Source organism: Helianthus annuus, chromosome 1 (assembly GCF_002127325.2).
Source record: "Helianthus annuus cultivar XRQ/B chromosome 1, HanXRQr2.0-SUNRISE, whole genome shotgun sequence".
NCBI classification, from domain to species: domain Eukaryota; kingdom Viridiplantae; phylum Streptophyta; class Magnoliopsida; order Asterales; family Asteraceae; genus Helianthus; species Helianthus annuus.
The window spans coordinates 127,881,307-127,943,399 of NC_035433.2; the positions used below are offsets into that span (position 1 = coordinate 127,881,307).

Sequence of the window (62,093 nt, forward strand, 5' to 3'; positions counted from 1 at the left end):
AATAGTATCAATCTTAGGATTTTTAATCACTGTCATGTTATGACTTTGTTCATGCCCATATCTATCTCTATAACAGCTGGTTGTTGAAAATATATTATAATGTCTAACCCATTAAGAGGTTTTGGTGGACATTGGAATTATGTTATGCCTTTTGAGGTTAGGTTTGTGTTTGTAATGTGTCCAGTTAGTTAATTCATCAATAGGTAACTCATCAATATGAATACAGACCAGTTAAGAACCATGCTAGTGCTAGTTTTACCACACACCAATTTATGATCAACAAGTTACATCAATGTTGTAGTTCATCTGTCTATTCATAGTGTGAGCTGCAACCTTCAAAGAGCTCTTTAAGATTGATATGCTTTGTTGGTATACATGAAAACTATTTTTCGTTTATTTTTCTACTGAAGTAGTTCTTATGTTAGATGCTGAAGTTTTGTTTAGTTTGAAGAAACGAGAGCAGCTGCTGGTAAAAGCTAAAGAAAAACAAGAGGTGAATTAAAATGCATTTGCTAGTTTCAGTTTCATCTCCTCTTTTTCTTTGTTTTAGTCTTGCTTTAGATGCTAATTTTTTTTTTCATTAGTCATCATTATGTGTACCAAACTAGTCATTTGATGGTCCAAAATTTGTTTCATAGGGCTGCTAATTCTTTCAATGAGGCTGCAGATCTGATGCTATAATTTTTTTAGTGACAAGTATCACTTCTTTTGGACATTGGTATATTTAGTCTTTGTATCTATAGTGGTTATTGATCTTGACTTCGATACTATTTGATTACTATGAGCTACTTTGAAATGTCACAATAATCTTTCATCGACCTGAATGGTGGTTCTGATTGCACATAAGATGTTTGTACAGTGTCTGTGTCTGAATCGGTAAGTCTGTTGTTTTCAATTCAGTTATTACATAATAATTAGTTTATAATAATTAATTTTTGATTGAAAGTTTTAAATCATTTTCAGGCATGTGAAAGCTGGATGGAAGGCAAAGGTGTTGAGTTAATTGATCCTGCAATGCTTTACGGGGGTGAAGCGTATAAATGTTGGAATTTTATGTTTTCAAGAGATCATGGATGTCAAAAGTAGTTATCATGTTTAGAGCAATGAAAACACGATTGTTCTGTTGACTAAAAAAACCTTCTTTTACACATCGACACTTATTAGACATATGTTTGTAATCATCTGGAATATGTTTGGAAGATGATGAAACTTTTAATTGAAGTAATTATATTTTGATTTCTATAGTTGACAGTTTTTATTTATTTTATATTGTAAAATATATAAAAAATTATAATTAAACTAGGGTTTGTATTGCAGATGTACATGATTGTGTTGAATTGGTATTGGTTTAATGTTAGGCTAAATCTGTGGTTGGGAAGCTCAGCATACAGAGCTTTAAATTAGTGATAATGAAGTTACAGTTTGCTGATATTGTTGTGCATTTTAGTGTGAGTTTATTGGGGGAACCTGAGAAGATTGTGTGTGTGTGTGTGTGTAATAGCTGGGTTGACTGTCATGGTATGCTGGTTCCAATGGTCCAGATGTTCATGGCTTCATTTCGGGTGTGTTTTTTTGGCTTCGGCTGTTCTTTTGATCTTTTCTCGGGGTTAAAATCTGATCAGGTCTGATGAATTCTGATCACTATAAAATCATTATCTGCAACAATTTTTGAGAAACCTAAGGACGAGTACATCAGTTGGGGTTATATAAAAGGGGAGGGGTTAGGGTATCCTTATTTAGTGTGTGTGTGTGTGTGAACATTTGGTGTTCAGGATTTGCACAAGAAGTTGGTTTGGATGTGTGTGCGTTTTGGCGTGTGTATTTTATGGGATCAAGCCGGTTGATATCTAAAAAGGGGCCGCGTGATATGAGGGTTGGATTGGTAAACTTTAAGATCAGTACAATGAAATTCCAAACGGGTCAAACTAGTTATATTTATATTGAAAGTTGTTCTAGTTAATATTTAATATTGGCTGAATATGAAATCAATCTTTAATTTTCAGAATACTGATAATTGACCTATTATAAAATAATACAAGCCTTTCCATAACTCAAATTAAGGGTGTGGCTGATGGCTGAGTTCTCATTACAACAAACTACATTTTTGCCTGGTACTCTTTTATGCTATCAAAAATCTTATAGTCGATTTTGCTGTGTAAGTTCTTTAGAGTATCATCCCTGGTTTGTAGTACCAGAGTTTTGTATATTATGAATCTAAATTTTTAGGTCATATGTTATATTTTTAGGCTCAAACTATCTACACACCAAATGTGTAGATAGCCAACCTAAAAAGATGTTTTTTGTCCTATATGCATACCCTGCAGTGTCGAGCTGTGGCCAAAGCGCGGCGTTTTGGTCCGATCAACCAGACAAAGACTGACGGGTGTCTGACGGGTTTTGTTGACCGGATCAAAACGCCGAGCTTTGGACGCGTTTTGGTCCTGTCAACCAGATCGGGTGTCAGTCTTTTGTCTGGTTGACAGGACCAAAACGCGGCCAAAGCTCGGCGTTTTGGTCCGGTCAACACACCCGTCAGACACCCGTCAGTCTTTGTCTGGTTGATTGGACCAAAAAGCCGCGCTTTGTCCACAGCTCGACACTACAGGGTGTTCATATAAGACAAGAAACACCTTTCTGGTGTGCCAATAGGCAAATGAGTGTGCAAATAGGTACACCCTATTTTTAAGCTGTAGGATATGTTCAACATTCTTAAGTTGGTTTATGCTTGACACAATATGGATGCCTATTGGGCATGGAATTGAAAATTCCACCTCGTCCTCCTTGCTATTGTTTTGCGGAGGTAACTTATTTTATTTCAACTTTATTCTCTTCAGTTTCTGTAATTTTGTTTGGTTTTGTGAAATTCTACAATAGTTGATTGCATGATGTTTAAAATTCCAGTATGCAAATGCTCGAGACGCTGAAGATGCAATTAGGGGCCGGGATGGCTATAATTTTGATGGTTGCCGCCTGAGGTTACAATACGTTTATATTCATTGCTACAACTTATTACATGTTTTTATGCTATTAAAAAAAATTGATATGTATATACAAACAATGTGCAATGAGACAATGACGCTAATTGATTATTTTGAATTCATTAGCAATGAGACAATGAAGCTAAAAGAGGTATTGTCAAGTGATGTTGGGTTATAAAGAGTGGACCGGAAAGTCAGCGACTGAATTGGGGAACTTTACAATAAATTCAATTGAGCTAGAGGTTCTTTTTGTTGACCCTTATTCTTATCTTTTCATAGTTTATACGGTATATTTACCATTTTTGTTTTTTCATGCGACATGTTCTTCACAAAGCAACAAGCGCAAGGTGAACTCAACCCTATCGATCTTGCGGGTAGTGAACGTCTTTCTAAAAGCGGGTTAACCGGGAACCGGTAAAAGGAAACTCGAGCTGGTCAACAAAAGTTTGTCATCATCGTTAATTGTCACACCACAACCGATGGCAGAAACATCGGGGCCTGCCACTGAGCGAAACATATTATACAGAAGTTTCCATAACAACTATAATTACAAATTATTTAAAGCATCATGTCCCATACCATGACATAAAAACTAATATAATTATTACAGACAAGATCTAGTCAAATTGTTCTGTTCTGTTCCGACAACTCAGATTTCAAATACATGCAATTCATTTATTTGTTTCTAGACCTTTCATAGCCTCGATTTCACAGCAAGCCAAGCATCTAAACATCTTAAGCACCTGCCACATACGTTAAAGTAAAAGTCAATACACATAGTGTAAAGGTGAGCATACAAGTTTAATAGATATAATAGAGTTCGAAATCGTTTACGCATAACCAGCACGTACACAGTGTGAAATGAAGCACGTTAGTTATCGACATGAACCTATCGATACCAACGACTGCGGGTTGACTGCCCAAGGCAGTTCGTAATACATATTCACCAGTGTGAGCCATGTAACAAATTGTCCTTAACAACCCCTGAGTGCACAGGTGCTGAGTCCAAACTATAGTACTATCATTGCTAAGGCAGGTAGACAGCATTCCATATGTAAACATAACAAACAAGCATTCATTAAGTCACGTATAACATGCGGTAACGGTTAGCGTTTAAAGTATTGCGTAATGTGTTCGATGTGATTTAGAATAAGTAACGTATGTAACACCCAAAAGTGCGTAAAGCAAAAAGGGTTCGAGTATACTCACAGCGATGATGGATTGAAGGGAGCGCTTAGAGCGAGGTTAGCCTGATCAGAACGATAGCATAAACGAAAAGCAGCGCGTAAAACGGAGCAAAGTGTCAGTGGGTCGGACGGTAATCTGATCGGATGGCAATCCGATCGGGTGGCCGGTCGATCGAATGGCAATCCGTTCGGGTTGTCGCCCGATCGGGTGGCCACTCGATTGGATTGTCATCTCGTTTGGGATGGATGTGTTTGTGTATGATGGCTTGACTTTTGAAGTTTTTGTTGTCACAACCCAACCAATGGCGGAAACATCGGAGTGAGATGAAAACGAGATTGCAAGAGACTTCATAACACTATTTGTGGCAATAATTAAATAATGGATTTCATTTCATTTCTAAAAGTCGATTACAAAGATTAAAATCAAATACAACAACTTGATATGCAATATGTTCAACACAAGAATACAACAAACAAGTACATTAACTTAAGATGTCTAAGTGTGTATCTAAGCATCATCACTACTTCAAGTTCAAAGCGTGGTCATTCTCAACCTGTAACATGTTTTAAAATAAAGGTCAATGCAAAAGCAAAGGCGAGTATACAAGTTTTTCATACGTAGCATAAAAAGATAAGTTTCAAACAATTCCATGTGGCAAGCTCTTGATACAAGATAAACAATAAAATCGGCATGTGTCTAACATATCAAACCAATGATGAAACGCAATATGCTCATGACATAACCACAAGTCTACGGGCGGTGCGTTAATCCTATAGCGTATGTCACGGATAGGCTCGTACGAAGTTAATGATAAGTCTAACGCAAGATGTCATAAACCCAAGTTTAAAGTATCAAGTAATCAAATAAGCATGCGTGTATGAGGAATGTTTGTGTAATATGAATAAAGTTTGCGTGTAAGTTTATAAATAACATGTTACACCCCAAAAGGTGGTAAAGGAAAAAGGGGTTCAAGTATACTCACATAATTGCTAAGTCTTCCGATTATCCAAGTGTTGACGAGTGTACGAGTTTAGGAGGACGGAACACCGAGGTCACCCTAAAAGGGCAAACGATGGTGCATGAGTAAACGGAATTTCAAGAGAACGAACGAGAGTGTTTATCCTAATTATTTAAAATATCACAAATTCGTTATTATTTATTGGTTTTGAAAAAGAATAATCCTAATACTTAGGTTTTGCATAATTTGGAATTCGTTTTTTATATTTTATCTCGATATATAAAAATTTATTGTTATAAAAAGAATTATTCATCTATGTTATAAAGAGTTAAATGCCATTTTAGTCCCTGTGGTTTGGGTCATTTTGCCAGTTTAGTCCTGATGAAACAATGGTTAACCGGGCAGGGTTAACTCACTGGTCTCGTCAAGAAGGGTTAATTTCTTCCTCTCGAGGATCGCTGGCTCGATCACCGGTGGGTTGATCTCCTGCACAAGGAAACAAACCGTGACTCGTAACAAGGAGGATGGGGTGGGGGGTGCTCCTTGTTACCACTCTCCGGCGTGAGAATCAGTAGTTTGCTTGGGAAGCAAAGTAAGATAGTAGTAGTAGTGAGAGAGTTGTGAAGAGATACCTCAAACCTGGTTTGGGGTTGGTATTTATAGCCGAGGAGTGAAGGAGGAGGTGGAAGGATAGACTGACGGCATGCTGCACCTTTGTAGGTGTGTCAGACATGTCGGCCGGGGAGACGACGCCACGTCAGTCTGTCGCTTACGTAGACCTGACAGGTGACTGCCATTGGTTCCACTTGCATTGTGGTATCAGTCCCACTTGTTGAGCGTATAGGATGCGGTGCTAGCCGCATCGCTGTCTGCGGTAACATCTGATGTTATCGCGTCTCTTGCTTGTGATCAAGAAATACACGAGATGCGGTGTTGGCCGCATCATCGCCCGTGGTGACTGTTGCTGTTATCCAGCTTCCTTGTATTGATAGAAGTGTTCACTGGACGCGGTGCGAGGCCGCATCGCTGTGAATACTTCCGTTTTTATACATCAGATGTGATGCTATGTCGCATCACTCTACCGTTCTCATGTTCCATGTAAGTCCTCCTTTATCACTAGATAGATTGGATTCAACCCTTGTGTCGACGCGTTCTCGCATGGGCACAAGTAGGTTGTTAGCTGGCGGGGGTTTTGATAAGGGTAATGGTCACTCGCGGTCGATGCTGACGCGAGATCTGGGACCATACCCCTTCAAGTCCAATGTTTTCATTTTTAACATGGGGGTCCAAAAAGGTTTCACAGTTGCCATTTTAGTCCACTGGGTTAACTTCATCCATTTTTTGGCCTTCACGTTAACAGACTAAATGGATGAAGTTAACCAAGTGGACTAAAATGGCAACTATGAAACCTTTTTGGACCCACAGGTTAAAAATGAAACCTTTGGACTAAACTGGCAAAATGGCACAAACTACGGGGACTAAAATGACATTTAACTCATGTTATAAATTAGGAGATTTGGTTATGAAAGAAAACGAATCAAAATAATAATCGTTTTGAAATTAAACACTTATTGTTTCGTGGATTTTTTTTTACGAAAAACGAGCAGAGTTTCCTCTATTTTTGGACGATCACGACAATACAAGTCGTCAATGTTTTTGTCAAAATTCAACAATAATAAAACAATGAGTATTTACATGCATTTCTGTGTATTTTTATAACAATTTAAATTTAATACGGTTACGTGATAATCAAAAACAAAACGATAACTTTTTTAAACATTCGCGTCGCTAAGGTATCACGTCTCGTGGTTAACCCGATGACCCGAACCCATAACCATTGATCCGTAACTCGTCTGAATCTAGCCCGAAACACCAGATCTGACCATTGACTTTCGTTGACCGGCATTGACCAGTCCGCCGGTTGTGTTGACTGGTGCGACTTCGTTGACTGAACCAAAACAAAACAGAACGGAACTGAACTACTCGTGCTCCGAAACAAAACCTGACGGCGAGATACCTCCGCCGCCGTCGACGCCGCTTGCACCGCCGCCATCTCCGCCGGCGGGCTGTGGCTTTTTCTCCCTCTGTCTGTCGCTCACGGGTCCACCATCGTCATCAACAGCAAGCTCACCACCACCGCCTCGAGCCGTCGGGGCTCTGCTGCCCCCGTCGTGCGCTGCCGGAGGAACGAAAACCAGCTCCACTGGTCGCCGATCAGAATGATGAGGCGGGGGGGGTTCTTAGCTGCGACATCCATCGCCGGCCGTCGGTTAGTCAGCTCCGGCGCCGGTTAGTCATAGAGAGGGAGTGGAGGTGAGGTAGATGGTGTGGTTTGTGTGTTTGGGCAGTAGAGATCGAGAGGGAGGAGTAGAGAGTGTGAAGATGATGTTTGTAAGTGCTTTGATTCATCAGTGGCTTTTGTGTGTGTGTATTGTAGGTCAAGAGCAGACTCAAAGAAAGAGAGGGAAGGGACATGGGGAAACTAGGGGTGTTCAAACAACTCGTGGCTCGCAGCTCGCTCGAAACTCGCTCGAAAAAAGCTTGAAGAAAGCTCGGCTCGGCTCGGCTCGGTTTGTAAACGAGCCAAGCTCGAGCTTGGCCTGGCTCGGCTCGTGAGCTCGTGAGCTCGTGAGCTGGCTCGATAAGGTTTACATCCTTCATTTTTTTTGTCCCACATCGCTTAGAAAACAAAAACTAAGGGAGTATCTCCCCTATAAAAGAAGGTAAAGACAATGTAAAAAGTAAATTAACTATTTATACTTGCATATTTTGCATATTTAGCTATATGGTTAAATTAAATGACAATTATAGCCCTCATTCTATGAAGAAATTCATTTTTAAGGGTTTTTTAAGTAGTAAATTTTACGGTTTTTTGTTAGTTCGAGCTAGATCGAGCCGAGCCGAGCTAGCTCGAATTCTAATCGAGCCGAGCTCGAGCCACAAATCTCAGCTCGATTTGAAATTCGAGCTCGAGCCGAGCCAGCTCGAATCGAGTTCGAGCCGAGCTCGAGCTAGGTCTTGCTCGGCTCGACTCGGCTCGTTTACAGCCCTAGGGGAAACGGCTGTGAAAGGAAGAAAATAGGAGTTTAGGGTTTAATTAGTGTTTTATACATAGGGTTTAATTAGTGGGTTTGGGCTTAGGCCCAAGGCCTACAAGCTCAATCCCCGTGTTTAGTGGCCCGAATTCTCTTACGAACTCGTTTACAAATCCGAGCACTTCGTAACGGCGTAAAATATTATTTTAATATTTAAACACATAAAATACGGTCGGTTGTCGTTTGCGTTAAAATAGGGTAAAAATGTGCCATTTGTCATTTTAAACTCGCTTCTCAATCCAATTTCGACCGTGAATTCCAAAAACATAAAAACGGACCCGTATTTTCTAAAAATGGAAATACGGAAATACGGGGCGTTACATTTGTTGTAGCATGTTAGGATCTAAGGCTGTCATGATTGTGTTTGTTTGTATAATTTGAACAAATCAACAGAAATGAACAGAGTTTAAGTGCAGCGGAAATGAACAACAAACTTTGTAAACACAAACAAAAGAGAAAATAGTTTTGATAAACACATGATTTGCTTTAGTCGAAAGATTTCAAATCAAAGCAAAAGATTACAATGCATGCTTACAAAACTAAACTCCCCCTCAGCCTGATGCTCCAAGGTTGATTGCACAAGATGAAAGGATTGGACTGGAGGAGAAGAACCCACTCAGTCAATCAAATGTAACAGTACAGAGTACTGCTCCATTTATAGGCAAATCAAACCACTGAGGCATCTCAGCTGACGTCACCATGAAAGTGGCATCTAACAAACTAACAAACTCTATCTACTGTTCTATAACAACTGACCATACAGACTACAGACACTGATTACATTCTAATCACTGATGTATAAACACTGATTCTTCATTCCACTGATGTAGTCAACCACTGTTGTTTGAGCAACAGTGCTTTCTTCAAAGGGTGATCAGTCCTTGAATGGGCAGTGCTTTAACTCTTCAGTAGTGCTTGGATTCCGTCAGTAGATTGAGCTTCAGCCTTTAAATTTCATCAGTGCTTTGGTTTATCAGTAGTTTACAAGATCAGCAGTTGTTGATAAGGGCAGTACTTGGAGCATATCAGATGTTGAGTCACTGTCAAGGGGAAAGCTTATAGTAAACAGCTGCTTATGATTAATCCACTGTAGTGATCCGGTTTTGGCTTTCATTATCTGTTCCTCTGGTAGGGTTCAATCCCAACAATCTCCCCCTAGAACAAATAATGCCAAAACCCTTCATTATTCTGGATTTTTATTTCTCATCAGAAGTTCCCTAACTTGTCTTTTAAATTCCACTTCAAAGTCCTTGGAACTTGAGTCATCCTCATCCCTGCACAGTGTAAGTTCAAGGAGATCCTGCAAATCTTCAACACCAAGACCTAGTGCTTCTTTCCTTGATATGTACTTCACTTCACCATTGGATCTGACCAGGGTCAATACGTGGGTCTTTTGATCAGACATCCACTTTAGTACTTTTGAATCCAATGGGTTTCTTGGGAGAGATTTATTCACAGATGAGTTTGGAGATGTTGGCCTTGTGAAAAGTTGTAAGCTTTCAGACATTTGTTTGAAGGCCATTTCGATGACATCATTTGCTGCAGCTATATCTTCTGCAGTCTTTTTTTCAATCTGCTTCCCTTTTCTTTTGATCTAGCTCAATGGCTGTCATGTCTGAAGTGTTTGGTGATGCAGGTTTGGTTAATACCTTTTTGGCAAGGTCTTGAAGCTTTGCTGATCTGTCTTCTTTTAGATCCATTTTCTTGATGGCTTCTGTGAAGTACTCAGCTTCCTTTTCTTTTTCTTTTTTCTTCTTCACTGGTCAGCAGTTTTCCTTTTTCTTGGTTTTCCACAAGGATAGGGTTATCTGCTGATGTGAACAGTGATTTAAGAGCACTAATCTGCTCTTCTAGCTTTTTGTAGTCAGGCTTCTTTGGAGTGTCTGAGACTGTTATCCTCCTTTTCTTAAACTGTTACGCCCAAATTCGTATTTGTCAAAAGTCGCAGCGGAAACACGTACCATAAAATTTCTTTCACTATAAATACCTCAACTTATTTAAGATTTAACTTTAACACAGTTCTTTCTCATAAATCCGTCATCCTCTTATTTACTAGTTAAAAACATAGCTTATGTTTACTACATTATGTACATCAACGTTTCCGTACAATCTCTCTAGTGACTCGATCTTCGATCTCCAATCCTTGGATATCCTCATGACTGGTACTACCTGCGCTCACCACATAAAATTTCACATCATTAGTACGCGTTATAAACATACAAGGTTTGTTCACGTTTACTTCTCGTTTCGTTAACTCTTTACATCCCAGCTTTCCCATCCTGATCATATGATCCGTAGTGAGACTTCTTTGGTATTCCTGCGTTACACTTCATTCACCAAGCACGCAACTATTACCGTTAGTACTCAATTTCATTAGATGCATGCGTACATACCTTTCATACAAACTGATACATACCTTTACGGTCACAAATAGCAACTGTCCTACATACGTACCTGCATACATACGTACGTACCTACGTACGTGCATACCTAATTACATCCATTCCTACCTACATACATACATACCTACATTCATACATACATACATACATACATGCATACATATATACATACATACATACATACTTATTACATGCCTTCACACAAACCTACATACGTGCATACCTTCGTGTATGGATCCCCTCGTGAGCCCATATTCATCTAAACGCATACATACGTTCTACCTACCTACACACCAACATACATACATTTAAACGCAAAAGACATTCATATGTATATACCTTTCTTACATCTTTACATCCACGCATATGCTTATGCCTATCTTTATGCATACGTACATGCACCTCTACATACATACATACCCTTCCTACATCGTTACGTACATGCATACACTCGTACATATCTTTATACATGCATACATATACATCTACATACGTACATACTTTAACAAACACGTACTAGATCACACGTACCTCTTACATAATCATACATCACTAACATGGGTCTTAGACTTAGCTTTATAGCCCATAAACATCTAAGGAACCATCAAAATCATGTTTGGAAAGTCCACCGTAGTCCACGGATATCAAACCGAAGCCCACTGTACATAAATTAACTTAAATAACAAGATTTCAGCTTTTGGGACTTGGGAAGGCCGTCGTCGACGCCCCTAGGGCCGTCGGCGACGGGCCTTGCATTTACCCGTAGCCCAAAAACCCGTAGACAGGTAATTAACCCGTCATCACAAAAACTGGTTTTCTAGAGCCCGTCGGCGACGCCCCCATGCCCGTCGGCGACGCCCTCTAGATTTTGCATTTTTCTGCAGCTCCGTTTCGTCGTCCGTACGCACTAAAACGCGCATAACTTTTGAACCGTTTACCCGTTTAACCTCCCGTTTCTTCCTACATGCTTGTAAATTCATATTCTATCATATGAACTTAAAATCCCACATCCGGATTAAGGAAATTCTTATCTTACGCTCTATTGACTTATTGTCATTTCCTAATTATTTGACCCGTTATGGGTATTTGCGCATTAATTGATCTAAGACTAGCAAAACCATACTTTCCACTTCCATACTTGTCCAAAACATTACACTAATCGTATAACTTGTTTCTAAACCACTTATTAAAATCGTTTACCCAAAATACCCATCAAGGGCATTTTGGTCAACTTAATCCCATCCTTTACGACATAAGACTACGACACATATTTGACCTCAACCATCATGTTTAATTAATCAAAACGCCATATCACCTAACCGAACATAAGAAGTGATTACAGAATCACTTACCTTATACGTCCGTGCTCGTATCCGATTCCTCGCCTTTTCTTGACCCGTTATCCTTTCATGCTTGAGTCCGTCACGACGTGATTCCTATACTTTCATTTCATCGAAACCACGCTCATATTAGCATACTCATTTGTACATGTAACAATCATATCATTCGCATAATTCATACTTAACTTTCCATAGTCATTACTATCAAACATTAAAACATCTAATCAACTTCATATCCTTTCCAACACACATAATTCATCGGGTAATCCAAATTAACACATATTTACCTATTCTTACCAACAACGATTTTCGCTAACATGCATACGACATAATTTGTCAACCACGATATTTAATATCTTCGAAATCCAAATTCATTATCACACATAACACATAATTAATGCCCACATACTCATATCTTCATAACGCTACATTTGACAATCATGTCTTATAAAAATCAAATTAGCATAATCCTAGCATCATCCTTGGTTAGTGAGGTTATATGCTATGTATATTTAGTACATGTTCACTTTTAACCGTAATTAAGGGACTAGTAGACCACATAGCAACCTCACCCGTTCAAACACAATGTACAAGCTCCTAATGCATAAATTTGACCAACATATACCTTCAACCCGAATTCATGTACGAATTCCATCTAAGGCACATTTTTCAAGTTAGTAAACTACTACTTTCATCACAATCGCTTTTTATACATATAAACTTACAACTTGCATACAATTTCACTTTCTAACTTCATCTAGCAATTTCATCGAACACTTGGCGTGCGCACTAACATTTAAGCACATTGTACAAGCAATTTAAGCATATTCTCCCCACATTCACCTCATGAATCCTTTTATTCAAACAAGATCACATTTTCAACTTCATCATATTACTATCAAAACCTAATACGTAACACATGCATCAACATAATCAAAATAATCCATATACACATGCTCATCATAATCATTATCATACTCATAAACATGGGTTTCATTCTAAATCACTAGATAACTAAAATTTAACAAAGATTCAGCTTAAACATGATAACATAGCAAGATTTCATCCTGATTTAGATCAAACCCACGAATTTAACAAAACCCACTCCTTGGTTGTTCATCAAAACTGAAAATTAAGACTTACCTTGGCTAGAACTTGCTTAGATAATCACTATTTCGACTCATGCAAGTTCGAATTCAGCCCAATTCGCATCCAATTTCGTTGATTAGGGTTCATGAGGGGTTTCCCCCTTTCTTTCTCTTCTCTGATCGAACACACACACGCCCAGGTGTGTGTGTTTGGGGGTTTTTATTTTTGTTTTATATTTAGACTTTCCCTTTATTCAAAAACCACCCCTCATGTTTGTTACTTGCTCATTATTTAACTCAATTTCATAACCTATTTGTTTTAACCAAGTTTTTAACTAGGTTTAATAACCTAGTTATTCCATTCCTTTCTTTTAAACGTGATAACATACTAATAGCTAACGAACTCGAGTTTTTGGGGTGTTACAAGTCTATCCCCCTTAAATGAGGTTTCGTCCCCGAAACCTTTCTCATTCAAACTAGACCAATTATACTCTTACCCCTTTCAGGTTGTTCATTCACTATACTTACTACAACCTAAGCGCATTCGGGACCTTGGCAAAGGTTTTATTCATGCATGAACGTAATTGTACACATCGTTCATATGCCCTCATATTAAGTAAGTTACTTTCATAATTATACTTATGTCCGACTCTTCTCCAGAGCTCTTATTAGTGTCTTTTACTTTATAATACTAGCCCTTAACACATAGCATTACTACGTTTCTTTCATCGAATTTATTCCAATTGTTTATAATTATAAATTGTACAAATCTAAGTACGCGGCTTGTTTCTAACTCCCTATTTAAGCATATCACATTCATATATTTGCTAATCAAAATAAATCGATTTACTTTATACTACTCATTCATCATGTGCCATCTTTCATTTTGTTCAAATGAACATGGCCAACAAGCCGAGCATCAGGGTTAGCATTTCTTAACGATACTTCCTTTCTCACTTCCATTTATACATACACCTATCATGTTTGACTTCTTCTTAACAAATCTATACTTCCCATGCCATACTTCCACGTAACCTTCTCATTTCCTTGACCGACTAGTAATAGTTCATCGTCCCTATATATTCAAACCTATATTAATGCTTACTTATAAAGGCATTCATTACATCCTTTTATGTTTTAAATCCGTCCCACGGATTTAAACGTAACATTCATACCCTTCATTCCTTCTATGTTTGAATCCATCTAGCGGTTTCAAACATGTCATTCTTACCTTTTCTTTCTTACATGTGTTTAACAAAAACTTAAAGTTTTACCTACCTTCAGCAACAAGGTTTTAAGGTTAGTCATCTTAGTTGTCGAATCATAATTACTTCATTTTAGTTCTATTCATATAGGAGCTTTCTTCTTTCTTACACATTCAACTACCCAAGTAAATGGGGTTCGGCATAAACGCTCTCAATGAGAGTTAAGCATACACATTCGACTACCCAAATAATTGGGTTTCGGCATAAACACTCTCAACGAGAGTTAAGCATAGATATTCCACTACCCAAATAACTGGGTTTGGCATAAGCACTCTCAACGAGAGTTAAGCATACACATTCCACTACCCAAATAACTGGGTTTGGCATAAACACTCTCAACGAGAGTTAAGCATACACATTCCACTACCCAAATAACTGGGTTTGGCATAAACACTCTCAACGAGAGTTAAGCATACACATTCCACTACCCAAATAACTGGGTTTGGCATAAACACTCTCAACGAGAGTTAAGCATACACATTCCACTACCCAAATAACTGGGTTTGGCATAAACACTCTCAACGAGAGTTAAGCATACACATTCCACTACCCAAATAACTGGGTCTTTCGCTTTTAATCATAACTTCTTCTTTCAATCCGTATAACGGATTAAGCTTCTAGCATTCATTAGAGCATTCAAAATCACCCGTTTAAAAACGGATGGTAGCTTATTCTTATTCGACTTGTTCGCTAGAACCGGTCGACTCGCATAACTTTTCATAACCTTCGTTAGCATAACCAAATCCGCAATGGATTTGCTTTTTCGCATTCGCTACAACATAGCGCCCACCTGCTACCCAGTTCTACCGGACATACCTGCAATAATTGCCACGGTCTCACGAACGTCATATGCTTCTTGCGTACTGGCCAGGTGCGCAATTCACACACTAATTTCGTGCCTTCGTGTAATCATCGCCTTATGCCCGAGAAATGGGTTTCAGTTTCGTGCATATTTCTAAAACTTCCCCAAGACCACATCATTGTCTTTCGTTTAATAATTACCCTCCCAAGGAGACCCCTTCCTTTTTCTTTTGACATCGGTACTCATACATGTTAGTAGTGTGTACCTGGGGTTAATTTGCCTATTTGCACCTTTGCCCGCCTTAGCGTTCATCCTATTCTGCATTCACGGATCATCCTCTTCAAACTCTTAAGCTTACCTTGCACATAACATACTATTAGTTTCCTTCAAATACATAATCTAATACATACTTACATTTGCTTTTGCATTTAGGCCTCGATCGAGTCTTGGATTGTACGGGTTCTTGATTACGAGAGCACACCGGTTTGAGTTCAAGCATTTACTTTCTATTACTTGATTCTCTCAAACCAGGGCTCTGATACCAACTTGTTACGCCCAAATTCGTATTTGTCAAAAGTCGCAGCGGAAACACGTACCATAAAATTTCTTTCACTATAAATACCTCAACTTATTTAAGATTTAACTTTAACACAGTTCTTTCTCATAAATCCGTCATCCTCTTATTTACTAGTTAAAAACATAGCTTATGTTTACTACATTATGTACATCAACGTTTCCGTACAATCTCTCTAGTGACTCGATCTTCGATCTCCAATCCTTGGATATCCTCATGACTGGTACTACCTGCGCTCACCACATAAAATTTCACATCATTAGTACGCGTTATAAACATACAAGGTTTGTTCACGTTTACTTCTCGTTTCGTTAACTCTTTACATCCCAGCTTTCCCATCCTGATCATATGATCCGTAGTGAGACTTCTTTGGTATTCCTGCGTTACACTTCATTCACCAAGCACGCAACTATTACCGTTAGTACTCAATTTCATTAGATGCATGCGTACATACCTTTCATACAAACTGATACATACCTTTACGGTCACAAATAGCAACTGTCCTACATACGTACCTGCATACATACGTACGTACCTACGTACGTGCATACCTAATTACATCCATTCCTACCTACATACATACATACCTACATTCATACATACATACATACATACATGCATACATATATACATACATACATACTTATTACATGCCTTCACACAAACCTACATACGTGCATACCTTCGTGTATGGATCCCCTCGTGAGCCCATATTCATCTAAACGCATACATACGTTCTACCTACCTACACACCAACATACATACATTTAAACGCAAAAGACATTCATATGTATATACCTTTCTTACATCTTTACATCCACGCATATGCTTATGCCTATCTTTATGCATACGTACATGCACCTCTACATACATACATACCCTTCCTACATCGTTACGTACATGCATACACTCGTACATATCTTTATACATGCATACATACACATCTACATACGTACATACTTTAACAAACACGTACTAGATCACGCGTACCTCTTACATAATCATACATCACTAACATGGGTCTTAGACTTAGCTTTATAGCCCATAAACATCTAAGGAACCATCAAAATCATGTTTGGAAAGTCCACCGTAGTCCACGGATATCAAACCGAAGCCCACGGTACATAAATTAACTTAAATAACAAGATTTCAGCTTTTGGGACTTGGGAAGGCCGTCGTCGACGCCCCTAGGGCCGTCGGCGACGGGCCTTGCATTTACCCGTAGCCCAAAAACCCGTAGACAGGTAATTAACCCGTCATCACAAAAACTGGTTTTCTAGAGCCCGTCGGCGACGCCCCCATGCCCGTCGGCGACGCCCTCTAGATTTTGCATTTTTCTGCAGCTCCGTTTCGTCGTCCGTACGCACTAAAACGCGCATAACTTTTGAACCGTTTACCCGTTTAACCTCCCGTTTCTTCCTACATGCTTGTAAATTCATATTCTATCATATGAACTTAAAATCCCACATCCGGATTAAGGAAATTCTTATCTTACGCTCTATTGACTTATTGTCATTTCCTAATTATTTGACCCGTTATGGGTATTTGCGCATTAATTGATCTAAGACTAGCAAAACCATACTTTCCACTTCCATACTTGTCCAAAACATTACACTAATCGTATAACTTGTTTCTAAACCACTTATTAAAATCGTTTACCCAAAATACCCATCAAGGGCATTTTGGTCAACTTAATCCCATCCTTTACGACATAAGACTACGACACATATTTGACCTCAACCATCATGTTTAATTAATCAAAACGCCATATCACCTAACCGAACATAAGAAGTGATTACAGAATCACTTACCTTATACGTCCGTGCTCGTATCCGATTCCTCGCCTTTTCTTGACCCGTTATCCTTTCATGCTTGAGTCCGTCACGACGTGATTCCTATACTTTCATTTCATCGAAACCACGCTCATATTAGCATACTCATTTGTACATGTAACAATCATATCATTCGCATAATTCATACTTAACTTTCCATAGTCATTACTATCAAACATTAAAACATCTAATCAACTTCATATCCTTTCCAACACACATAATTCATCGGGTAATCCAAATTAACACATATTTACCTATTCTTACCAACAACGATTTTCGCTAACATGCATACGACATAATTTGTCAACCACGATATTTAATATCTTCGAAATCCAAATTCATTATCACACATAACACATAATTAATGCCCACATACTCATATCTTCATAACGCTACATTTGACAATCATGTCTTATAAAAATCAAATTAGCATAATCCTAGCATCATCCTTGGTTAGTGAGGTTATATGCTATGTATATTTAGTACATGTTCACTTTTAACCGTAATTAAGGGACTAGTAGACCACATAGCAACCTCACCCGTTCAAACACAATGTACAAGCTCCTAATGCATAAATTTGACCAACATATACCTTCAACCCGAATTCATGTACGAATTCCATCTAAGGCACATTTTTCAAGTTAGTAAACTACTACTTTCATCACAATCGCTTTTTATACATATAAACTTACAACTTGCATACAATTTCACTTTCTAACTTCATCTAGCAATTTCATCGAACACTTGGCGTGCGCACTAACATTTAAGCACATTGTACAAGCAATTTAAGCATATTCTCCCCACATTCACCTCATGAATCCTTTTATTCAAACAAGATCACATTTTCAACTTCATCATATTACTATCAAAACCTAATACGTAACACATGCATCAACATAATCAAAATAATCCATATACACATGCTCATCATAATCATTATCATACTCATAAACATGGGTTTCATTCTAAATCACTAGATAACTAAAATTTAACAAAGATTCAGCTTAAACATGATAACATAGCAAGATTTCATCCTGATTTAGATCAAACCCACGAATTTAACAAAACCCACTCCTTGGTTGTTCATCAAAACTGAAAATTAAGACTTACCTTGGCTAGAACTTGCTTAGATAATCACTATTTCGACTCATGCAAGTTCGAATTCAGCCCAATTCGCATCCAATTTCGTTGATTAGGGTTCATGAGGGGTTTCCCCCTTTCTTTCTCTTCTCTGATCGAACACACACACGCCCAGGTGTGTGTGTTTGGGGGTTTTTATTTTTGTTTTATATTTAGACTTTCCCTTTATTCAAAAACCACCCCTCATGTTTGTTACTTGCTCATTATTTAACTCAATTTCATAACCTATTTGTTTTAACCAAGTTTTTAACTAGGTTTAATAACCTAGTTATTCCATTCCTTTCTTTTAAACGTGATAACATACTAATAGCTAACGAACTCGAGTTTTTGGGGTGTTACAAGTCTATCCCCCTTAAATGAGGTTTCGTCCCCGAAACCTTTCTCATTCAAACTAGACCAATTATACTCTTACCCCTTTCAGGTTGTTCATTCACTATACTTACTACAACCTAAGCGCATTCGGGACCTTGGCAAAGGTTTTATTCATGCATGAACGTAATTGTACACATCGTTCATATGCCCTCATATTAAGTAAGTTACTTTCATAATTATACTTATGTCCGACTCTTCTCCAGAGCTCTTATTAGTGTCTTTTACTTTATAATACTAGCCCTTAACACATAGCATTACTACGTTTCTTTCATCGAATTTATTCCAATTGTTTATAATTATAAATTGTACAAATCTAAGTACGCGGCTTGTTTCTAACTCCCTATTTAAGCATATCACATTCATATATTTGCTAATCAAAATAAATCGATTTACTTTATACTACTCATTCATCATGTGCCATCTTTCATTTTGTTCAAATGAACATGGCCAACAAGCCGAGCATCAGGGTTAGCATTTCTTAACGATACTTCCTTTCTCACTTCCATTTATACATACACCTATCATGTTTGACTTCTTCTTAACAAATCTATACTTCCCATGCCATACTTCCACGTAACCTTCTCATTTCCTTGACCGACTAGTAATAGTTCATCGTCCCTATATATTCAAACCTATATTAATGCTTACTTATAAAGGCATTCATTACATCCTTTTATGTTTTAAATCCGTCCCACGGATTTAAACGTAACATTCATACCCTTCATTCCTTCTATGTTTGAATCCATCTAGCGGTTTCAAACATGTCATTCTTACCTTTTCTTTCTTACATGTGTTTAACAAAAACTTAAAGTTTTACCTACCTTCAGCAACAAGGTTTTAAGGTTAGTCATCTTAGTTGTCGAATCATAATTACTTCATTTTAGTTCTATTCATATAGGAGCTTTCTTCTTTCTTACACATTCAACTACCCAAGTAAATGGGGTTCGGCATAAACGCTCTCAATGAGAGTTAAGCATACACATTCGACTACCCAAATAATTGGGTTTCGGCATAAACACTCTCAACGAGAGTTAAGCATAGATATTCCACTACCCAAATAACTGGGTTTGGCATAAGCACTCTCAACGAGAGTTAAGCATACACATTCCACTACCCAAATAACTGGGTTTGGCATAAACACTCTCAACGAGAGTTAAGCATACACATTCCACTACCCAAATAACTGGGTTTGGCATAAACACTCTCAACGAGAGTTAAGCATACACATTCCACTACCCAAATAACTGGGTTTGGCATAAACACTCTCAACGAGAGTTAAGCATACACATTCCACTACCCAAATAACTGGGTTTGGCATAAACACTCTCAACGAGAGTTAAGCATACACATTCCACTACCCAAATAACTGGGTCTTTCGCTTTTAATCATAACTTCTTCTTTCAATCCGTATAACGGATTAAGCTTCTAGCATTCATTAGAGCATTCAAAATCACCCGTTTAAAAACGGATGGTAGCTTATTCTTATTCGACTTGTTCGCTAGAACCGGTCGACTCGCATAACTTTTCATAACCTTCGTTAGCATAACCAAATCCGCAATGGATTTGCTTTTTCGCATTCGCTACAACATAGCGCCCACCTGCTACCCAGTTCTACCGGACATACCTGCAATAATTGCCACGGTCTCACGAACGTCATATGCTTCTTGCGTACTGGCCAGGTGCGCAATTCACACACTAATTTCGTGCCTTCGTGTAATCATCGCCTTATGCCCGAGAAATGGGTTTCAGTTTCGTGCATATTTCTAAAACTTCCCCAAGACCACATCATTGTCTTTCGTTTAATAATTACCCTCCCAAGGAGACCCCTTCCTTTTTCTTTTGACATCGGTACTCATACATGTTAGTAGTGTGTACCTGGGGTTAATTTGCCTATTTGCACCTTTGCCCGCCTTAGCGTTCATCCTATTCTGCATTCACGGATCATCCTCTTCAAACTCTTAAGCTTACCTTGCACATAACATACTATTAGTTTCCTTCAAATACATAATCTAATACATACTTACATTTGCTTTTGCATTTAGGCCTCGATCGAGTCTTGGATTGTACGGGTTCTTGATTACGAGAGCACACCGGTTTGAGTTCAAGCATTTACTTTCTATTACTTGATTCTCTCAAACCAGGGCTCTGATACCAACTTGTTACGCCCAAATTCGTATTTGTCAAAAGTCGCAGCGGAAACACGTACCATAAAATTTCTTTCACTATAAATACCTCAACTTATTTAAGATTTAACTTTAACACAGTTCTTTCTCATAAATCCGTCATCCTCTTATTTACTAGTTAAAAACATAGCTTATGTTTACTACATTATGTACATCAACGTTTCCGTACAATCTCTCTAGTGACTCGATCTTCGATCTCCAATCCTTGGATATCCTCATGACTGGTACTACCTGCGCTCACCACATAAAATTTCACATCATTAGTACGCGTTATAAACATACAAGGTTTGTTCACGTTTACTTCTCGTTTCGTTAACTCTTTACATCCCAGCTTTCCCATCCTGATCATATGATCCGTAGTGAGACTTCTTTGGTATTCCTGCGTTACACTTCATTCACCAAGCACGCAACTATTACCGTTAGTACTCAATTTCATTAGATGCATGCGTACATACCTTTCATACAAACTGATACATACCTTTACGGTCACAAATAGCAACTGTCCTACATACGTACCTGCATACATACGTACGTACCTACGTACGTGCATACCTAATTACATCCATTCCTACCTACATACATACATACCTACATTCATACATACATACATACATACATGCATACATATATACATACATACATACTTATTACATGCCTTCACACAAACCTACATACGTGCATACCTTCGTGTATGGATCCCCTCGTGAGCCCATATTCATCTAAACGCATACATACGTTCTACCTACCTACACACCAACATACATACATTTAAACGCAAAAGACATTCATATGTATATACCTTTCTTACATCTTTACATCCACGCATATGCTTATGCCTATCTTTATGCATACGTACATGCACCTCTACATACATACATACCCTTCCTACATCGTTACGTACATGCATACACTCGTACATATCTTTATACATGCATACATACACATCTACATACGTACATACTTTAACAAACACGTACTAGATCACGCGTACCTCTTACATAATCATACATCACTAACATGGGTCTTAGACTTAGCTTTATAGCCCATAAACATCTAAGGAACCATCAAAATCATGTTTGGAAAGTCCACCGTAGTCCACGGATATCAAACCGAAGCCCACGGTACATAAATTAACTTAAATAACAAGATTTCAGCTTTTGGGACTTGGGAAGGCCGTCGTCGACGCCCCTAGGGCCGTCGGCGACGGGCCTTGCATTTACCCGTAGCCCAAAAACCCGTAGACAGGTAATTAACCCGTCATCACAAAAACTGGTTTTCTAGAGCCCGTCGGCGACGCCCCCATGCCCGTCGGCGACGCCCTCTAGATTTTGCATTTTTCTGCAGCTCCGTTTCGTCGTCCGTACGCACTAAAACGCGCATAACTTTTGAACCGTTTACCCGTTTAACCTCCCGTTTCTTCCTACATGCTTGTAAATTCATATTCTATCATATGAACTTAAAATCCCACATCCGGATTAAGGAAATTCTTATCTTACGCTCTATTGACTTATTGTCATTTCCTAATTATTTGACCCGTTATGGGTATTTGCGCATTAATTGATCTAAGACTAGCAAAACCATACTTTCCACTTCCATACTTGTCCAAAACATTACACTAATCGTATAACTTGTTTCTAAACCACTTATTAAAATCGTTTACCCAAAATACCCATCAAGGGCATTTTGGTCAACTTAATCCCATCCTTTACGACATAAGACTACGACACATATTTGACCTCAACCATCATGTTTAATTAATCAAAACGCCATATCACCTAACCGAACATAAGAAGTGATTACAGAATCACTTACCTTATACGTCCGTGCTCGTATCCGATTCCTCGCCTTTTCTTGACCCGTTATCCTTTCATGCTTGAGTCCGTCACGACGTGATTCCTATACTTTCATTTCATCGAAACCACGCTCATATTAGCATACTCATTTGTACATGTAACAATCATATCATTCGCATAATTCATACTTAACTTTCCATAGTCATTACTATCAAACATTAAAACATCTAATCAACTTCATATCCTTTCCAACACACATAATTCATCGGGTAATCCAAATTAACACATATTTACCTATTCTTACCAACAACGATTTTCGCTAACATGCATACGACATAATTTGTCAACCACGATATTTAATATCTTCGAAATCCAAATTCATTATCACACATAACACATAATTAATGCCCACATACTCATATCTTCATAACGCTACATTTGACAATCATGTCTTATAAAAATCAAATTAGCATAATCCTAGCATCATCCTTGGTTAGTGAGGTTATATGCTATGTATATTTAGTACATGTTCACTTTTAACCGTAATTAAGGGACTAGTAGACCACATAGCAACCTCACCCGTTCAAACACAATGTACAAGCTCCTAATGCATAAATTTGACCAACATATACCTTCAACCCGAATTCATGTACGAATTCCATCTAAGGCACATTTTTCAAGTTAGTAAACTACTACTTTCATCACAATCGCTTTTTATACATATAAACTTACAACTTGCATACAATTTCACTTTCTAACTTCATCTAGCAATTTCATCGAACACTTGGCGTGCGCACTAACATTTAAGCACATTGTACAAGCAATTTAAGCATATTCTCCCCACATTCACCTCATGAATCCTTTTATTCAAACAAGATCACATTTTCAACTTCATCATATTACTATCAAAACCTAATACGTAACACATGCATCAACATAATCAAAATAATCCATATACACATGCTCATCATAATCATTATCATACTCATAAACATGGGTTTCATTCTAAATCACTAGATAACTAAAATTTAACCAAGATTCAGCTTAAACATGATAACATAGCAAGATTTCATCCTGATTTAGATCAAACCCACGAATTTAACAAAACCCACTCCTTGGTTGTTCATCAAAACTGAAAATTAAGACTTACCTTGGCTAGAACTTGCTTAGATAATCACTATTTCGACTCATGCAAGTTCGAATTCAGCCCAATTCGCATCCAATTTCGTTGATTAGGGTTCATGAGGGGTTTCCCCCTTTCTTTCTCTTCTCTGATCGAACACACACACGCCCAGGTGTGTGTGTTTGGGGGTTTTTATTTTTGTTTTATATTTAGACTTTCCCTTTATTCAAAAACCACCCCTCATGTTTGTTACTTGCTCATTATTTAACTCAATTTCATAACCTATTTGTTTTAACCAAGTTTTTAACTAGGTTTAATAACCTAGTTATTCCATTCCTTTCTTTTAAACGTGATAACATACTAATAGCTAACGAACTCGAGTTTTTGGGGTGTTACATAAACCTTTCATAAGCTTCATCGGTGTACTGCTTTGTCCATTTTGCTATGGCTTCAGCAGTATCCACCTTAGCATCCACCAGCTCCTGCTTCTTTCTTTTGTACTCAGATACAAGGTCAACAATGAGTTTCTTATATTTGTTCCAATTTGGAGCTGTTTTCTTCTTTCTTGAATCATTCTTAATCCTTTCAATTCTGTTTGCCTCATGCTTTAAAGCAACTATTGGTCATTCTTCAAATTGTTTTTCTTCAGCTGGATAGAATTTTTTTTTCATAATGTATGCAAGATATTCTTTTCTCATTTCTTTTCTTAGATCTGCATTTTCTTTGCTCAGATCTTGTGCATAGCCTTCCATCAGCTTGAATTTAGTAAGCAAGAATTTCAATTTCTCATAAATGGCTACGTCACATTGACCTTCACATTCAATTTTGGCTCTTATCATAGCCTGCCTTGCTTTGAGCTCAAGATATTCATCCATATCTTCTGGGACTATGAAGCCTATGAGAGAAGGAAATCTTCTTGTTGAAGGATCTTCCTCAGTGTAGAATTGTCTCATCTCATTTTTTACAGCTTCCAGTTCCAGTGAATATTTTGCAGCAATAGGATCATATTTGTCCTCATTTGCCTGAGTAGTTTTTCGTTTTCTGGTGTAAATCTTTGTTGGTTGTGATGTAGAAATGTTGAGAGCAGTGGTGGATGGTTGACTAACAGCTGTTGGAACAACTAGTGTTTCAACCTCTGTTGTCATTACAACTACTGATGTGTCAATAGGTGTCTTCTGCTTTTGAGCAGGTGTTGAGATGGCAGTGGTTTGAGTTGTGGAAAGTGTCTGACTAACAGTTGTTGAAACAACTGGTGTCTCAACCACTGTTGTCATTACAACAGATGTTGTAACATCTGTTGTCTTCTGCTTTTTGGCAGGAGGGGGTGATGGGATGGCTGTTTTTGGTGGTGAGTTTGGTTTTGGTGGTGGTGATGTGATCATAGATGATGATGATGGTAGAGCAGTAGTTATGATGGTGTGTGGTGATGTGGTGTGTGTTGATACAGCAGCTTTGGTTTGGCTATCTTTTTCAGGTTCAATATAGATACCATCTTCAATTCCCTTTTTCTTCCACTTGATCTTCTCCCCTTTTTTGGCATTATCTAGAAAGGGTTCATTCATGAAAAGGACAGTGGGAGGAACTTTTCCAGTGGTACTTTGGATGTAAGCCTTGATAGCTTTAATGTCTGACTGAGTATCTTTGAACCTTGACTCTACCATGTTTGTCAGCATCTGTACTTGTATTGCATGTTGCTGATCAGCCATCTGTTTTTGTTTTTCCAGCAGGGGTTGGAATACATTCCACAGCTCATTTGCAGCAGGTGCAGGTTGTGCAGGTGCTTGAGCTGGAACAGCAGTGGACTGTGCTTTCTGAGCTTTTAACAGTTGTTGCACCATATCCTTTATTTCAGCAACTGAAGTTTCAAGATTTTCAACTCTGCCCGTCAATTCCTGATATTTTGAATAATCACCCAAGTTAATGGGATCATCTGAATCCCCACCAGCAGTGGTTGTACCAATGTGTGACTTAGGAACTGAATCCCAGAAGTCAGTCATTGATGCCCCTTGTTCTTGGTACTGGGGACTTCTTTCTTCAGCATTTGATAGCCTTTTGAGGGTACCAGTGGGCATAACAACCTCACTGGTGGTTCTCAGAGGTGCTATTGAAGAAATTGCCTTCAAGGGAGTCTTATGAATGTAGCCACTGTCCAAATGTAAGCCAGTGGGTTCAACATTTGTAGTGGCTGCTCCACTTGAACTACTGACAGGAGTTACTTGTAACTCCCGCAGTGCAACCTCCTCAGTTGTTGCTGGGATAGCAGAGGTATAGACATCAGACCCAGTCACTTGTGGGAGTATACTCTCAGTGATAGGTGATTGAGAGGAACTGGTTTATGTCTGAGCTATATTAACTGCATGCAACAAAGGTAGCATGGATTGTGGTAATGTGGGGGGTGAAGATAATGGTGTTGAAAGAGATATGTCCTTGGGATCAGGACTGAGGAAGATGGATCCGAGTGGGTCCAGAGCTTCATAATGTGGGGTCCCTATGTTTACAACCTGATCCTTTTGTGAGGATGCATGAGGAGTTTGAGGCAAGGGTGGAGATCTTTCTTCCATCTGCTGTGAGGAAGTAGCAGCAGTGGTTATTGATGACATTTGGTTGTCACCGGCAGTGGCTCTGGGATCTCATCTTCAGGAGGTGCCTTTGTTTTGGGTTTGGGGGGTTTTTTGGATGTTTTCTTTTTGGTCTTTTTGGTAATAGCAGGTGTGGGTTTCAAAGCAGTGCTTGTGCTGCTATGATCACCTGAAGCAGTGGGCTCAGCAGCCGATACCTGAGGAGCAGTGTCATCTGCTAAATTCTGCTCAGGAACCTCTGCTTTTGTTTTTGAAGGTGTTAACATTCTTGAGAATGTCTTAGGTGTTAAACCATTTATTTGAAAACAGGTACCTTGTTTGAGCAAATTTTCATCTTCTTTTCTAAATTTTTGTTCAAAATAGTAGCTTAAAAACCTTGGAAAAAGTAAGAATAATTTGCTATCAACATTTTTTTACCAAATCATCAAAGATCTCCTGGGAGTAATTAAAATTTTCATTATTTAAAATAGCATATCCTAGGCATTGGATCTTTGATGGTATTTCGTTAAAAGCAGTTGTTTTGTTAGAAACACACATCAAAAGAGTGTGAAATAAAAACCTAGGTGCAGAAGGGAAATAACCTTTTTGTAAGGTATCTCATTTTGGTTGTTCTGCATACCCCCTATTCAAGAAATCATTTTTCAACTCGGTTTTAGAGAAAGAAGTTTTACCTTTCTGATCATCGAGTTTAAAGGCTTCTGAAATGGATTGTGGAGAAATTTGAATCGCTTTACCCTGTATCGAGGAGTTGATGGCTGTAACAATGTCTCCTTGTTTTTCAAGGGTAGCATTTTTCCAGAACTCTCTATGGGTTTGTTGGTAAATGGGAGCATCTGCTGTAAGTAAAGTTTTGTACTTTGATGCAGATAAGGTGTCGATGATGGAGTCGAAGGTGTTGGTGGTAGTGGGTTTTGTGAGTATACCCAAGTAGTTGTGAGGGGTTTTGTATGGTATTTCGATGGGTTCAACGGCCATTTGAGTGGCGTCTTTGGAAGCAGATGAAGAAGATGATTTTGATTTTGATTTCGATTTTGATTTCGTCATTGTGATGAAGAAGAACGAAGAGTGATTTGTGATGGAGAGTTGAAAACTGCTTTGAGAAGAGAATTTTGGAATTCAATTCGACAGTGTGAGCCCCTGTTTGGATTTAACCAGGGTTTTATTTTAGGGAAAAAGTGAATGCTGGTGTGGCAGCGGTTACAACGATCTGATGGCTAAGATCTGAACACGTGCCAACCCCTGATGAAAGATTAAATAATGGAGGACAGTTGTTTTGAGAGCCACTGATGGATCAACCTTCAGTAGTTACAAAGGTAACAAATGAAACAGTGGGTGATTTTGAGTATCAGTGGATAGCATATCAGTGGATAGAACACTGATTTTGAACAATACCGCTTATCAGGAATATGAGGGAGCAGGGGTTGCCTTTCAACAGTGGACAGACTTTAGGAAACAGATGTTTAGCCACAACAGTAGTTAAGGGAAGGACAGTGGTAGAAAAATGAAAGACCACTAGCTCAGCAACTGTTAGTGCAACAGTGTTTGAACTTTTGACAGTTAAAATTTGAGCATCTGCTTATTTAGATGTGGTAATTGATTTTGTGAAAACACAATGTTATGTCAACACCTGTCAATCTGCAAAAATGCTATACTTAACAAATTACATTTTAGATGCAACTTATCAAGTTTAATTTGTCAGCAGTTTTTCAGGAATCTATGTTCTAGGTTTTTCCACATTTTTTACAAGATTTGAAACTTTTATAAATTCCTGACAGTGATTTAGTATCCCAGATGATGAAAATCTTTTTACTAAGGCTACTCATTTTGTGTCTAATTATTTGAATTAGAACATAAGTATCTCAGTAGTTTAAAATCTGTTAGCAATCAATTTTTAGTTTGTAACAAAACAAACTTGAGGTTGATATGACCTTGTGTAACACCCCGTGTTTTCGAATGTCAAATTCAAAGTCAAAGTCCAAGTCAACTTTGACTTTCTTTGACTGTAGATAGTCGTTTTTATGTTTTAGTTGTATTATGTGGAGTAAGTGTTGTAATCAGCAAGAACCGAAGTAATCGAATGTGTTTCAAAGCGAACCGATCTACGACTGTGAATAGTAGGAAGTAACAATGCGATAAAGTTAACTAATCAGTAATCAAACCAATCTGACAATCATCGAACTCGAGACTCGAATTATGCGAATTGTGGTATTGTTATACGTGTGTGTGTGCCTTATGTGTTACTTGTGCGTGTTTACTTTATGTTGGGTGTGGTATTCAAGCAAATCAATCGAAAATCGAATCGAAACTCGAAAGGCAATCAAACTCAATCGAAACCGACAACGAAACGCGAAAAGTAGGTGCTTGTATGTAGATATAGTGGTTGGGATTAAAAGTAATTTGACTAGGAACCCTATCGTATTCGTATCATCGTCCATCGAAATCGAAACGTCGAAAATCGTCGCAAAATACTCAAAGTGTGTCGCGGATCGAACAGGAGACAACCTGATCGAACAGGCCAGCCGATCGGCTAGCATCTTGCCAGCCGATCGAGCAGTCCACTCGATCGGAGCTCCCGGCCAATCGGCTGCCACTTTCCTCTTTTGGAAGCCTATAAATAGGGTTGTCCTTGTCTTCATTTCCACTTTTGGAAAGTTCTGACCGGCCAGCTCCTATTCTTCACCCTTTCTCAGATTTCTCTCAATCCCGGTAAGTTTTCACTCTAATCCTTGTACGATCTTGATCATTACTTGATTCTACACCTTTCTATCTTTCAAAACTTGGATTTTAACCGTGAAATCACCAAGATCTAAGTGTTCTTGGGTGATGTCATCATGGTGTTCTTGAAGAACATCATGTTTTGGCCTCATTCAACTATGATTAGCTTAGATCTAACCGATTTCCACATAAACAAGTTAAGATCTATCAAAGATCTAAACATCCACAAGATGAGAAGGATTGAAAGAAGGAATCCCAACTTTCTTTCAACTCTTTTACACTCAATGCTTTCCAAACCAATAGAAACGGAGCTTGAACCGGCTAACTAATCATTCAAACAGTTAAAAGGTTCAAGATTCGGGTTCTATGAACAAGGTTCATCGATTTCGGGTTAAACTCTAAGCCGACGTTCCGGACCGCTCAACGGACGGATTTGGGTGATTCCTGTCCGAGCCGGAGAGACGGGTAAGAACGAAGGTATCATAGTTCAACTCGTTATCGAACTACCTCGATATAATGATAAGTAACCAGACGACCAAGTGTTAAACGAAAGGCCGACCAGGTCAGACTGCTGGCCGGACGGCTAGGCTGATCGAATAGCCCAGCCGATCGGACACACCAGCCGATCGACCGGGCCAGCCGATCGGCTAGCACATGACGTCTCATTTCTCCAAACTTTTGAGGTATAGTATTGACGAAGTAGTGTTCGATCGAATATGGCACTCGATTGGTGAACATTGCTGTTCGGATCATGAGATACTATGCTTCAACACTTAATCGTTTTCACAACTCGTTTGTAATAGGGAATGCCAGCCAATCGAACAGACTGTTCGATCGAGTGACATTCAGTTGAGGATCAATTCTGAAGTTTCTAGCCGATCGAGTGAGCTAGCCGATCGAACGAACCGTTCGATCGATCGAATTGAAAGGTAGGAACACTTCAGTGTTCTCAAATACTGCAACAAAAACTTCAAAAGTTCAAATCCTCAAACACAAACACACCAGAGGAAGAAACAATCCACTCGAATGGTCCAGCCGATCGAGCCTACCGGCCGATCGAACAGGACTGTCCAACCGGACATACCAGCCGATCGAACGGCCCATTCGATCGAACCTGCCGTTCGATCAACCAGCCCATTCGATCCATTTATACTTGTTTACTTTTCCGCGTTACTTATTGTTGTGCTATCGAACTATTCAGGCTAACACTACTCTCAGCGCTCCCTTCAATCCACAATCAATCACTGTGAGTATACTCGATCCCTTTTTGCTTTTAGCACTTTTGGGTGTTACATACGTTACCTATCAAATCACAATCAAACACAAACTATTTGAACGCTGACCATTTGCATGTGCTACTTGACTAAATGATTGCTGTTTATTATGTTTACACGTGGAGTGCTATCTACCTGCCTTAGCAACATAGTACTATAGTTTGGACTCAGCACCCGTTCACACGGGGGTTGTTAAGGACAATTACTTGCATGGATTACGGTGGTAATCATGCATTGCGAACCGTCTTGGACGGTCAACCCGCAGTCATTGGTATCGATGGTCCCATGTCGATAATTAACATGCATCGTTTTCCTCTGTGTACGTGCCTGGTTATGCGTAAACTATTCGAACTCTATATGTTATTATCAAACTTGTGTGCTCACCTTTACATTTTATGTATTGACTTTATTTTAACGTATGTGATAGGTAATTAGGATGCTTATCTGCTAGGAAAGCGAGGCTTGAATAAGTTTCTAGAAGCCCCCAACAAATAGTTGTCTGCCAAGAACAAGCGTCTAAGGCATAGTTGTCTGTAGATCTTGTCCTCTGGCATTACAACCAGAAAGTCAACAGAATAGGGGTCTAGAAGCAGATAAACAATTGCTGTAATAATATTTGAATCTGATTTGTCGGAATGGAATTTATTTGCCTAGTTGCTTTCTATGATAACTTGTTTATTTATTTGGGATACGGTATGGGACGTATCATTTAACTGAATTTGTAATAATAGTTGTTGTGGAAACTTCTGGACAATCTGTTTCGCTCAGTGCCGCGCCCCGATGATTCCGCCATCGGTTGGGGTGTGACAGATTGGTATCAGAGCCATAACTATAGGGAATTAGGCAGACACGACCTAGTCCGGGTCGCTGTCTTAGAGACCTAGACTATAGTTAGGAACCAATAGGCCCAGTTTATGTACTTATTCTTCAATTCTTCACTATCACTGCACTCAAATTTCAACTAAAGTCAGGCGATTCAGTCAGGAATAGGTGTGAAAACCGCAAACTCCCGACTAAATTTCCTGACTTATGAGGATTTTACTCCTTCATCTCGATATTTTCGCCAATAAACGAGGAGAATTATACCAAATCAGGTGTGGAACCCCCATTTTGAAGAAAATTCTTCTCGATTTTACTAAAGATAAGGAAGAAATTGCTAAGCCAAGGGGTGAAACCCTCACCTTAGCAGTTTGTTCTGTATTTTATTCATCTCACCAAGGCTCGATGGACTCCAACGACCTGAACTCACAAGTATGACCTAGGAAGCGCGTGAGGAATGCCTAAGAACCGAGGCAGAAACACGACCTCTAGAGTCGAAAATGATGACAAGTCTACTGTGAATAGTCGAGTCGCCTTGGGTAGTCGATGTCTAGTAGCCGCAGACAATCTACCTTTCGATTTTACATATTTCGATTTTGAGAACCGCAGTCGCGTACTTTGACGACTCGTTGATTTTATGTGTTTATATGTGCTTTCTCTGTTTTGTGTTATATTTGCTTTCTCTGTTTTATTTTGGGATGATATTCGATTCTGCTATCATTTTAATCGACACACACAACTCGTACTGTTATTCTATCCCTAATCGATCCCCAGTTATCACAATTCTAGACGGTATTATACTATGTTATGCTATACGACTAAGTTAGACTATACCATACGATGCTATTCGATACGATATTCGAACGACACTCGAACTTTGAAGGATAGGTTTCTGTTTTCTGACTGCTTCAGTGATTAAGTGCCTAGGTATTTGCGTGTTTCTGCGTTTTGTGCTCTAAGTACTTATGCGCTTCTGTGACCTACGTGTTCTGTGTGCTTCTGTGCTTATGTGTATCTGTGGTTATGTGATTATGTGACTGTGATACGTGATTCGACGTGATTCTAAGCTTTAGTAGTCTAGACGTGTGAGGTGAGATTCGATTTCGTTGTGTTGAGTCTCCTGACGATGTCTAATGCAGACCATGTCGTCGTCTGGATCCCGACACCGTTTGACTCGCCAAGAGAAGAGAGACCGACGTCCCGCTGCGATCATCTCCAAAACCGTGGCGAAAGCTGTGAGTGAGGTGTATGAAAACGCTAGCAAATCGTCTGAAGAATCCCGAGCTGAAATCCCTAAGGAATCGAGCAAGGCTGCTTTCAGCTTCAAGCAGTTCAAAGCGTGCGGAACAAAAGAGTTCACTGGCGAAGATGGTCCAACAGCCATGTTTCACTGGTTCGACTCGGTCGAAGTCACTCTGCGCCAGAGCGGATGTCCTAAACATCTCCGCACTCTCAATGCTACAGGCGTCTTCCAGTCCCGTGCTCTAGACTGGTGGACGGCCGAACGAAACAAGCGCGGAAATGATGCAGCTTACGGGCTATCATGGAAAGAGTTGAAGGCGATCATGATCGAAGAATTCTGCCCTCCTCATGAACGCCAAAAGCTGGAGGACGAGTTCTGGGGAATCAAGAAGAAGGATGGAGACAACGCTGCTCTCACTGCTCGCTTCAAGCAGCTTAGCATTATCTGTCCTGATCAAGTCAAGACCTCAGATCAAGCCATCAAGAAGTATATCCGAGCCCTGCCCGATTGTGTAGCCGACTTTGTTCACGCAGCCAAGCCAGCAACGATCGAAGAGACCTACCTACTCGCCGCTGAGATCAATAATAAGCGAGTAAAAGCTGGTTTCTAGGATAAGCCAACCAAGTCTCTGCATCAAGCCACTGCAGCACCCACCGACAACACCACTGCTCAAGCCTCCAAGTCTTCAAGAAGAAGGAAGAAGAACAACAGCTCCAGCAACAAGAGCTGTGCTGCCGCAACAACTGCTGCTCCTCTGCAAGCTGTACCAGCTCAGCAGCAACAACACCAGCGCTCAGCCCCAGTGATCAATGCACCGCCAGCAAAGCGTGCATACACAGGCCCTCACCCACTCTGCCCGACATGTTCGTATCATCATCCAGTGGGTCTAGCTTGTCGTTTTTGTGCCCACTGCAACCTTTACGGTCATTTCACTGCGAACTGTCGCTATGGTCCTCGTCAAGCCCCAGTTCAAGCCACTGCTAACCAAGCTCTACTCCTCGCCCCTCAAGGCCAACAAGCAGCTCCAGCACCTGCAGTCAATGCTCGAGTCTGCTTCGCATGTGGTGACCCTAACCACTTTGCCAACAGATGCCCGAACAGGGTGGTTAAGCAAGAGCCCCAGTAGCAACAACCACAATAGCAGCAGCAACAACAACAGCCTCAGCAACAGCAGCAAGCAGCCCATGCCCGAACCTTCAACATCAATGCCCGCCAGGCTCAGGCGGATAACAATGTGGTTAATGGTACGTTCCTTGTGAATGGTATTTATGCATCATGTTTGTTTGATACTGGAGCCGATAACTGCTTTGTGTCATTTGAATTCGAGAAGCTACTTAGTCGTAAGCGCTCTTATCTATCCTCGTCATTCGAAGTCGAAGTCGCTACAGGAAGAACCGTTGCCATTAACTCTGTACTCCGTGATTGTACTCTCGAACTCAACAATCACATCTTCCCAATCGACCTTATTCCGATGCAACTCGGAAGTTTTGATGTCATAATAGGCATGGACTTTCTTCGTGAAAACCATGCTGAAGTTGTGTGCTTCGAGAAGATGATTCGATTCTCACTCGCGAATGGTGATCTATTGTGTGTGTACGGTGAAACAACGTCGAAAGGTCTCAAGCTTATGTCGTATATTCAAGCCAGCAAGTATCTCCGCAAGGAATACCAAGCTTTCTTGGCCAACATTGTAGTAGCGGAGAAGGGAAAGAAAAAGAAAGCTGAAGTCACAGACGTTCCAGTGGTTCGTGAATTTCCTCAGGTGTTCCCTGACGATCTTCCCGGACTACCACCAAGTCGTGATATCGACTTCCGTATCGACCTCATTCCTGGAGCTAACCCCGTTGCCAAAGCCCCTTATCGACTCGAAATGCGGGAACTCTCGAACCAACTCCAGGAATTACTCGAAAAAGGCTTTATTCGCCCAAGCACCTCTCCTTGGGGCGCGCCAGTCCTTTTCGTCAAAAAAAGGACGGGTCGTTCCGGATGTGCATCGACTATCGGGAATTGAATAAGCTAACCATCAAGAACCGATACCCCTTACCCCGAATTGACGATTTGTTTGATCAGCTACAAGGTGCAGCATGCTTCTCCAAGATCGATCTGCGTTCAGGATATCATCAGCTACGGATTCAAGAGGAAGACATTCCCAAAACTGCTTTCCGAACCCGTTATGGCCATTACGAATTTGTTGTTATGCCCTTTGGTCTAACCAACGCACCCGCGGTTTTTATGGATCTAATGAATCGCCTGTGTAAGCCTTATCTTGACCGTTTCGTCATCGTGTTCATCGACAATGTCTTGATCTATTCCAAATCGAAAGCCGAACACGCGCAACATCTACGTTTGGTTCTCGAGTTACTTCTGGGGAACCAACTCTATGCCAAGTTCTCCAAGTGCGAATTCTGGTTGGAGGAGGTTCAATTTCTGGGTCACATAGTGAATAGTCGAGGTATCCATGTCGATCCTGCGAAGATTGAAGCTGTCAAAAGCTGGATTACGCCTAAGAACCCGTCTGAAGTTCGTTCTTTTCTCGGACTAGCGGGCTATTATCGACGATTCATCGAGGGATTCTCCAAGATCGCTGTGCCACTTACTGCTCTTACGCATAAGGACAAGCCTTTTGTGTGGGGAAACGCACAAGAGACTGCCTTTCAAACCATCAAACATATGTTGTGCAACGCACCGATTCTTACGCTGCCCGATGGAAGCGACAACTTCATTGTCTACTGTGATGCTCTAACCTTGGTCTCGGCTGTGTCCTCATGCAGCGAGACAAGGTTATAGCCTACGCATCTCGTCAGCTCAAGATCCACGAGAAGAACTATACAACCCATGACCACGAGCTAGGCGCGGTTGTCTTTGCATTGAAGATTTGGCGACACTAACTGTATGGCACTAAGTGTACAATCTACACAGATCACAGGAGTTTACAACACATCTTTAATCAGAGAGAGCTTAATATGCGTCAGCGCCGATGGGTAGAACTTCTCAACGATTACGACTGTGAGATACGTTATCACCTAGGCAAGGCGAATGTGGTTGCTGACGCGCTCAGCAGAAAGAGTTACGTGCTCAGTACCCGAAACATCCAAGCCCAGCATAACCTCGAAACCCTTATTCGCGAAGCCCAACATGCTTGCTTTAACGAGCGTACATTGAAGAGAGAGAGGATCTATCACGACGGAGCTCAGTTAGTAAGCAAATCGGATGGGATATTCTATTATCTGGACCGAATTTGGATCCCTAAGCAGACCGATTTGCGAAGGATTATCATGAACGAAGCCCACAAGTCCCGGTATTCTATTCATCCCGGCGCAGACAAGATGTACCAGGACCTGCGTTACAAGTACTGGTGGCCAGGTATGAAAAGGGATATCGCTCTGTACGTTGGAAGCTGTTTAACTTGTGCAAGAGTCAAGGCTGAACATCAAAGACCTTCTGGCTTACTCGAACAACCGTCGATACCTATATGGAAGTGGGAGAGTATAGCTATGGATTTCATAACGAAACTTCCGCCCACGCCATCAGGTCACGACAGTATTTGGGTCATAGTTGATTGTCTCACGAAGTCAGCCCACTTTTTGCCGATGCGAGAAGACTACAAGGTGGAACGACTAGCCCAAATCTACACCGACGAGATCATTCGTAATCATGGTACGCCTCGTGACATCATTTCAGATCGTGACGCTCGGTTCACTTCGCGATTGTGGGAAACGTTTCAAGCGGCCCTTGGTACGTCGCTTAATCTGAGTACTGCATTCCATCCTCAAACTGACGGACAGACTGAAAGAACGATCCGTACTCTTGAAGACATGCTCCGAGCGTGTGTTATAGATTTTGGTGGTAGTTGGAACAAACACCTGCCATTGGTGGAATTCTCGTACAATAATAGCTATCATGCCAGCATTCAAATGGCACCTTTCGAGGCTTTGTATGGTAGAAGATGTCGATCGCCTATTGTGTGGCACGAGATCGGTCACTCGCAACTAACCGGTCCCGAGATTCTACAAGAAACGACTGACAAAATCCACCAGATAAGAGACAACTTGGTAAAAGCTCGGAACAGACAGAAAAGTTACGCCGATAAAAGACGCAAGCCCCTTGAATTTGAAGTTGGTGACTACATACTCCTAAAGGTATCACCTTGGAAGGGTGTAGTCCGATTCGGCAAGAAAGGGAAACTAGCGCCTCGATATGTTTGACCTTTTAGGATTCTGGAAAGGATCGGAAAAGTCGCCTACAGACTCGAATTACCGGAGGAACTCAGTAACGTCCACCCGACTTTCCACGTCTCTAACCTCCGAAAATGCCTTGCTGATCATGATCTAATCATACCGCTCGACGATCTTCAGGTCAACGAAACCTTACACTTCGTGGAAAAGCCTGTCGAAATCATGGATCGCCAAACCAAGCAACTCAGGCGTTCTCGCATCCCGATCGTGAAAGTCCGATGGGAAGGCAAACGAGGCGCGGAGTTCACTTGGGAACTCGAAAGCGACATGAAGGCCAAGTACCCGCAGTTGTTTAAATAAATAGATCTGAAGCATCAAATTGGTAAATCACGGTGTTGTGTAGCCTTCGACCTAATTTCGGGACGAAATTCCCTAAACAAGGGGAGGCTGTAACACCCCGTGTTTTCGAATGTCAAAGTCAAAGTCAAAGTCCAAGTCAACTTTGACTTTCTTTGACTGTAGATAGTCGTTTTTATGTTTTAGTTGTATTATGTGGAGTAAGTGTTGTAATCAGCAAGAACCGAAGTAATCGAATGTGTTTCAAAGCGAACCGATTTACGACTGTGAATAGTAGGAAGTAACAATGCGATAAAGTTAACTAATCAGTAATCAAACCAATCTGACAATCATCGAACTCGAGACTCGAATTATGCGAATTGTGGTATTGTTATACGTGTGTGTGTGCCTTATGTGTTACTTGTGCGTGTTTACTTTATGTTGGGTGTGGTATTCAAGCAAATCAATCGAAAATCGAATCGAAACTCGAAAGGCAATCAAACTCAATCGAAACCGACAACGAAACGCGAAAAGTAGGTGCTTGTATGTAGATATAGTGGTTGGGATCATGAGATACTATGCTTCAACACTTAATCGTTTTCACAACTCGTTCGTAGTAGGGAATGCCAGCCGATCGAACAGATTGTTCGATCGAGTGACATTCAGTTGAGGATCAATTCTGAAGTTTCTAGCCGATCGAGTGACCTAGCCGATCGAACGAACCGTTCGATCGATCGACTTGAAAGGTAGGAACACTTCAGTGTTCTCAAATACTGCAACAAAAACTTCAAAAGTTCAAATCCTCAAACACAAACACACCAGAGGAAGAAACAATCCACTCGAATGGTCCAGCCGATCGAGCCTACCGGCCGATCGAACAGGACTGTCCAACCGGACATACCAGCCGACCGAACGACCCGTTCGATCGAACCTGCCGTTCGATCGACCAGCCCATTCGATCCATTTATACTTGTTTACTTTTCCGCGTTACTTATTGTTGTGCTATCGAACTATTCAGGCTAACACTACTCTCAGCGCTCCCTTCAATCCACAATCAATCACTGTGAATATACTCGATCCCTTTTTACTTTTAGCACTTTTGGGTGTTACATACGTTACCTATCAAATCACAATCAAACACAAACTATTTGAACGCTGACCATTTGCATGTGCTACTTGACTAAATGATTGTTGTTTATTATGTTTACACGTGGAGTGCTATCTACCTGCCTTAGCAACATAGTACTATAGTTTGGACTCAGCACCCGTTCACACGGGGGTTGTTAAGGACAATTACTTGCATGGATTACGGTGGTAATCATGTATTGTGAACCGTCTCGGACGGTCAACCCGCAGTCATTGGTATCGATGGTCCCATGTCGATAATTAACATGCATCGTTTTCCTCTGTGTACGTGCCTGGTTATGCGTAAACTATTCGAACTCTATATGCTATTATCAAACTTGTGTGCTCACCTTTACATTTTATGTATTGACTTTATTTTAACGTATGTGACAGGTAATTAGGATGCTTATCAGCTAGGAAAGCGAGGCTTGAATAAGTTTCTAGAAGCCCCCAACAAATAGTTGTCTGCCAAGAACAAGCGTCTAAGGCATAGTTGTCTGTAGATCTTGTCCTCTGGCATTACAACCAGAAAGTCAACAGAATAGGGGTCTAGAAGCAGATAAACAATTGCTGTAATAATATTTGAATCTGAGTTGTCGGAACGGAATTTATTTGCCTAGTTGCTTTCTATGATAACTTGTTTATTTATTTGGGATACGGTATGGGACGTATCATTTAACTGAATTTGTAATAATAGTTGTTGTCGAAACTTCTGGACAATCTGTTTCGCTCAGTGCCGCGCCCTGATGATTCCACCATCGGTTGGGGTGTGACACCTTGGCACTAGTACCTTTTCCTTTTGACCAGTTTTTAAGGATAATATCACCAACAAAAATAGAGGTTCCATATCCTGACAGGAGATTGATATTTTTACAATAAAAAACAAGTAAAAATACAAAATATATTATTCCAAAAAAATAATATATCCTGTTTTATTGAGAAAAAACTTTTCAAGAAAAAATAATTAAAGGTTATTCTGAAAACAACATCAAAAAGGATCTGGTATATTTTCCAAATAGGCTCATAATCACATCATTCTCAAGTTTTAAGAAAATGGTCAATGAATTGAAATACATTGTAATTACCATTATTTGGAACCATCTTCTTATAAATTGATTGCAAAGTCCTCTTATATGTTCAATCACTGGTGATACTATCTTTACCTGAACATCCCTGAATCTATGAATGCACAAAATTGCTTGATGACCACTGTTCACCCAACTTTGGACTCTTAAGTGTTTTATATTTATACTCCTTTCTTTTGTCTTCAAAAGTTTTGAGATAAACACACTTTTGAGTTTTGTTAATTTTCTTCTTCCCTTTTTACCCTTCCTATTCATAAGTACAAAAATACTTACTGGGAGGTTTTTATTGAGGAGATATCTAGACCAGAATCATTTTACAGTAATGTTTGGAGAAATTTGAACATTTTTGCAAAAGCTTATGTCAAATCTCACATCACGTATGACTTAGTCTGTTTTTCATCAGATTTTCTTGATGTGTTCTTAACAGAATTGATTTGATCCTTTTTAACAGGATTCTCAACCTGTTTTTCAACACATAAGATGTAATAACTAAAGTTTTAATTTCCCTCCTTTTACGTTAACAAAAACACTATTGTTTTATGAAACTAGGTTTTTGTTGACAGGAGGTTCATACCTGAGTATTAAACATGATGGAAACAGCACAAACTTCATATTAACACTTGAAATCAATTTCGTTAAAGGAAATGATTATACCATAGTTATCAGACATATTTTCAGATCTGAGCACTATAGGTGTTTTATGCATGATATCACTTGTTATGTGAAGTTTGTGTGTCTTATGACATCTTGGTTGTTTTACAGAGTATCTGAATAATCATTTTGAACATGATTTCTCGTTACTCTGTTTTTCAACTAAATACAATCAACCTTAGTATCAATGAATTTTTGAGCTGAACTGTTATGTCAAATTGATTGTTAGATCGAATTTGACTGTCCAAGTTCTGATACCAATTGTTAGGATCCGAGGCTGTCATGATTGTGTTTGTTTGTATAATTTGAACAAATCAACAGAAATAAACAGAGTTTAAGTGCAGCGGAAATGAACAACAAACTTTGTAAACACAAACAAAAGAGAAAATAGTTTTGATAAACACATGATTTGCATTAGTCGAAAGATTTCAAATCAAAGCAAAAGATTACAAAGCATGCTTACAAAACTAAACTCCCCCTCAGCCTGATGCTCCAAGGTTGATTACACAAGATGAAAGGATTGGACTGGAGGAGAAGAACCCACTCAGTCAATCAAATGTAACAGTACAGAGTACTGCTCCATTTATAGGCAAATCAAACCACTGAGGCATCTCAGCTGACGTCACCATGAAAGTGACATCTAATAAACTAACAAACTCTATCTACTGTTCTATAACAACTGACCATACAGACACTGATTACATTTTAATCACTAATGTATAAACACTGATTCTTCATTCCACTGATGTAGTCAACCACTGTTGTTTGAGCAACAGTGCTTTCTTCAAAGGGTGATCAGTCCTTGAATGGGCAGTGCTTTAACTCTTCGGCAGTGCTTGGATTCCGTCAGTAGATTGAGCTTCAACCTTTAAATTTCATCAGTGCTTTGGTTTATCAGTAGTTTACAAGATCAGCAGTTGTTGATAAGGGCAGTACTTGGAGCATATCAGATGTTGAGTCACTGTCAAGGGGAAAGCTTATAGTAAACAGCTGCTTATGATTAATCCACTGTAGTGATCCGGTTTTGGCTTTCATTATCTGTTCCTCTGGTAGGGTTCAATCCCAACATAGCATTTTGAAAACAGAGAAGTATTTCTACCTTTCAGGTTGGTCGATCGAACGGTTGTTCGATCGGACAGCAATCCGATTGGCGAGGCTTCTCAGGTTGAGAACAAGTTCACCACAGGACGGTCACTCGATCGGATGGCAATCCGATCGGGTGGCAATCCGTATGCATTGAACATGTTGAAAATTGTTTAAGTGTTGAAGTCTAAACATCACATGGTCGGGTGGTAATCCGATCGGGTGGCAATCCAATCGGACGGCAATCCGTTCAATGTTCAAAACCTCAAATATTGAAATAAAAGTTAAGTGTGGGACCCAAGGTGCAAGCCGATCGGGTGGCTGTCCAGTCGGGTGGCAATCCGATTGGACGGCAATCCGATCGGACGGCAATCCGTCCCAGATGACCTGGTCGTCTTCTTCCTTGGTTGTTTTGATAGTTTGTCATTTTCTTGAGATTGTATGATAACGCATCAAACAACAGAAACCTCGTCAAGACTTAGTGACCCGATCGGACAAGAACCACCCTAGTCCGATCAGTTTAACTGTTCGAGACGGTGTTTCATGTTTAACCTGGAATCGGTATTCTCGTGGATAGAACCCAGATCTTGAACCAACACATCAACAAGGAGTAGAAGGTTAGAACAAGCTCCGATTCTATCGCTTTTGAGTGCATTGAGTGTAAAAGAGTTGAAAGAAAGTTGAAAAACCATCTTTCAATCATTTCCACCATGAATATGTTCAGATCTATGAAAGATCTTTGTTTATTTATGTGGAAATCGTTTAGATCTAAGTTGTTCTTGGTGGATTGAAGCCAAAACATGAAGTTCATATGAACACCATGATGACATCATCCTAGAACACTCAAATCTTAGTGATTTCATGGTTAAAAGTTAAGATTCAAAAGATAGAAAGGTGTAGGAGTGCGTGTAGATCAAGGAAGTACAAGATTTAAGTGGAAAACTTACAAGAATCACGAGAAATCTGAAGAAATAGCGGCCGAAGCGAGTTGAGAGGGAGAGAGTTGTCAACATCAAGTGATGTTGACATATGAGGGGTATTTATAGGCTTTCCATAAAAGGAAAGTGGGGAGTAAGTGGCTGATCGATCGAGTGGCAGGCCGATCAGGTGGTAGCTCGATCGAGTGGCAACTCGATCGGGTGGTAGCCCGATCGGGTGGCAGCGCGATCGAGTGGCAACTCGATCGGGTGGCAGCCCGATCGGGTGGCAGCTCGATCGAGTGGCAACTCGATCGGGTGGCAGCCCGATCGGGTGGCAGCTCGATCGAATGGCAACTCGATCGGGTGGCAGCCCGATCGGGTGGCAACTCGGTCGGCTGGCCACTCGATTCGAGTGCTCGGCGCGATGAGTTTTGCGATTTCGATTCGCGTGTTGAGCGTTGCGATGCGATAGAGTTTCCTATTCAAATTACTTTTAATCCCAACTACTATATCTAACATACAATCATCATAATTAACTTGCGTTTAGCGTTTGCGATTTGATTGCTATTGAGTTTCGATTGCGTTTCGATTAATCACCACAACACTAACATAAATAAACATGTACAAGTAACACATAAGAGCACACACACGTAAAACAATATCCAGAACGCGTAATTCGAGTTGCAAGTGCGATTGCGATAAGCGATAAAGTGATAAAACATGCGATAAACATCGATTATTAATAAGTACTCCACATAATATAACTAACGTAAAAGCATAAAAGACTATATACAAGTCAAAGAAGTCAAAACAGGAATTGAGCAAGGAGATACAGATCACATTTAGCAATCTTTTCTCCCTTTGACTTCAATCTTGACTTTGACTGTGACTTTCGAAACACGGGGTGTTACATTAATGGTTTTGGCTAATTAGTTAGATATTTATCTTGAACGATTGTACAATTATGAGAATTTATATTGTTAAAAATATTGTGTTTAATAAATTTTAGATGTTTTATATGATTTGGATGGATATATTTGTGGATATGTGAAATTTAGTTTACATTATAGCAGGTTTAAAACTGAAAATAGCTAAAGCATATAAAAAGACATTTTGGTGGCAAAACGGTCGCAACAAGGCCAAAACTAGTCCAGTCACAAAACGGTCGCAACCGGACCAAAAACCATTTCAGTTTTAAACCTGCTATAATGTAAACTAAATTTCACATATCCACAAATATATCCATCCAAATCATATAAAACATCTAAAATTTATTAAACACAATATTTTTAACAATATAAATTCTCATAATTGTACAATCTTTCAAGATAAATATCTAACTAATTAGCCAAAACCTTTTGGTGGCAAAACGGTCGCAACAAGGCCAAAACCAGTCCAGTCACAAAACGGTCGCAACCAGACCAAAAACCATCCCGGTCGCAAAATAGTCGCAACTAGGGGTGTTCTTCGGGTTATTTTTTCGGGTTTCGGGTTTTTCGGGTTGGGTTGTTCAGGTTTTTGGTTAGGAAACAGTGACCCGATAACCAATCCATTTAAAGTTCGGGTTATTCGGGTATGGGTTATTCGGGTTCGGGTTAGTTCGGGTCGGGTTGTTCGGGTTTTGGGTTTAAATGTAAAATGAAAAAAAGAATGTTTTCTTTAGAAAATATCATCATATATATCATGTTAAAAAAATATCATCACATATTCAAACATAATTTAACAATATGGTATGATAATATTCAAAAGTCTCAAAACTTAATGTTTCAAATACAAAACACTCCAAATCAAATCATATCTATAAAAAAAGACAACTAATGTTCGGGTTTTTATTCAGGTTATTCGGGTCGGGTTGTTCGGGTTTTTGGTTGGGAAAAAGTGACTCGATAACCAACCCATTTAAGGTTTGGGTTGGTCGGGTTTGGGTTGTTCGGGTTCGGGTTTTTTGGTTATTCTCTAATTCGGGTTCGGGTGACTTCGAATTCGGGTCGGTTTTCGGGTTTCGGATAAAAAGAACAGCCCTAGTCGCAACAAGATCATAAAAAGAAGCAGCAGCAAAACTCGTGACTATTTCTCTGGTTGCAAAATCTGGTGGCAAACGTAAAGCAGCGGTCGCAACTCGGTTGCGACGTGTGTTTCTCCGACCACGCTTTCAGTCGCAACAAAGCAATTGTGACCGTTTTGCGAATGCAAATGTGGTCGCAATACCCAATTTCAAGTAGTGACACCGTTTATAACATGTTGAAACAATACAATAAAGCAAACAACAAACACTGAAAACCTAACAATGAAGCATCTTTATCTCTTATATATTCTTAATCCATGGATGTTCTGTAAAAAAATTAAGCAACAATCCAAATTAAAAATATATATTAACAAATATTAGGAAATGTTTTGAAAATAAAATAAATACCTAAAACGCCTTCAGCAGTAAGGCGAGAAGAAGGGTTTCGGTTAAGCATCTTCGTGAGAAGATCGATCGCCTCGTTTGATATATTAGGCCATGTGTCACACCCCGCATAAATTCAGCCTGAAATTTCAACAATCTAGAGCTTTCCGGGACCATCTAGTCACATCTAGAACTGCGCGGAAGGTTCCGGAACAACCCGTACTCTTCCATCAACGTAACGTATGGGGCACAAAACACATAAACTTCCAGCAAAGAAGACTCTAGAACCCGCTAGAAATGGCTGGACAAAACAACCATAAAAATCTGCCATGGAAGGATCTAGATTTCAGCAAATATCATGATGTTATGTAACAAATATCATAGATATTTAGGCATGATATTTTGTAAGGAGTGTTCTAGATATAGAACACACTAGATAGGCAACATTGCACTATGAATAGGGATCATGGGAGCTCATTTGAGACATCCCCAATACTTGTAAACATCTAACACTTGTAACAATAATACAAAGCTTTTCTTTTGTATACTTGCGTTCAAGTATTACAAGCCACTTCCTTGCGATCCAACGTTCCCCTTAGCAACTTTCACAACCAAAACCCAACGCAACTAAGTTGGCTAGGCTTACTTAGACCATGTTCTAAGGCTACATGCGAGTTGAATAAGTAACACCGTGACACATGGCTCCCTTCTAAAATTTGCAAATCCTTTACGGATTATTTTCTTTAGTCCTGAAATGGTATCTAGAATGATAATAAGTTATAGATTAGTTAAAAAAACATATTGAATACCAAAAAGTTGGTAATTTTTTAGAAAGTTAAACTCAATGTCATAAAATGGAAGAGTGCCGGAAAGAAACGCATAGAGGATTACAGCCGCACTCCATATATCTGATTCGGGTCCATAATGTTCTTGTATGACTTCAGGAGCACTATAGAGCAAAGTGCCTACAGGTTCATTGTAAAATAATTGACCCGAGGTGAAGGTGATAGAAATTCCGAAGTCGATTATCTTCAAAGTCGATCCATCATTATCATCTACGTACATCAGGTTTTCAGGGTTTAAATCCCGATGTATAACATAATTATTGTGGCAGGCCTGGTGTAAGAAAAAAACGATAACCAGATAGTTACAATCAATTAACCGAATAATTAAAATTAATATAATGCTACATAACAGGTTTCACAAGAAATATAAGTTGTTGTACCACGTTCTAAGTATTTTTCTTATTAATTAAATGTGATGTCTTAAATGACCCTTATTCATCTACATATGTTTTCATCATTTGAAAAAGAAAAAAAAACACAAACAAACAAACAAACCGTATAAGATATAAACATGTAAAGGTTACTTTAATGGGTAACCAAGTTAAACAAATAAAGGTAAGCACCAACAACAAAATTAAACAAATGGTATGATTATTATATACCAAATTTAGATACAAGAGCCGAAAAACTGCAAAGAGGTATAGTATTTATATATAAAGAGGACACAAAATAAAAGTTAGGTTTAGGTACCTTGATACCTTCTGCTATGTCCTGAATGGCAATCGTAGCTTCCCGCTCGGTGTACCGACGTTTTCGTTTCATACGATCGAGCAGTTCCCCACCCGTACACAAATCAATAATCAAATGGAAAGTTTTGGCATTTTCAAATGTTTCTTTCAAAGTTACTATATTGGGATGGAGCGGCAATAGATTCATGATATGAATTTCCCTTGTGACCATGTCATGATTAGTATTGTCATAAACTCTTTTGAAATTTGTTTACAAGCATAAATATTCCCAGTTGCTTTTTCTGAACATATATAAACAGTCCCAAAAGTGCCTTTACTCATTTGTTGACCAAGTATATATTTGTCACTAAATTCACTTGCACTTGGACATGGCGAGGAGGACGAGGAGAGTTTAGGGTGTGCATATGTTTGAGAGAGATTCGGAAAAGGAGTGTAATTGGCCATCGGCTCATGGTTTGTATCACTCTCAAAACTATTTTTGTCGACATCGAAGGTTTTTTCTGACATTTTCAGCCTAAAACAAGAAATGTGGATTTTCAGAAGAAAAAAGGTATAAAAGAAAACCCTAAACGATCATGAAACAAAACTTTTTAGTTACTGGGTTGTAAAAGATGATCCGCATGCACATTAAGTTTTATCATTCATGGTTTCAATGATTGTTTTAGTTACCGGGTAATTTCAAGAAATATGGTTTTCAATCAAAATTTAGAGAGATGTCGTTCATGGTTTCAATGATTGTTTTAGTTGAAATTTCAAGAAATAGGGTTTTCCATCAAAATTTAGAGAGAGAGAGAGAGTACAGCTTTACTTTTTACACCATTCACCTAGCTTCACAAGGAGATGAAACGTCAATATATTTTGTCTTCTTCGACGAAAATCAAAATACTCATACATAAGCAAAACAATTTAACCACATTTGATTAAGCAAAACATACAGTTTAATCATAAGTAGTATAATCTATTATTAGTTTAATATATTAAAATTTTAACCATTTTTTATTTAAATGCTTACTATACTCTTTTATGTAAAGGGTAAATTACACTTTTAGTTACATTGATAGTTCTGGAGTTGGCGGTGAAATACCTTCTACATTTGCTAATTTACAGAACATGGTTACAGTGTAAGAGCATTTATTTTTTATGATATTTTTAAGTAGTACTTCTTTTTTAAGATGTCATATTTTGAGCAAGTGTTCATGTTACAAGTTCATAGTTTTGTATTGTCATCATTACAAGTAATGTTTCTATAGGGTTTAAATGTTCTTTTTTATTTTTTTCAAAAAAAAGCTTATAGACACTACATGTCTGTCTCTAAAGGGCTTAAAAATAATTTAAGAAAATGTTTCTATTTTAGAGTGAATTTTAAGGATTGTCCTTTATCTTTATACCTATTTTCAGGCGCTGTCCTTTATGTCTAAAATTGACGAGTTTTGTCCTTTATGTTTTCATATCATACACGTTTTGTCCTTTAGGCCGTAACCCAGTTAGTTTTTTCAGTTAAATTTGGTCATGTGCTTTGCACATGAGGGCATTTTTGTCAATTCAAAGGTTGCAGAAGCTTTGAGCTGTAAATCTACCATTGAACTTACCTTTGAATGGACAAAAATGCTCTCATGTACAAAGCATATGACTAAATTTAACTGAAAAAACTAACTGGGTTAGGCCTAGAGGACAAAACGTGTATGATATGAAAACATAAAGGACAAAACTCGTCAATTTTGAACATAAATGACAACGCCTGAAAATAGGTATAAAGATAAAGGACAATCCTTGAAATTCACTCTCTTTTATATTTGGTAAATATTAATTTATTTTTTATTATTTTTTAGCAAAGACTTATAGAGACGACATGTCGCCTCTACAAACTCATCTATAGTAAAGACACTTATAGAAAAGACTTGGGTGACCTATAGGGACGAGGCTGTAGCGACAATATGTTGTAGAGACGACATAGGTGAAAAAGGCTTATAGAGAGGACATGTCCTCCCTACAGGCCAAAAAAATGCCGTCCCTATAGGATCTTTTTCTTGTGGATATGACTAGAGTTTAATAAATCTTTGTTGAAAACTAAAATATAGGTCGGAGATCAAGTTTTCCTCAAAAGCATTCTAAACTCTACCGAGACTGTAGCAAGAGGAAGGGTCCGGAGCTTGGACCCAAATGATCTAGTTGGTGGTACAGAGATTGGACCCGAATGGTGTGAGGTAAACGTTTAAGTACCAATAAAAAAAAGATGAAAACTTGGTAAGACCATATGGTTTATTTTCTACAATTCAAGATTGTATTGGTGCATCCATCGCATGGCCCTATCCATTCATCTCGGTATGTATTTGTTAAACTTGTGATACAAATAATTTTAATATCATGGAACTTAATGCTTATACATGGATGGTTTATTTGTAGGTAGTCCATGAGGATTGAGGACGCATGTGACTCAAGATTTTATGCTTCTTATTTCTTTAGTTGTTTTTAATTTTTTGTTAAATGTTAAGGCTTTATGTTAGATAATATTATAACTTATTTATGGTTATTTTTTTTTTTTTTGTTATGAACATGCTTATTTGAAATATAATGAAGTTTTATTTCTTTTATTAGTTGATGTTATACAATAACTATTAGGATGTTATATGTTGGTGGTCTGTTTATACAATTGGTTTTATAATCTTATTTGGGATATTAAGACCATTTTCTTGATATTAAAGTAGCTATAACGTTACATCATAAGGGTTCTATAAATTAATTTTTAAGAACGCTTGTATGTGTATCAAAAGATTAAAAGTAGGTAATAACATATTAGAACATTGTAAAAGTGTCCTAATATGTTCTTTTTAGGACACTATTTAAGTTGTCTATAGACATATTATGAGACCATAAAATTGGTTTCATAATCTTATTTAGTATATTAGGACCTTTTTCTTGGTACTAAATTAGCTATAATGCTACATCATAAAGGTCATATCAATTAATTTCTAAGGATGCTTGTAAGTGTATCAAAAGATTAAAAGTATGTAAGCATATGTTAGAACATCGTAAAAGTGTCCTAATATGTTTTTATTAGGACACTATTTTGGTTGTTCAAAGACATATTACGCGACCATAAAATTGGTTTCATAATCTTATTGGAGATGTTAGGACGCTTTTTTAGTTCCGGAACTTATTACGACCCCTTTACATGAAACGCTTTTACCATTGGTCCTATTAAATGAAAGGTCCTATAAAATATCATTTTAGGACGCTTTTGCGCGTACTAAAAACCCAGTTTTCTTGTAGTGTAACCATAATACAAAGTTTTTCTCTTGTATACTTGTGTTCAAGTATTATAAGCCACTTCCTTGCGATCCATCGTTCCCCTTAGCAACTTTCACAACCAAAACCCAACGACACTAAGTCAGCCAGGCTTACTTAGACTGTGTTCTAAGGCCGCACGCGAGTTGAATAAGTAACTCCGTGACACATGGCTCCCTTCTAAAATTTGCAAATCCTTTACGGATTATTTTCTTTGATCCTGAAATGGTATCTAGAATGATAATAAGTTATAGAATAGTTAAAAAAACATATTGAATACCAAAAAAGTTGGTAATTTTTTAGAAAGTTAAACTCACTGTCAATGGAAGTGGCCGACTGCCTGGTATGACTTATTTCCTGTTCTCATAAACTTGGAGATCCCACATCTAGAGAACAATATGCAGGATAGGCTGGTTTGGAAGGACCGTGATGGGAATGCACGTCCGTTTAGCTCGTGGGAGGTTTGGAATACTATTCGCCATAGAGATATCACGGTTCCGTGGGTGTATATGGTATGGTTTAAGCAATGTATTCCTCGTCACTCGTTCCATTTATGGCTGGTTATCAGAAAACAGAAATAAGCTGAAGACTCAAGATAGATCGACTATTTGGGAGGCAGGGAGTGCCACGAATTTGAATCTAATGTGTTGTCCTTTATGCAATCACAACAGGGACTCGAGAGATCACCTTTTCTTTGAATGTTATTATGCTTCTCAGGTTTGGAACAATATAAGAAAGATGGCCAACATGGAAGATGTTAATGGTAGCTGGATTGATATTATGTCATGGATGGATCGGAATGACAGTATGAAGAAACCTGAAAACGTCATTAGCAGATTGGTGGTGGCAGCCGCTACATACTTTATTTGGCAAGAGAGAAATTACAAGTTGTTCAATCGGAACCATCGTAGTGCTCTGATCGTGTCTCAAGTAATTACTAATACAGTTCGTATGCGGATTATGACGCTCAATTTTAAACGGACGCCAGAAAACAGAAGGTTGCTAGACGAGTGGAAGATCCCTGGGAACAACTTGGATATTGATCCTGGCTAGGAGTTTTTTGTATTTGTATTAGTAGTCTGTGTGTGGTCCATGTTTGGTAGTGCGTCTTTCTGGTTGTGGCTTCTTTGTCGGGTCTTTTGTGTGGTTGGTTTGTCTAGTCTTGGAATGCCAAGTCTAGGTGGTGTGTGATAGTTCAGTCACACTCTTGTAATTATTGATTTGATTTATAATATTCAACGGGGTATCCCCTTTACCCAAAAAAAAGTTAAACTCACTGTCATAAAATGGAAGAGTGCCGGAAAGCAACGCATTACACCGGCACTCCATGTGTCAGATTCCGGTCCATAATGTTCTTGTATGACTTCAGGAGCACTATAGAGTAAAGTGCCTACAGGTTCATTGTAAAATATTTGACCCGAGGTGAAGGTGATAGAAATTCAGAAGTCGATTATCTTCAAAGTCGATCCATCGTTATCATCCACGTACATCAGGTTTTTAGGTTTTAAATCCCGATGTACTGTTAATTATTGTGGCAGACCTGGTGTAAGAAAAAAACGATAAGCAGCTAGTTACAATCAATTAACCGAATAATTAAAATTAATATAATTCTATATAACAGGTTTCACAAGAAATATAAATTGTTGTACCACGTTCTAAGTATTTTTCTTATTAATTTAATGGGATGTCTTAAATGCCCCTTATTCATCTACATATGTTTTCATCATTTGCAAAACAAACAAACAAACAAACAAACAAACACACCGTATAAGATATAAGCATGTAAAGGTTACTTTAATGGGTAACCAAGTTAAACAAATAAAAGTAAGCATCAACAACAAAATTAAACAAATGATACGACTAATATATATCAAATTTAGATACAAGAGCCTTAAAACAGCAAAGAGGTATAGTATTTATATATAAAGAGGACACAAAATAAAAAGTTATGTTTACGTACCTTGATACCTTCTGCTATGTCCCGAATGGCAATCGTAGCTTCCCGCTCGGTGTACCGACGTTTTTGTTTCATACGATCGAGCAGTTCCCCACACGTACATAAATCCATAACCAAATGGAAAGTTTCGGCATTTTCGAATGTTTCTTTCAAAGTTACTATATTGGGATGGAGCAGTAATAGATTCATGATATGAATTTCCCTTGTGACCATGTCATGATCAGTATTTGTCATAAACTCTTTGAAATTTGTTTACAAGCATAAATATTCCCAGTTGCTTTTTCTGTACATATATAAATAGTTCCAAAAGTGCCTTTACCTAATTGTCAACCAAGTATATACTTGTCACTAAATTCACTTGCACTTGGACATGGTGAGGAGGACGAGGAGAATTTAGGGTGTGCATGTGTTTGAGAGAGATTCGGAAAGGAGTGTAATTGGCCATCGGCTCATGGTTTATATCACTCTCAAAACTATTTTTGTCGACATCGGAGGTTTTTTCCTGCATTTTCAGCCTAAAACAAGAAATGCGGAATTTCAGAAGAAAAAAGGTATAAAAGAAAACCCTAAACGATCATGAAACAAAACCTTTTAGTTACTGGGTTGTAAAAGATGATCCGCATGCACATTAAGTTTTATCGTTCATGGTTTCGATGATTGTTTTAGTTACTGGGTAATTTCAAGAAATATGGTTTTCAATCAAAATTTAGAGAGAGGTCGTTCTGGTTTCAATGATTGTTTTAGTTGAAATTTCAAGAAATACGATTTTCTATCAAAATTTAGAGAGAGAGTACAAGTTTACTTTTTTTTCTTTATTACCATGTTGAAATAACAAGGATAAGGTTAGGGGAAGGTATGAACGCTCCTCGGGTCAGCCTCGTCACCTCCTAGCTTGTACCTACAGCACGAAAGAACCCGTTAGAAGAGGCCAGACCACCCTCCTCTGACGCTCAACATTAGTAGTCTATCCAAGAATAGTGTATAAACATAAAGCATAGATGTATGAATAAGTATAAGATAGATACAGAATGCTTATGGAGTTCATGGTCGAGATCCAGCGGTTAGCTAGCAGGTGTGATGAATCCAGGTTACATAGCTCGTGACTAGGAGCTGCTGGTGTAGTCCCTCGTGAGCTTGTGACCTTAGCAGCTCAGAGGGGAAGCAACTTAGCTTTATGGCTTGTGTTCTTCAGAGAGAATATGTGATTCTAGAGAGAGAATGAGGTTCTAGAGAGAGAAAGAGATTCTAGAGAGTGGGAGTAAATGGCTGGAATGTTTAAGCGAAAGTGGGATGATTGAAATAGAGGGTGGACCCTCTATTTATAGGCATGTTACATTTAACCCTAATGGGCTTGGTTGTAATGGGCCGGGCTGATCCATTAGGCTTGTTCTCCTGTTTGGGTTGTTGAGCTCCGGACAAGGAGCTCCCAGCTTCCTGCTTCCCGACTTTGCTGAGTGGGAGTCTTAGGGCACCAACGTCATCATACCAATTGTTAGTCGACTTGGATTCTTTTTTCTTTCATATTTTTTTCGACCATTCACCTAGCTTCATAAGTAGATGAAACATCAATATATTTTGTCTACTTTGATGAAAATCAAAATACTCATGCATAAGCAAAATAATTTAACCACATTCGATTAAGCAAAACATATTAGGTTAATCATAACGAGTATAATATATTATTATTATTACTTTACTATATATTAATAATAATACAAATGAAATGAACAGTAATTTTATTATATTATAATAATGTATAGTAATTTTATTATATTATAATAATATATTAATATAATAATAATAATTATTATTATTTTCTTTACTTTCTCAGTTGGATAAGCTTGGTGTAAACCAATACTGGTATCGAAAATACAGGTACGGTCCGGTTCATTATCGGTACATGAAGGTAAAAATCGGCACCAGCGTGATACAGAAAACGCCAAAAGTTGGTACCGAATTGAGTTTGAAAATCTTTTAGTTCGGGAAATTTGGTACTGCTACACGGTACTATTTGCTCATCCCTGATCACGGGTGTCGTACAATTTATGTATATTATTAAAGCTTTTATGTGCCGTATGAATTGGCAACTGTAATTTAGTAATGACTTATACTTTTCTTTATGTTTCAAAAATATTAGCAATCTCGATAGTATTGTTGAAAACAAGTGCCTTAAGTTTCATATTATAGGTGGTACACATTGAGTTTATGTATTCAACTACTACTGTATAGTAATTTACAATAACATCTACAAGTTTCCCGTTCAATAATTATGTGATTTAGCGATTATTTGTGTAATACGGATTTTTGTGTACCTGGGAAGTGTAGGCGCAGCGCGCCGGATTGATACCCCTAGTTAGTTTAATATATTAAAATTTTAACCATTTTTTTATTTAAATGCTTACTATACTATTTTATGTAAAGGGTAAATTACACTTTTCATCCTTTATGTTTGTATCGGTTTGCAATGGATAGCATTTAAATTCAATTAACTGCAGTCATAATCCTTTATTTGGAAAACTCAGTACATCTTTCCTCCTTTAGCACTAACAAGGTTAAATTTTTCAGTCAAGTCTATTCACTTAAGGGTAGTTTAGTCTTTTTACCAATTTAATTAAATTAAAATTTAGAACAAAGCTTAATATTTACCCTCACCTCCTCTCTCTTTCTATCTATCTTAGTTCTCTCTCTCTTCAACTAGTTTCCTTTCTTCTTCCCTTAAAATACAAACATGAACCCTACTAAATCGCCACTTAGATTTCAGAAGTCTTTAGGCAAAATGAGTGTAGTTCATGGAGATTTGGGTATGTACATCGATAGATCTTTGAAACCCTAATAAACAGTCGCTGTCGCTAAATCCTAATAACTTGCAACATCACGAGATTTCGCCCCCTTCACCTCTCTCTGTCTCTCTCTCTCAACCCTATTAACTTACAACGTCGCCGCCGCTAGATCTTTGAAACCCTATCGCCGTCGGAGTTGTTGAATATTTGAGGGTTAGTGTTTCATTCAAAGACGAAGACCATGCTTATGGTTATCGGGTCAGGTGTGGGTGGCGCAATAGTTGTCAGGTGTGGGTGGCGCAATAGTTGTCAGATTTGTGAGCCAGATTTAGGGGTGTTTGGTGGTGGTTACAGACGGTGGTTGTCGGATATGAGCTAAATTTGGTGGTGTTTGGTAGTGGTTGTCGGTTTTAGATATGACAACTAGATTTGGTGGTGGTTAGTGATGGTCAGAGGCGGTGGTTTTATTTCCAGAAGTTTTAAAGGGGGTTGAGGGGGAGAGTGTGAGTTGAGAGGGAGATGGAGGGGGTGAGGGTAAATATTAAAGTTTTGTTCTAAATTTTAGTTTAATTAAATTGGTAAAAAAAGACTAAAGTACCTTTATGTGATAGGATTTAACAGAAAATTTTAACCAAGTTAGTGGTAAAGGACGTATGGTGTAATTTTTCCAAATAAAGATCGAGGGTTTTAATGACACCATAATAATTAATAAAGATAGCGATTTAGGCCCAAATAGCCCTATGAATCTATGATTGGTTTAGAGTATTGGCATTTGTTTTGATTCGTAGATATTAATCTTGGTGGGCTCTCACCAAGAGTTAATCAAGGTGATAATATCTTTTTTCATCTTGTATGCACTTTAAATAAAGAATTACATGCTACAAAATAGATGGCTTTCCGCGACGAATAGATTTGATGAACGTGGGTCACACCAGTAATACATCAAAAAGCCAAACGCATGGTGTGGTAATGCATTTACCGACGAACCTTTACTAGGAATTATCAACGAAAACTTAGGGTGTTTAAAACCGGATACCAAACATTCAGAGATTCAAAAATTTTGGATACCTGGTTTCACTATCCGAATTCGTATGTGATATTTCAGTCGAAATTTCGGATAATGAATCGCCGAATATCCAATTATTAATTTTATTTTTTGTTTTTTTATTATTCCTAAAGCGGATATTTCGGATAACTGAATATAAAATTTTGCATTTTTTCTCGGATATTCTATAAAAAATAAATTTATAGGTTTTCGGATATCCGAGAAATTTTAAAATCACTATCCGAATTCGAATTTCGGATAGTTCGAATTCAAATATCAGATAGTTTGGATCGAATTTTCGAATACGGATACTTTTTTTGAATACCCCAATAGTTGTATGGTATAAACCAACGGATCAATTGTCACTAAGGCTGAACGGTGTGGCTTCACACCCCCTGCAACCTCACCCATTTTGCCGCCCCATGGCGCCCCTACACCACCCCTCCTCCGCTAAAGGGGCGCTATTCTTGGCCTCCGCCAAAGCCATAGTGGGCGTGAAGAGGAAGAAGGAGGTGGGGCCTGCTGCTTGAATCAATCAGATTTGAGTTTATTTGCTTTTTTTCTTATTTTAGAGTAAAGTGTAATTTGCCTCCCTCAGGTTTGGTCCAGATTGTCCTCTGTCTCCCTCTCTTTCAGTTTTTGCCCTCTTAAACCCTGACATAGTTATTTCATTACCATCTGCCTCCGAAACATTAAAGGCTGTTAATACATGTTGTAAAAAGACCGTTTTTCCCTTACTGGATGATGTAAAAAGACTATATTGCCCCCCGCTCTATATTATATTCAAAATTCCTTCCATTTTCACATTAGGTGCAGGTTTGGCTATATAAAGTCAAAATATTGAAGCATTATCAACTCGTTTTGACTTTATAAGCTCAGGACTGAAACATTGAAACCCATTTCATCATTTCGACCTTTATTTGAAACCATCTACCTAGGTAAATTGCACTAAACCTGCATCTTGGGCATGGCATTCAAGCTTTGACATTAGTGGGTCAACTGCAGCAAAGCTGCACTTAGTTAGTCAACTAACTTGCATCCAGTTCATCACTGTCACTAATCCGCCTAACTAGCCAACAAACTGTACTTAACTGGTAATATGACTGCACTTATGCACAACATCAAAGTGACTAATCAACTTATGTGAAATTGTGAACCAACCTACACAGACTCACACTATGCACATTATCAGGATCACTAATACACAGACTCACACTTGTAAGACCCTTACTAATATTTAACGATTTACGTATAAATATCGACAATTAAATGTGTATTTACGACTACACATACTTATGAAAATAAGGGTTTATTAAAACTTTTCTCAATAAAAACAATACAACATAATATGTATAAGTTCGTCATTTAAAAATGACGACGAATCCGGTACTCCAATTATTACCTACATATCGTGTAGGTTCTTCGTTGAGCTTGATCGTCATCCGGTACTCCAATTATTACCTACATATCATAAATCATGATATACATTAGTTATATGAAATCTATAACTAATCTAGCTAAGCCCAAAAGCTCAATACGATGACCAGGTAACTCGTATGGGTTATGGCGACTGATAACCCAGATGAGTAGATAACTTGTCTGGGTTATGGCAACTGATAACCCAGATGACCAGATAACTCGTATGGGTTATGGCAACTGATAATCCAGATGACCAAATAACATGTCTGGGTTATGGCAACTGATAACCCAGATGACCAAATAACTCGTCTGGGTTATGGCAACTGATAACCCAGATATATATTTAACAAGTCTAGGTTACAGAACTTGGCCATTTTCCCTTTTTAGTAAATGCTGCGTAACTTCTCTGATATTTGTCCGTTTAGCTTGAAACTTGTTTCAAATTGATCGTAATACATTTGCCTACATTATTAACCCCTAATCTTTAACTCGGATTCATAAATTTTATGATTTACACAACCATTACCGGGTTTATGCGCAATATAATTTTGACCCGTTATGAGATTTAAGCACTTTAAGCTTAAATTATCCACAACCCTTCATATCTTTTATTCCCGCTTAATGATCTTTATTCATCTATCATCACAACTGAAATGGATTATGATAGAGAAATTCATTATACTACTATTCTACCCTCGAATTTGACATTTTTACGAAAATGACCCATTACACATACCTGGCTCGGGTCAAAGCATTGACCCGTTTTAATACCTTACATTATTAGTTACTAATTAAAAGCAATGCAAGCCATACGCTATTATTCCTGTGAGCACAAAACTCGACAAGCAACCATTTGACCCGTTTGGTCTAAGTGACCGTTTTACCCACCTCTTAACTTACTCTTATTGCATTAGGCACATAACTGGAAGGTAGCATTGATATACCAGTTGGCATACTTTGACTTTCAAAGTCAAACAACCCATTTTTCCTTTAAACTGATTCAAGCATCTAGCTTATTAGGAACACTAACATCATCGTTAGTGTAAGTAGGGTAAATATTGTTCGATAATTTTAGACCTGTTGTACTCTACACATTCCGATTGATATATGAATAAAAACAATTGCTGATATATTTTCTTGGTGTTATTGCAGGCTGACTACTAGAAGAGGAGATGACCTAAGTCGCCAAGGAAAGAAGGCATGACGACACCAACTTTCGTGCGAAGATTAACATGCAGGGATCTTTTGATGTTTAGTATCAAAGTATGTAAACATTAAACCCACAAACCATACATGTGACGCGGGAAATCTAAAAACAACATTTTAATGGTTTATAATCATATATGCCAACCACAATCAGTGGCGGAGTTTGACCAAAAGTTTCGAGGGGGCGTAAAGTGATGGGACCGAATTTTTTTTTCCTATCGTTATGTTTCGGGTCGGGTCAGGTCGGCTATAATCCAATTAACAATAACTATAAAAGAATAAAGAAAAGAATTGTTACCCATATGTTGGTGGAACCGTGAATCACTGAGTTGCAAATGGATAAGGATGGCACCACTTCCCTAATTGTGAAATTGGCCCAAAAGTCTTACCGGAGAACTGAAGAAACAGAAGTCAGAAACCAAAAGTCTTGCGCCAGGATGCAGAAACAAAAAGCTACGGCGGCTTAGAAAAAGATAAATAATATTTGATAATTAATAATTTGGTATTAAGTTTGTTGTGTGGTAGGTAATCTAGAATTAAACAAATAAAATAAGAGTTAAAATATATTTACCAAATTACCCACCATTTAGGAAAAATAATCGGGTGGGCGATCCTATATAAATTTTAAATTTTCGGACGAAAAATCGGACCATATACACACTTCTAGCCGAAACAATGGGGTGGGCGGGTGCACCCCCGGGTAACCATAATGCTTCGCCTCTGACCACAATGTAAATCGCGCAATACGCGACTGGAAATGACCCTAGTTGTATTAGAAAATAGAAAACCCTAAAGCTTCCCAATGCCAAAAAAACCCCCACAAAAACACCAAAAAGAAATTCACTAATCATAACCATCTTTTATATTAACACGCAAGTATGAAAACACTTAAATACGGAACGAATGGGAATTATTAAAACAAATTTATTATTTTGAATAATAAAATGGGAGACTTCATGACTGTCTTCTGCGTGTTTTCTTTTATCTATATAGATAAATATCATAAAAATACATATCACAAAGAAAATGTTATTACCATGTAAGGCATCTACTAGAACGGAACATTATTAGATAGGAGTTGTGGGAAAATAATAAAAAAATTCTTGGATATATACTTCGGGTAAATAGATATATAGTCGGGTAATCAGGTCACGTATTATCTAATCTCATACCATTCACATAGGTTATGCGAATTTGAAGTTTTGAAATCTATATTCGAATTCGCCTGAAATTCGAATAACCCAATTCGAATTCGGGTTTATTCGACATATTCAAATCAGGAAAAAATGTAGAAAAAATAAAAACTACACAAAAAAAGATAATCAAGTCACTGTTTTCCTCGACTTTTAATAATCTAACACATACATAATAAAAATAACCCCAAAACATCATTAAAACAATCCCGACAATGATGATGAACAACATGAGTTATGATGTGAACTCAGGATTGTAGTCTGAATGTCTGATGGTCGATAGAATGAACGAATATCGTTTACTAATTAGGTTACTAGGTAAATGTTTTTTCGGGTTATTAAAATAATTAGACGTCAAGACAAACCCAACAGCACACAAGCCCAAAATGGTCATATATCATAATATTTCAGGTTATTCAAATGTTGGAATACAGAAACTTAAATTCGGTTCAAATAACGATTCAACTCAAATAAGCTGAAATTGGAATGTACTGATTTATTTAGAATCAAATCAAATTTCGAGTTATTCGAATGTGATTCAAAAAATGAACACCTCTAGGTAGTTTTTCTTGTATGAAAGAGTCAAATCAAATTTCGAGTTATTCGAATGTGATCCAAAAATGAACACTTCTAAGTAGTTTTTCTTGTATGAAATCGTTTATCTTAGTAGAACATGTTCGGATTAATTGTTTACAATGTCCATGTGTTCTTATTGATTTGATTAATTTTGCTGCCAACTATGTTGATTGCAATCGTGTCAATTGAAAACAATCGGTATCAGATACTTGGTTCTTCAAATTTGATTCAACCATCAATTTAGAATTGAAGTTTGTTGCTCTTATTCAAATGTTGCATATTAAAATTGAAAATTATCACCGAATCTCTATTGATTTCCTCATGTTGTTCATTAATTTTTGTCTATATACCTCCCTTGATTATTGATGAAACAATGGTTAACCGGGCAGGGTTAACTCACTGGTCTCGTCAAGAAGGGTTAATCCCTTCCTCTCGAGGATCGCTGGCTGGATCACCGGCGGTTGATCTCCTGCACAAGGAAACAAGCCGTGACTCGTAACAAGGAGGATGGGGTGGGGGGTGCTCCTTGTTACCACTCTCCGGCGTGAGAATCAGTAGTTTGCTTGGGAAGCAAAGTAAGATAGTAGTAGTAGTGAGAGAGTTGTGAGAAGATACCTCAAACCTGGTTTGGGGTTGGTATTTATAGCCGAGGAGTGGAGGAGGATGATGATGGATGGACTGACGACGTGCTGCCCCTTTTCAGGTGTGTCAGGCTCGTCGGTTATGGAGGTTACGCCACGTCAGTCCATTGCTTACGTAGCTCTGACAGGTAACTGTCATTGGTGCCACTTGCACTGTGGTGTCAGTACCACTTGCTTGAGTACATAGGATGCGGTGCAAGCCGCATCGCTACGTGCGGTAACATCTGAAGTTACCGCGTCTCCTACTTGTGATCAAGGAATACGCGAGATGCGGTGCTAGCCGCATCGTCGTCTTGCCTGCATCCCTTGTCGTGACGAAAATGTCCGTATGGTGCGGTGTCAGCCGTACCACTACGTTCATCTTCTTCTATGCCTAAGGTAAGGCTTTTACTGTATTTATAGAAGTGTTCACTGGACGCGGTGCGATGCCGCGTCGCTGTGAATACTTCCGTTTTCGTACACCAGATGTGATGCTATGTCGCATCACTCTACCGTTCTCCTGTTCCATGTAAGTCCTCCTTTGTTACTAGATAGATTGGATTCAACCCTTGTGTCGATGCGTTCCCGCATGGGCACAAGTGGGTTGTTAGCTAGTGGGGGTTTTGATAAGGGTAATGGTCACTCGCGGTCGATGCTGACGCGAGATCTGGGACCATACCCCTTCAAGTCCCCCCAGTCTAGTGTTGCTGCCACATACAAGGTGTATGTGGGAGGAGTACTGGACTATGGTGTTTGGAAGGTAGTTTGGAGTCTGGAGAAGATCCTAGACCATGTGTGGTCTTTTCTGTATGTAAATGAAGCTGGAGGTCCGGAAGGGTCATCTGACGCCTCTTCCGTATCGGTGAAGGAATCTCGTCTGATGCGAGATTCTCAGCCGATATATGTCACCAGGTGGTCTGCCACCTGTTGTTGTGTCGAAGGTCTCTTGGAGACCTTGTTAGTAATGCTGCACAAACTTCGAACCAACCTCTGAGATGGTGGTTCGAAGGTATGTGGAGGTTTCCCATCCTTTAAAGGTGGGCTTTTCTTCATACCAATTGTTGAATTGGTGCATGAAGAAGAAAAGAAACTTTTGGACCAATCTTTGAGACTGGGATCAAAAGTTGTTGATGCTTGCAAGTGCTTTGCTCGAGCTCTATGTTCAGCATCGAGTTATGAGACGACGATCCCTTGTTTGTGGGGTTTTCGTGTTTATCGTCATAGCTCTCTAGTAACCGCACGTTCTTTGCGGTTACCTCGTTGCGTCATTGTTGGCCATGTTTGGTCGAACAATGTATATTCATACTATGGGTAAATAAACATGGTCATAGGCAAGGGTATGCCCACCATTGTTTATTCTATGCGGCCCATAATCGGGTTAACAAAGTCATAAGCAGACTTGTTACCGCTGTTCGGACGCTTGTTGTTCGACGAGAGTTTATTTAGAGCGCTGTTCTGCGTTCGTTTTGGAGCCACTTACCTTCCCGCTCCAATACCGAGTTTGCCATGCAGTAGCATTATTCGGTGATGTGGAGTGAGCTTGGCTCTTCCGTAGCAACCACTCTGCGGAAGCTATGGTTATGTCCGTAGCTCCTCGTGAGTGTCTGTGGTTTTGTATTACCACATTTGCTCGAAGTGGGTGTGGGTCGGATGTAGCTCTTGAAGGTTCAGGAGACAGAGTTGCTGATGTGCGTTCGCGTGCATACCCTTCCTTCCTTTTGTTAAAGAAGGTGTTCATGTACCCTCTGCGGTTGTGAACCGGGCAGGAGGGATTTGAAGCTTGAAGAGAATGAAGGCAATGCAGTTCCCCTGTGTCTGAGATGCGGTTCAGTCCAACGGCCAGCGCTGGTTCTGAGCATCTGACACACCTGAACGGGCGCGTGTGTGGCAAGGCCGCATATTCCACGTGTGCTCGTGGGTAGTGCGGATAGGTATTATACCCCCTTATAGT

General features: G+C 38.9%; 3 long non-coding RNA genes across 3 annotated transcripts; all 3 read right to left on the reverse strand.

Annotated features, from left to right (window-relative positions):
• Positions 1 to 10,177: 10,177 nt before the first annotated feature.
• On the reverse strand, positions 10,178 to 12,240 carry LOC118479834. Its single transcript, XR_004861009.1, has 2 exons — positions 11,974 to 12,240; positions 10,178 to 10,388 (listed from the first exon to the last, which is right to left on the reverse strand). It is a non-coding gene; the product is annotated as an uncharacterized LOC118479834 (long non-coding RNA).
• A 3,469-nt stretch (positions 12,241 to 15,709) lies between these two features.
• On the reverse strand, positions 15,710 to 17,768 carry LOC118479836. The gene is made up of 2 exons (XR_004861010.1): positions 17,502 to 17,768; positions 15,710 to 15,920 (listed from the first exon to the last, which is right to left on the reverse strand). It is a non-coding gene; the product is annotated as an uncharacterized LOC118479836 (long non-coding RNA).
• A 3,469-nt stretch (positions 17,769 to 21,237) lies between these two features.
• LOC118479837 lies at positions 21,238 to 23,296 on the reverse strand. Its single transcript, XR_004861011.1, has 2 exons — positions 23,030 to 23,296; positions 21,238 to 21,448 (listed from the first exon to the last, which is right to left on the reverse strand). It is a non-coding gene; the product is annotated as an uncharacterized LOC118479837 (long non-coding RNA).
• Positions 23,297 to 62,093: the final 38,797 nt, after the last annotated feature.